This window comes from Miscanthus floridulus, chromosome 17, assembly GCF_019320115.1.
Source record: "Miscanthus floridulus cultivar M001 chromosome 17, ASM1932011v1, whole genome shotgun sequence".
Classification (NCBI taxonomy): domain Eukaryota; kingdom Viridiplantae; phylum Streptophyta; class Magnoliopsida; order Poales; family Poaceae; genus Miscanthus; species Miscanthus floridulus.
In genome coordinates, this window is record NC_089596.1 from 87,435,866 (window position 1) to 87,507,518 (window position 71,653).

General features: G+C 45.5%; 3 protein-coding genes and 1 long non-coding RNA gene across 8 annotated transcripts; 1 reads left to right on the forward strand and 3 right to left on the reverse strand.

Annotated features, from left to right (window-relative positions):
- Positions 1–6,085: 6,085 nt before the first annotated feature.
- LOC136518100 (histone H3-like centromeric protein CENH3) lies at positions 6,086–9,234 on the reverse strand. 2 transcript variants are annotated; one of them, XM_066511758.1, is made up of 7 exons: positions 8,516–9,234; positions 8,386–8,411; positions 8,245–8,284; positions 7,672–7,796; positions 7,498–7,575; positions 6,689–6,764; positions 6,086–6,282 (listed from the first exon to the last, which is right to left on the reverse strand). In XM_066511758.1, the coding sequence occupies exons 1-7, from the start codon at positions 8,589–8,591 to the stop codon at positions 6,230–6,232; spliced, it is 474 nt and encodes a 157-aa protein (XP_066367855.1). In that variant the 5' UTR covers positions 8,592–9,234; the 3' UTR covers positions 6,086–6,229. The 2 variants fall into 2 exon arrangements, with proteins under 2 accessions (XP_066367855.1, XP_066367856.1); XM_066511759.1 differs by having other exon boundaries at positions 7,672–7,793; positions 8,516–9,222.
- Positions 9,235–10,076: 842 nt separating this feature from the next.
- LOC136518902 (uncharacterized) lies at positions 10,077–11,570 on the reverse strand. Its single transcript, XR_010774650.1, has 3 exons — positions 11,290–11,570; positions 10,943–10,996; positions 10,077–10,338 (listed from the first exon to the last, which is right to left on the reverse strand). It is a non-coding gene; the product is annotated as an uncharacterized lncRNA (long non-coding RNA).
- A 3,769-nt stretch (positions 11,571–15,339) lies between these two features.
- LOC136519125 (leucine-rich repeat protein 1-like) lies at positions 15,340–16,763 on the forward strand. Its single transcript, XM_066512778.1, has 5 exons — positions 15,340–15,628; positions 15,932–16,075; positions 16,206–16,277; positions 16,426–16,497; positions 16,587–16,763. The coding sequence occupies exons 1-5, from the start codon at positions 15,393–15,395 to the stop codon at positions 16,639–16,641; spliced, it is 579 nt and encodes a 192-aa protein (XP_066368875.1). The 5' UTR covers positions 15,340–15,392; the 3' UTR covers positions 16,642–16,763.
- A 7,322-nt stretch (positions 16,764–24,085) lies between these two features.
- On the reverse strand, positions 24,086–40,883 carry LOC136516250 (pentatricopeptide repeat-containing protein At1g63070, mitochondrial-like). Of its 4 annotated transcripts, none has more exons than XM_066509609.1 (5): positions 40,295–40,883; positions 36,795–39,284; positions 35,153–35,627; positions 25,170–25,306; positions 24,086–24,772 (listed from the first exon to the last, which is right to left on the reverse strand). In XM_066509609.1, exon 2 carries the CDS (start codon positions 39,173–39,175, stop codon positions 36,992–36,994), a length of 2,184 nt encoding a protein of 727 aa, XP_066365706.1. In that variant the 5' UTR covers positions 39,176–39,284; positions 40,295–40,883; the 3' UTR covers positions 24,086–24,772; positions 25,170–25,306; positions 35,153–35,627; positions 36,795–36,991. The 4 variants fall into 4 exon arrangements, with proteins under 4 accessions (XP_066365706.1, XP_066365705.1, XP_066365704.1 ...); XM_066509608.1 differs by having other exon boundaries at positions 24,087–24,868; positions 35,187–35,627; XM_066509607.1 differs by having other exon boundaries at positions 24,088–24,868.
- Positions 40,884–71,653: the final 30,770 nt, after the last annotated feature.

Below are 71,653 nucleotides of genomic sequence, written 5' to 3' on the forward strand. Positions count from 1 at the left end.
AGGATTCTAGAAAAACCCTCAACGTTCAGGCAGTAACTACTAACCTAGGCTCCTGGCATTTCTGGCGGTGGCTACAAAGAAGGGCTGAGCAAAAAGCTTGTTCAAAGGAAAAAGCTAAGCGAGCTACCAATGGCTAAGCCAGGCTCTGCTTATAAAGGCGGAGCAGTCTGTGGTCCTAGCGCGGTTCACCAGGGTTCCTACGTAGGATCACTACGAACGAATCGACCAAATTCCACACGTTCGAGACGAGTGACGTGCAGTGCCACTACTGAGTAGTACGACTGCAGGGCAAGGGTCCGACAAGAGCGTAGAAAAGGGGTATGAGAAGACGTGGGTCACTACTGACGTGACTCACGGGCGAACGCGGAGCACAAAGCCACAGTGCAGACCTAACTCTGTAACAAGCATGAGTAGGCCATGCACACTACGACACGCGTGACACCTATGGTTAGCGTATCTAGCAACAATACGGCACAATAATGCACAAACAGGCTATGCATTAATGCACGTCCTATGCGTTCGAGGTGAGCGATGTCCGAGGCCATTAATGACTAATACGGCTGCAAGCCAAGGTTCCGACAAGAGCCCAAAAAAGAGTGTGGGGAGACTTGGGTCATGGTAGGCGTAACCGCAGGCGACGCAAAGCACAAAGCCACAAGGAACAAGTGCCTCTTTAAGTATGGATGCAGATGCAATTATGGTAGCTGTAGTAATGGCAACCAACCCAAACCACCGACCATCTTGGGAGCAACGTGCACACAACCCAAGCCATGTCTTAGATGCATGGATGCATGTGTAAGTACAAATGGCCCTGCATGGTCGGTGAATCGTTTTTATCTGATGGTAAGGAGATGCATCAAATGTGTCCACCTGCCTGATTTGTTTTTATCTGATGGTAACATAAAAAAGAGGCATCAAATGTGTTCACCTGCTGTCGACCCACCTTGCGTAGGTGAAGATGTCCAGTACTTTCAAACTTACTTAGTGAATTTCTGGATACCTTAGGGAATGGCTTCGAACACTGCTCGTTTCGTGCGCGTAAATATCCTGTCGCTTTCCTTTTATTGGTCTCCGCACCAGACTAAATAGTGGACTGCACGAGGACCAATAACCGCTCCACCATTACAAAAGGCCAGTGGTGCTCAAAGAAAAAGCTAAGCGAGCTAAAGTACGCCGAGTGATGGTACCAATGGCTAAGCCAGGCTCTGCCAATTCCGCTGGTGCTATGATAAACTATATTCGGCAGATCTAAGTGGCTCCAGTATCACCAAAAAACAAATGGTGCTTATTCGGTACGTAGCCAAAGGTTTCAGGGGCACGTAGCCTAGCCGTACAAACCAAATGGTGCTTATTCAGCAAGCTAAGTGGCACCAGTATCACCACAAATCACACTCATTGCCCACGTAACCAAATCAACACCCTCTCCTTGCAAACCCTAGCTTATCCCCTGGCTAGAGCCCCCCACCGAGTAGGCGAGCACATCTATGATCTATCTAAGACGACTGTTGCACGTTAAGAAGCGGATCGTTCATCATAACATTAATTACAGAATAGCCGAGGGTTACCTTGTTTTCTCTTCAAATTTCTATTCCTACTATTCACCACCGTACAAGATTTGTGACAAGTGCTATGAAACCCTGATTGCAGCACCTTCGACCACCTGCAGGTCCCTCCAATGGCCCTGCCCCATCCAAGTATACCAACACAAGTGACCCTTTGTAAGGTTTCTTTGTACACTTTGTTTCTCTTCGAATGATTGCACGTGGCATGACTTGATAAGTACACCAGTTAGCCGCCTTCATGTGGGCCACTGGTCAGATAATAATAACCAGATTAGTGTCTGATGTATAACGAAAAGTTGTTTATCGAAATGCTCAGCAAATTCAAATTTCTGAGAACTGATGGAGACCATAAAGAGTGCTGCCTTACTGTCCATTTAATGGGTGCAGTTGCTTCATCTATCTCATCTGAGCCGTGGAATTTCTATCTAACGCATCAAATAAAAAGAACATACGTGGACAGCCTGGGAGGCCGCCGATTCGGCGTGCCTTCATATCTTTAATTTGCATCACCGCCAAGCAGTAGATCTCAAGGCCCAAGCACCTAGTGGGGCCGTGCTCCACCATTGGGGGTGGAGATCACCACGGAGAGGGGCGCCACGGCCACCACCACAAAGAGGAGCGTCAGAAGGTCGTCGCCACCTACCGGCAGATGGGATGGACGCCATATTTTCATACCTCCAGTCGCCATCCAAAATAGTCGCCGCCAACCACTCAAACTCGAGAGATGGGATGGACGCTGCCAGCCTGCCACCGGATGCCACAATTTGTATTCAAATCACATAGACACACGGTCATAAAAAAGCATAAGAAATTTAACACACAAGGGCTTGCATGGTGCCGGGGAATCAATTTAACAGATTGTGTGTGGTGGACATATGACAATTGTGCATAGAAAAATAACGTGAGAGATCACCTTCGTCGGCGGGATGGACGCCATATTTTCATACCTCCAGTCGCCAGCCAAAATAGTCGCCAACCACTCGAACTCGAGAGATGGGATGGACGCTGCCAGCCTGCCACCGGATGCCACAATTTGTATTCAAATCACATAGACACACGGTCATAAAAAAAGCATAAAAATTTTAACACACAAGGTCTTGCATGCTGCCGGGGAATCGATTTAACAGATTGTGTGGTGGACATATGACAATTGTGCATAGAAAAATAACGTGAGAGATCACCTTCGTCGACAGATCCATATATATGTGCACGTGACTATGTATGGAAATGTGTTCCAACATTAAATATAAATGTGCTCCAACAATGTATAAAATTGTGATCCAACAATATATAAAATGTGCTCCAACAATGTATACAAGTCTTCTAAATGAGTTCTTGCTTACACGGTTGGCTCAAGAAAGCATAGAAATAAAAAAAATCAATTGCACAGAAAGCATGCTTGCCTGCGTTGGTAGCTCTTCATTTCTGCAAACCACCTATTCATACAAGGCTGCAACAAAAAATCAGATAAAAACATCATGGAAAAACAATTGTCGTAAAAATACATCAGTTTGCTTGTTGATTAATATGCATAAAAAATTGTTCCTGGCTTTTATGCATTTGATAGCCATGATTTGAATACACACTATATCAAGGATAAGCGTAGAAAAGTCTCAGCTTGGATGAAAAGAAGTCTATTTCTATGCATCAAAAGTCTCAGCTTTGATGTCCTCCGAAAAATAGCGGTCACAGAACAAAACCGCCAAAAAAATAGCCAGCTACATACTCTGTTCCATCAGACGCTGAACAAATCGATCATGGTGGAGCGAACTCATGGTGGATCCAGCTGCTGGTCTCTCGGGGTGGCAGGGAACTGCTCGGGGCGGACCGAAAATTAAGACTTCAATTTCATTGCGCATCATATCAAGGAAAAGAATAAAAACAGTAAAGACAAATCACAGAAAGTTTTGAATAACAAAGCATAGAAACCGTAATAGGAAGAAACAAGCCAGCAAGGTCCACGGACATTGAATCATGCGTGCACATCAGACATATACCACCACTAGAAACTACTAGTAGGAAGGGGAAAAGTGTTTTTCTACTCGCCTTCGTCGACAGATACATATTCCATGGCCACCAGGAGATCCTCAGCCATCAGCGCACACCAAGACCATGATGCCGCATCTCCTGCTGCCAAAAATAAGAAGAAGAAATTTATTTTACAAATTCATTGCACATCGTATGAGAGAAAAAGCATAAAAAGTTTAAATCAAAATTGCATAGAAAATTTGCTTGCTTATCATTCAAAACTGTTCTCCAATATGAGTGCAGAAAAAGAAAGCCAATATGAGGAGATCAGTTCAGAGCACCAGCAGGGAGTATCATCGAGCACCTACTAGGCAGCAGTTACAGAATATGTATAGACTAATATGATACTACGGAAAGGAAGCAAGCATCGACTGTGAGCTGCAATTAAAAATTCTGATGCATCTTTAGGAGCTGATTGACGGATTTGTGTGCATCAAACAAGAGAAAAGAAAAGACATCAATTGCGAGCTGCAATTCAAAATTATTCACGGCAATATCAGAGATGAATAAAAGAATTAAAAAAACCTATCTGCAGGTCTTCTCACCAAAGAAGCTCTCGCCATGGGGTCGCGCAGGTCACACAACACAGGTGACGCGGTTGTCCAGTTGCTCACCATCCAAGCTCTCGCCATGGGCTCTTGCTTGACGGAGAGATGAAGGGGCACAAATATTAAATCTGGTGAACATAGGAAGGGGTCGAGCTAGGGAGGAGGAAATGATGCACCCTGTCGCTTTGCTTGCTCGTCATCCCACTCGAAGCTCGCAAGGACACGGTGGTGGCTGGCTTTCTCGGACGCGGGTGACACGGAGGGGCGACGGACTGACGGCGCGATACGCTCGGGAGGCCCATCCCCTTCCCCACCGGAGGACCCGTGCATCTGGTCGCACCGACGCCAGGGGCCACGCGGCTGGTCGCGCCGACGCCGGGGGGGCACGCATCTGGCCGCAATCCGCCCTTTTGCCTGCCCCGTCGGACCCACCATGGCCAGTCAGGGAGGGGCGCCGTCGCGGGCCCTGGTAGGGAGGATACGCTGCCCGCTGCGGTGTGGAGGAGGACCGTCGCGGCAGCTGTTGGAGGACGACCGCCGCGCCACCCTCGGGGCCGGTCGCGCCGCTATGGTGTGGGGGGCCGCGACGCCGCCAGGGGCCGCCGAGCTCGCTGGCCTGGCCGCGCCGCCGCCGGGGACCGGGAGCACGATGGCTTGGCCGGTCGGTCCTCTACTTGGCCACCGCTGGCGCTGGGAGGTGAAGCGAAGGGAGGGGGAGTGGACCGGATCTAGGCGTGAGGATGGAGAGGGTTACGGGGGAGGGATGCGGCAGGGAAAGGGAATGGACTCGGTGCGCCTGGCCTGTACTGCTGGTTCGGTGGAAACAGGTAGCTGCACTCTGGGCTGGGGCTTCAATGGACAACAGATAGCTCACGCATGCATCAATGTAAGCGAGGCCCCACAGCAGCATGCACTCAAGTACTCGCATTCGTGGGTCAGCAGCTTTTGCATGCATGCCGGCAAGGCCTCAGCGGCATGTGAGGATGCGTACCGACCACCATGTTAGGCACCGACTATGCATGTCGAGAATCCGCCGTCCTCTGACAGGCGTCATCGTCCATCTACGTGTCGCGTACCATCAGCAGGAAGCCGTACTTCATTTAATGGGTGCAGTTGTTTCATCTATCTCATCTGAGTCGTGAAATCTCTATCTAACGCACTAAATAAAAAAAGCGTTCGTGGACACCCTAGAAGACCGCTGATTCAGCGTGCCTTCATATCTTTAATCGTGGGATTCCATTTCTCCTCTTGCTTTTCATCAGGCTATGGCATTGAGCACCCGCTACTTGTCATCATGCGCCTATCTCATGAGTCATGAATGTTCATGAACTCCATGTCGGCAAGGGCATGTGAGAAATAAATGTCGGCTATCGCAAGATCGGCGACACTGCAACAGTCAGCGCGCAATAACATTTTCACCTGTGACCTGGGGAACGAGACGTGTGAAAACGTCGTAAGAAAAATGAAAACAGGCATATGAGTAGCATCTCTCCCGAGAGGGGAAACAGGACCCCAGTTCAAAAGGAGAAAGAACCATGGTTCTCTGTTCTCTCTGCTATGTCCTACTCACTTCCACTGTGCATAAAGGCCCTCCTGCACCTGCATCTGCCGTTTCAGCAGTGGTTCGGGTCTGCTGGACCTGCTTCGAATCCAGCCTTGCGTTTCAGCATGCAGTTTACTCCATAGTCCATACAGCAGACTGAATCGATCTCTAAAGGCGTAAATCATGAACATCACGGGAAAGAAAACATCACAGTTCGCAGAGTATGGTTAGCTGAAGCAAACAAATGGTTGAAGAGCGACCAAAACACACAATCTTCAGCTGCTTTGGGCGCAGGGTTCTTCAGTTCAGCTAAAAGTTGCTACATAACATACTCCACAGATGTTAACAGATCATCCCATCCATCCCAGCAAAATGAAGAATACAAAGATATCAGAGGCGCAGACTAAAAACGACGATACATGAGCCTGGATTTAGAACCCACTAACTGTGAAACATATTAGGAACCATGCAGCATTCACAACACTAATGTATGTCTAACTCCTCTAAACAAGTTCACCCGAATAAGGCAATCAGAATCAGAATGGATATCACGCCCAACGCTTTCCTCCGATACGCCTTGCAAGTTGGATGTCCTTTTGCACTGCAGCAGGAAGGAAAACATTTTAGGATAATTCATTTCCTTGAGTTATCAGATTTCTTAGCCAATTTTAGTGTTTTATGCAAAGCTGAATTAAATTCTTCACCATTACCGAATTTTTGTCCACTCTCTAAGTCATAGTCATAGCTGTTATAATATTTACTATTTCTTGATGCCTTTGGTGATAATCAAACCATATAATGGCCTATTAAAAGTTAATAATTGCACTTTGCACTATTTGAACATTACTATTTCCACTCGTAAGCAATTTGCCACTCTAAATAACATCTAGATTTATCATATCCAACTGAAGCAGAATCACTAAAGAATCGTGTAACCAAAATGCATCACATTTCCATTAGGTGTAATAGTACAGAGCGAAAAAGGAGTTCATTCAGTGATAACTTACTGACGGTGACACGCCTGGCATGGATGGCACACAGATTCGCCACTTCAAACAGTTCTATCAAGTGGAATTCTGCTGCCTGTAGACAGGGAGGAAAAACAATACAAGAATTTAAATGATGCACATACAAAAATATGGAAACCTAAAACTCTTAATTAACCAGAACAATTAGGATTTATCTATATGAAATGCAGTCTCAAGGTATCGAATAAATGTAAACTCAAGTTATCTAATCATGCTATGCAGGCGACAAAGTTTTCTGCATTTCGATCACAACAGTCCAATCGAGGCACCAATAGCAAGGAAGCTAGCTCAGGTAATACAAATGGAATCTACACTAAGGTGCTGTTTGGTTCCCATAGGGAGTGGTAACGCAAATGGAAAGAGTTGCAACCGCTACCAGTTACACTAGTAACGAAAACCGCTATTCGTTTGGTTGCCGCACACGACGAGCGAGCGGAGGGAAAATGCGACCTGCGAGCAGCGTAAATGGATAAGACAGATGGACGGTAACAATGTTTCACGCGCCCGTATCCCATCCCACCGTGAACGCTTCCGCTGTCGCAGAAACAAACACGGAATAACGGCAACCAATCGCGGCACAAACAGTTACAGTGTTGAAAACACCGAAACAAATAGTACCTAAAACAGCACGTAAATTCCCTTTTGACTACACCACTAGGAAAGGCCGCAATCTGAAATCCTGATTAGTAAGTAGTACCAGACCGATTAACAGAAAAAGACTTCATGATAACAGTTATGTCTATAGAAGATGATCTTAACTGATACACAAGACATGTTTCACAACTGACCTCTTGCAGCGCAAGGAGGGCTTCAGGGGTATAGCGTCCTATCCTCCAGTCTGTTATGAATCCAGTTAACTCCTTAACCTGCATTTTTCCTCAGAAGAATAACTTTCCATCAGACAGACTGCAGAACAAACCCATTCTATGGAGTGGACAACAATTGGTACACGTTGCACCCACCACGCGTACGAAGGGCGCAAAGGGGATGAGCGGCTCAGTGGACTTCTGGTACTTCCTGATCTCCCGCAGTGCTACAGTCCCTGCCCGCCAGCGATGCTTCTTCTCCACACGCGCCCGTGTAACTGCTTCTCCAAGAAAACATACTATAGTGAATGACACCTATAATACGAAGAGCAAGCAAGGTAGTAACTACAAAATCGCGACGCCCATATGGAACTGGCACATTCGCCCTCATCTTGCAACAAAAGAAGATGCATATTGCGCCAAGAAATTGAATAGTTCTACCAACCGAACCCGTAACGCGAATAGCAACACTGAGAAATGCATTCAATTTTTACAAGGCAATGTTGGCAGTAAAAGGATGGGAAAGCACCAAACCAAACGGTGCGGCGAAATAATGCACCATGTCCGCCCAGCTTCTCGGCTTCTCTAGGGAATACCCCCCAACTACACTCACTTCTCACCCCCAGAGCCAAAAGAGAAGACAAGAAGAAATATCACAGATAAACCTAGAAATCCACTTAATTTCGCGCCGGAAATTCCCAAACCCAGCAACGACAAAGAGATCCTCACCGCGAGCCGCCGCTCCTCCCCCGGTCCCAGCATTCCTCTCCTGCATTCCATCAAACATATTGCAAGCAAGTAAGACCAGCCCAACGAAAGGCAAAACCGCAAAAGGAGGGCTAAAACCAATTCCCGCACGCACACACTCACCGGGGTCGCCGAGGTACTCGCCGCACCTGCAAAAGAAGGAACACGGAACGCGCTTAGCACCAGGGGCGGCGGAGAGCAGCGGCAGCGTCTGCTCGCGAGGCGGAGAGGGAGCGCGGGGCGCGGGGCTTACCTGCGCGCTCGAACTGGAGCTTCTTCTTGGGCTTCTGCGTCGGCTTCCTCACGGCCTGGTGCTTGGTTCGAGCCATCGCGGTGGGCGCCCCGCACTGCTCTCGCGGGCCGCGGCCGACGGTTTCGATTCAGAACTCTCGGGCGGGTCGACGGTGGGTTTCTCTCTACGGGAAGGGGGGACGAACGAAATGGCGAAACGAAAAGATGTGCGGCGTTTTTATAGTTAGCACCCCGTAGTCACAAGTATTCACGATTCGCGGTGACCGCTAACCGGTGTGCGCGTGCGAGTGGGCCATCGGGGCAACGGCTACCTGGGCGTGCCGAACGTTGGGAGTAGTGGACCCGGATGGCAGTGAGAGATGCTTGGTTTTTGCCTCTTGGCTGATTCATGGGCAGTTTAAGTAGGTTGAGGATCAGTCCGAAGGCCCGATTCTTTGTATGGACCCTGTTGCACAATAAGATTTTAACAATGGATAATCCTCGGAGGAATAAGGGTGTCTAAAAAAATGATTTGGTTAGGCGATGAACGGTGACCGTAGATTTCGAACCCAATGGTGCAGCTGTCTTCTTCTTTCTCCAGCTTCTCCTCTCGCCCTAGCCGTCGGCCACCACCCCCACCGTGGCCGAGCCCTAGCGCGCCCACGGCAGTCGCCTTCCTACCCCGCGCCCACTCCACGACGGAGCTCACCCGCCCCCGACCTAGCCTGGCCGCTTCCACCGCCACTAGGGCTCCTAACCGCCCTCCACCATCCCCACCGCTTGGCTTGCCTGCCTCCCCCATCCGGCCTCTTCTAAGGCCGCCAGAGTTGGGGAAGAAGGGTGTGGCTGGAACCCTAGCCGCCGCGCCAGAGCTAGGGAGAAAGAGGAGGACCTACCTCGCACGGATTTGCCATGACCGCAGCCGGATCCGCACATCGGAGTTGGGGAGGTCGTCGGGTCCGCTCGTCGGAGTGGGGGGGGGGAGGAGCTCGGCACGGGTGGGGGTGCGAGTGTGAAAGGAGGAGCTCGCCAGGCGCCAGGGAGGATCTCGCCGGGGGGGGGGGGGGGGGGGGGGGGGGGGGGGGGACGGAGGGAGAGCGAGCGCATGCGCTAGAAGAGGGCGTCGCCTGAACGCGTCGTTCGTCTTAGGCGTTTGAGATGTAGGAAACGTGGAGGAATAAACGTCAGAATAACTTTTTTTTTGCCAGGGGACAGAGGGGTTCGAAATTTCGATTGCAAGCTTTTTGTTTTCTTTTAATGAAAAAAGGAGAACGGGTGCCAAACTGTGAACTCATATTATTTTTGTCCACGGATAATTTTATTTTCAGATAAGCGAGTACCATGAGACAGTCTTGGATCAAAGAAATTTTATGACACATACCATTTCAAACCTGATAAACACTAGCACGGGTGGGTGGGCGCGCTGGCACCGCTCCAGTAGAGGCTGGAGCAGCAAAAAAATCACTAGAGTAACAAAAATAGTGTTTGAACAGTGTCCAACACAATCGGTAGGTGAAGAGCGAACGAACAGTGTTGGCGAAGCACGATGAACAGCGTTTGCTACAGTTCTGCATACAAACATGGAACAATAATATGACAGTAGTATATCACATTGATCCTTAATTATGAGGAATTCAGACCTGCCAAGCTACAGAAATTGTAGGGGGCTCAAATCATCCTGAATCATGACTATTTTTTTTCTAGGACTAATTATGACCATTCTAGTGAGATGGAACTAAAGTCCGAAACAAAAGAAAATATAATGAATTGACGAATCTGAGTAGGCATCTCCAGTAACTGCAACAAACTGAACAACTCCGGCAAGCGGTAGCGCGACCATGCGAACTGCATCAGGCACGAAACAGAGCATAGTTACAGGTGGACAATGGCATAGTTCCATGCCCTATAATGATTGCAGGCAATCCAAATACAATGATTAAAGAAATAATTTCCTGATCAAGGTGCACAGAAGGCCATTTCTGACAGTAGCGAAAGCATTGTTTGAGGAAACCATTTCAGCTGAATTGCACCACATCAGTAAATTGCATGGAAACAGAACAACACGTAATTAGCATAAGCATGCAAGAATAGATAATTAGTATAAGCACGGAACAATATCTAATTGGCAAATGTTGCAACAAATTTGGGAACAAAAATCTAAGAGCAATAATCTAGATATATCTACCAAGCCATAGTTGACAATCACCATATCTCACAAACATATGTACTCATACAGAGGCTTGAAGATACATGTTTGATTGGAAAAAGGGAAAAGGCTTAACTCGTAGCATGAAGATACAGGTTTGATGTAGTGAAGTATGTATCCCACAGACAGGCATGCATTGTGTTATATCAACCAAAGTATGTACGGAGGCAAGCACACATGGCATGAATTCTAAATAAAGGAATACATGCTTCAAAATAAAAAGGTAGGATGACAGGAACTTACCAAGGCGCTGTCACCTAAACATTTTTCTCGTCGCAACAGGAATTTAGCCTGGACCTGAAACAAAACACCACAACATTTTCCGCTTCAATGCACAGGTAAGCAGTATTGTGCATAATAAAGCAACACATAGGAACAATGGGCAACCACCACGACAGACCAAATATAGCACAGGCTAGCTTGGGTGGCCGCAACCACGGAAACAAACAACCAGATCGAACAACGTAACCTGAGTTGAAGGTAGGTCCAGATCAAACAACTCGAGTTGAAGGCAAGTCCAGATCGAACAACTTGAGTTAAAGGCAGGTCCGGATCGGAGACCAGATAAAGATGGAGGAGGGGACACGAACCTCAGGCGGTGAGGTAGTCGAGGGGGCGGTGAGGTAGTCGAGGACGGCGGCGAGGTAGACCACCCCATGGTTACCGGCAGAGATGGGGATAAGGGAGGCCTGTAGCCGATGCTTCTACCCCAGGCCTGCCCGCACCCCAAGCGTCGTCGCCGCCCCTGCTTCTCCGTCCAGATGCGGCCGCACAGGCGCCGGCGGGGCTGGTTGCGACATCCGCACACGCTGCGGTTGGTGGAGAGGAAGAAGGCGAGGACGTGATCTGATGGACGCGCGTAGCTGCCGGCCAGGGCAATGCGGCCAGGGAAGAGGCAAAGGCGAGGAAGTAGAAGCGGACGCGGTTATAGGTCACCAAAACGCGTTTACGGTAACAGTAGCTGAAGGGCTGGTAAGCCTCCAATCAGGTTAGAAAGAACTCAGAGCAAGACCAACATCGTTAGCCCACATTTTACCTATAAGATTAGGAGGTCCTAAAAGTGCTAACAAAATCTCACAGAGCACGAGACAAATCACGTCAAGGTCTCTCTAATTTCAATGACATCTGCCAAGTCATTTGAGTCATCGATCAAATACAAATAACCATCAAATGATATAGTAGGAAGGGTCAACCCGTCTTTTATCCACGTTTGTCCATCTTTAGTAATAAAATATGACTTGTGATGGTTCCATGGTATTATTTGTCTAAATGGTCATTTAGCCCATTTAAATATTGATTAAACGTTATACAATGGTATATCGTGTAAATGCTACACGATGATATATTCGGGCATTTATCATGTTTAAACGGTCATTTTGCCTATTTTTAGTGGCCGTTTAGCTTGAACAATGGCAAGTGATCGATTGTTTACCATTTAGTATTTAGGATAACAATGTTCTGAATTTGATACATCATTTTGTTTCAAAGATTTTGTAGTGGGACATGATTAAGGGGGGCCAAAAGTGTAGCCATTCCTATTGTGGGTTTTGGCAAATTAATGACAATATAAACCAAACCACACACAGGATGAACCCCATGAGACGATATTTAGATAAAAATTCATATTTTGTGATTCTTTTCCTTTAAATCTGAAGAACTGAAATGGCAACCAAAGCACGAGTGAATGGAAGCCGATTAAAATTCTTTGCTGAGAAGAACGTACTTAGCCTATATCACGATTATAACCCAACATGCCTCTCTTCTAATTGCCAAGATCATACACGTCAACTAGTGATATATCAACCCTAGGAATAACTAGGAATTTCTCAAAACAGCACATATGCAAAGGATGGCAAATCAAGCAACTCACTAAGCTCGCTAACGGGAGCTTCTAATTACACATGAGAAATAGTTGAAAACAATTTTCATGGATGCCAACCAACAACACCGAGAGCACACGCAAGAAACAATAGTACTGTTGCAACAAAACACACGAATACTATTGCTAGCTTATGTCACTAATCAAGTCTCTACTCAAAACATATATGATACAATACTAATTGTTTTTTTGACAACATTGTTATCCTAAATGCTCCAACTGCTCGCTTTGCTAGCACAGCTAGTCGAATTGGCTTGCCCAAAAAAGCGAGAAAATCCTTGTTCTCATGAGCAACGAGGCAACCGACGGGAGAGAACCAAACACTATTCACTATTTCAACTTTTTGCCCGGTTAGACGAGGCAAGGTGAATTAGGATTTAAATTATTTGGGTTTATTAACAATTGTCCCTCTATTCTAAATTATAAGATGTTTTGATCTTTTTAGATACATAATATTTATTTTATATTTAGATATACACTATATATAGATACATAGTAAAATCAATCTATTTAAAGCAGCTCCATTAGATCTCTTTCCCCCTTTCCCGTAAAATATAGTACAAAAGATTGACAAAACTAAATCATAAAGTTTAGTGAGGGTTTCTGAGGAGTAGAAGGGGACGGACAGGAGGAAGAAGAAGATGACATGTGGGGCCCGCATGTTAGTGACATAGGAGATGAAGTATATGTCTTCGTATACGTCTGTAGCTGGGCTCAGGCTGTGTCCATACGTATTCAGTGACATTTTTGTAGGAAACGAAGAATTGTAATGACATACTTCAAAATAAACGAATAATAATGGCGTTTCTTCGAACATCAAAAATTATAATGGCATGAAATAACCCTAATATGTATGACCCACGTGTCAATGAAGGAAAACTCTCTTTCTCCCTTCCAGCTTCTCTCGTCGTTCTTCCTCTATTCTCAACGCCGGACGCTCGGAGTGGCATGGGGCTCGCACGCGAGGCGCACGGGGAGGCAGCCTGCACAGCACGGCGGCAGGCAGCTTGCCCATGCGACGATGGCTGCGCGGCGGCATGCGTGCCTGCTCGACCGGCAAGGGGTGGCGCGACGCGTGGATTCCTCCCTTCTCGCTCCTCTTGATGATAGCATGGGGAGGAATGGAGCATAGCGTGACGACGGCGGTGCCATGCGTGCCCGCCCGCCTAGACGCTAAGCCACCTGTGTGGAGCCCACTGAATCTCCTGGACGCCGAGCCCGTCGGCGCGGGTGGCATGGACACGGAGCTCGAAGTCGTCGACACGGACGCAGAGCCAAGCTCGCCAGCGCGGATGTGGGAGCTCACTGGCGCGGAGGCCGCGAACGCGGAGCCCGAGCTCACCGGTGTAGTGGGAGCATGGGGCCTTTGGTAGTGAAAGGGGAGGTGGAGAAAGGGGATTAAGAAAAATAGCTGCTTCTTCGCTCTTTGTTTGAGGGAGAGAGGGAGATTTTTGAGAGCTTGAGAAAAAAAAGTTAGGGAAAGAGGATTGAAAGGAAATCTGTCGGAGCCCTTTTTTGTTTGGCCTCGGTCCCCTTTATTGCTTGTTACAGGGAAAGGGGATTAATTGTAGTCAATTTGGTACGGTAATTTGGAACATATGGAAGTAATAGCTAGTTTTTTATTAGCTCCCAACTAAAATTAGTTGGCTAACTAGTAGTTAGCGAACTATTACCTATGAGATGTTTGGATCAAACTAGCTAATAGGTGGGTGAAGTGTTGTTTTACCAAAATACCACTATTTTCTACTATTTTTTTTTACCAAAATATGTTTTGATTTTTCTAGATACATCGTTTTTGTTCTGTATCTAGACATAGTGTATATCTAAGTGCACGATAAATGCTATGCATCTAGAAAAGCTAAAACATCTTATAATTTTGAATAGAGGGATGCTAATACTTATCGGTTGGTGGGAGGACATTTCAGTCAATTTACCACTAATTAGCTAGGTTAATAAGATAGTTGTTAGCTGGGTACACAACCGACGGTTTGTTTTGGATCTAAGAACATCTCCAAGAGTTTTCATAAATCTGTTCCTAACCTTTGATTTTTAGCAAGATGAGAAAAAATTCCTCTCCAACAACTCCTAATCCATCCTTCTGATCTTTTAGAATTTGAGAAAAGTCACCCTGCTGCTCGTAAAGTTACGCGCTTCCAAGTTGCACGTCTCTTCTCTCCCCGCCCGTGTTTGTCGAGCAATCTAAAGGTGGAAGGGCGTGGAAAAAATAAAGAGTAGAAAATGGTTCATGATGCAAATGTACAAGAGAGAAAGAATATATAAAAGTGGTTAGGATAATTTAGAAATAGTATAGGATTCCTGATGTAAAATTGTCTTCTATATTTTAGGGGTGGATTATTAGAAACTCTTGAAGATGACCTTCTTTATTGTTTCCGATATTTTTTAGGTGTCATAAAACTTTATGTTTTTGAAAGAAAATACAGGGTACTTTTGGAGCTGCTCTGACCAATTAATTTTTTAGCAGCTAATTATTAGTTGGTTGGATCCAAACATACCCATAATGTTGCTAGTGAGTCATTGCCAACATATTGGGTGCAATATAGAAGTAATTAACTTCAATTGAAAGCACGCTAATAATAGTGATACAATATGGAATTATAGGCTTCCTTATGCATATCTTGTCGGTAAAGATAGCATTTACGCTAGTGTGTCAACTGCCACCTGGCTTCAAGCCTCCCTGTCAATTTAAAAACCACCTAACGAAGGCCACCAAGCACACTGCATCACCACAACAGGCCTTGGCTACACTTGTTGCTCGTCTCCCTCCTGATCAGATCACATTGTCAACCGCCCGCCATGGAAGTCACAGGCACGAGGAGAACCTTGTCGATCGCTGCATTCGCCCTCATGGCGATGGCTGTGGCGTCGTCCCTGGAGCCGGTGGCGGCAAACCAGGACGGCGACGCGCTGGCGGCGCTGCACAAAGGCCTTGAGGACCCCGATGGCAACCTCAAGAGCTGGGACCCAAGCTTGGTGAACCCGTGCACGTGGTTTTATGTCAGTTGCGACGGCGACAACCGCGTCACCCGTCTGTGAGTGGTCTATGCTATGCTAGGCAGGCACTAGCCGCTTCTTTCTTGCCTACACTGCATATTATCTTTTGATTGCCCTCTTCGTTTTGGATCTTGCCTGCATATACAGACAGACACTTGTGCTCCAATCGTCCATTGATCGATGATGTGAGACGTACTCGAAGTCTCAGATAGAGGAAAATCTTTCGAAATACATCATGATTAGAACTGTATTCTTTTTGTGCTACTATGTAAAAACATTTTGCAAAATCTATCATTCCTATACTTGTTTGCTCTAAACTGCATCTTCATTATATTCGACAGGGATCTTGGGAACCTGAACTTGTCGGGTACTCTGGCGCCCGAGCTGGGACAACTGGAGAAGCTGTTCAGCTTGGACCTGTCCAGCAACAGCATTTCAGGAGCTATACCCGCAGCGCTCGGGAACGCCAAGTCCTTGACATTCCTGTAAGTTGTCCGGGAATAGTAGTTAGCGTATTTCTCGGTTACGCTATTGTTCTGTTCTGTTCTGTTCTGCGAGTAACACACACAACACACTGCGTGCGTGAATGTTCTTCTTCAACACTGTCGTCGGCAGGCATTTGGATCACAATCGCCTAACGGGGCCGATCCCAAGGGAGCTTGCTGGGCTGCCCAATCTTGGAATTGCGTGAGTACTATCTACTACATCAGTTGAACCTGAGCTGTTGTTCTCAGTGTATCCATTGTTTCAGTCTTGCGCACTACTGTATGTTATACTCAATTGAACCATGCCTCAACATTCTTCTTCTTTTCTGCTTCTGCTGCTGCTGCTGCAGAGATTTCTCCAACAATGACCTTTGCGGCACGATCCCGACAGACGGAGCATTCCAGAAAATTCCCGCTAGCAGGTATGCCGAGCTTCCTCCATGAGTTCATGATGTTCAGAAACTGCAAGAATGCTCCAACGCTCAGCTCTGTCTCTTTGTGTGTTGCGCAGCTTCGCCAACAACCCGCGGCTGCATCAGGGGGGCGAGTATGAACCCAACTGCTAGATGGCTGGCTGTCACTGTCTGAATAATGATCCAACATTAGGTAGAGCAAGAGGTCTGATGCAGATCGTGTCACTGTGTCAGGGCAAAAGGCCTTGCTCCATGCCCAACGGCCCTTTATATGGGCCTAGATTGTACTCGGTATACATGACATTGATCGCTACTGCTACTCCAAGTATGCTATTTCGATAAGCTAATGTCAGCAATGGTGATTGGAAGACAGACCATACTAAACGGTTAGCATGGGAGCTTCGGAGCTTTTAAGCGAAAACACCGAAAGAACAGACATATATATATATCTGCTCCATTACTGATAGAGAAACCACCAGCCAACAGCCATGCACACCCTCAGCTTGCTTCAGAGTTTTAACGCAGGGCAGATTACAGGACAGGTCGTTAAAGCATCCAGATTCGTGCCAAAACATTACACATGCTAAGCACATCCCTTAACTAGTTCTACAACCAAGTAAGCTTGGTATTGGTGGATACATGGAGAGGTAGTACTTGCCTCACCCTGCCTACTTAAACATTCAGGAATAATAGATTTACATATACTAGAAGTCTACTAGAACCAGAGAACGGTTCCACCTCCCTAAAACCAGAGACGCCACGAAACAACTAGCGATAGACAACGACCTTAACACTAGTAGGATAGGACATATCAGAAACCAACAGGAGAGGCTACTCCTATTGCACGGCTCCCCTCTCAGACACGCTTCACCAGGCTTTCCTTCAGCTTCCTCAGGAGATCCTCTAGCATGTTCTTCTCCTCATTCCTCTTCCTCGCCAGCAGCTGCCAGTGATTAAGAAATCCGAAAGCTTTGTAAGCAGCTTCAGCTTGTTTAGGTGACTTTAGCACTCTGTTAGAAAACGAGACCATTTCCTATTTTCCACAAAGCCCCCCAGCCCACTCCAGCTAACGTATACAACTTGTGCCAGTTGTTGCTTCCCCTGCAGCTCCCAAAAATTGGTCCTGGAACTGGAAGGACCATAGTGAAGTTGGTATTCCTACCATCCTAGGCTATTTCTTAGTTTCTCACCCAACACAATAACACTACAACCAAAAATAAAAATAAAAAATCAACTGATTCTTCTTTCCACCGTATCGTGCTGTTGGGTAAAATAATCGCCCCAGCAAGTCAGAACACAAGTCAAAGTTGTATTCATTTCATGATTGTACTGTACATATCATAGGGAGTATTTATAGAGATCCTAGTCTTTGTATTTTATATACAAATGACCATTTTACCCCCAACTCAAATCATTACAACCCTTTTCAACTACAAGGGCGAAGTGGTCTTTTTCTCTATCTAGGTCTCCATTCTTCAACATTGGTCCTCAATCTTCTTGATGACTTCGTCTTTGGACTTAGTCGATTTTTTGCTCCGTCTTCTTCTGTCTTCAATTACTAAGCGAAGTCGAATTCTTGTCTTCGCTCAGTCTTGTTTCAATCTTCTCTTCTCCTCCAGCGAAGATGAACTTTTCTCAGCGAAGTCGAATTTTCATCTTCGCATTGTTTCTTTCCCTGTAGGCAAACTTTGTTATGGAAATTACATCTTCAACTCTGAAGTTTTAGGGGCTGAGTTTTCTAAGCGAAGTCAAAACCCCAACACGTGCCAAGCCAGGGAAATATTTGCACTACACTTTATCTGAACTGTCCCTAAAAAAAATCATTTTCCGCAAATCATTTTGAGGAACAGAAAACAGATAGTTAGGATCAAATTCATGTCTCCTCTTGTTCAGGTTAACCCAGCAAAGCAAGTTATCTTATCAAAAAAAGAAGAAGAGGAAAGAGCAAAGCGAGTTACCATTAGCTAAATGCTACAGAAATACTCCTCTTGGTGCATGAATTTTTTAGTGACCTGCTTGTGACAAAATTGTTTGGCGTTGGACATTGACGAATACACACCCAAAAGTGTGTATCTTATCTGATTCATGGGCAGTTTCAGTAGGATGAGGATCATTCCGATCTGGCAAGCCAAGGCAGAACCAAAGGCCAGATTCTTTGCATGGACCTTGTTGCACAATAAGATTTTAACAGTGGATAATCCTAGGAGGAAAGGGTCGCGACATTTTCCATAAAAAAAAGGGTGGCGACATAACAGTTCGTGCCCACTTTGTAGCTTGGGGACTGAAACAATATGGCCACACAGTAAAAATAGAGGTTACTACTTGGTTGGTTGAACTTGGATGCCCTCTGGAACAGAATCAGAGCGGCATAATTTACAAATGTTGCCAAAAATGGATATCAGATTGAAAAATCACAATGTTGCGAGTTTAACGGTCTTTTAGTCAATTTTTGGTAGAATTTTTGGAACGAGAGGAATAAAAGGATTTTTTTTTTTTCAACAAGAAGCTAAACAGCTTGTGACTGGTGCAAGCGGTAGAGTCTTACCGCATGTGACCGGAAGGTTCTAGGTTCGAGTCGCGGTCTCCTCGCATTGCACAGGCGATGATAAGGCTTGCCACTAATACCATTTCTCAGACCCCGCACAGAGCAGGAGCTCTCTGCACTGGGTACGCCCTTTAAGCTAAACAGCCACTGTAGGTAGCTTTTTCGAATCTCAGTGTTAGAGCAACTCCAAGAGAAAAGCTAAAATATTTTGTAAAGCTAAATATGGCTGGCCAAGTGCATCTCTAAATTTACTAGCATGGTCGATGTCTTTCCAGGATGATTAGTCTTGTTGCTTCCTTTTGTTTTCTAGGGTTGTGTGTTCTTTCGGCTTCCAGGGATCAGGGATTTGCCCTCTTTGATTTGTTAACCCCACAGTCTATTCTGGAGACGGTGTGGTATTGTGGTGGAAGTTGTACTTTATTCTCTGTTTTTTTAATTTTAATTTTTCTATCTACTAATAATGTATTGGCAAATCTCTAGTGGCCTTTTGAAAAAAAAACAAATAAAAAGGGGAAAACAGAACTGGTTCCTCTAGCTTAAGCCACTTGTGACACCGTTGCTAACAGGAGGGCCCACACCCAGCGGACCCAGTCCTAGTCCAGATAGGCCCCGACTACCCTTGATTTTAGCCAAAATCATTAGTACTAGTATAATTTAGAAAGTCCAAACTAAAAAAGTCTAACTGTCTTAAGTACTTTAGTCTCCAGATCGTCTGCGCTTGGTGTCCGCTCGGTCTAGAGGATGTCTTGGATTATATTATACCATATTACATGTGAGATGTTTTTGCTAGGCATATCCTGGACTCGAATCCGGGATCCCTCACTGGGGCCTGCATGTCAGCGACAACACCAGGGGAGGGTACATCAGAGGATCTCTTTCTAGGGGAAAACAATATTCTATATTCGTCCTAGTGAAATCTTACTGCTGCTAGCAAGCATCTGACGGATGGTTAACTGAAGCTCTACATCGAAAGTTTCGGCTCTGTTCGTTTGAATTTATGAGCCGACTTATCAGCTAGAATCTACAGAGCTTATCAATCGAACAGAGCCTTCATTCAAGTAAAAATCTGCTGCGTGCAGAAGGGCACAGAAAAAACTAAGAACCCATAGAAAATGCACAAGACAATTGTTAGATAGTAAGGAGATCATATAATTATTTCTTGAGTCGTGTGAAATGAAGTCAATTCTATGTTCTCTTTGCCGGTCAGTACAGTAGACAAGTTCTCGCCAGAGGCACAAAATTTATTCTACAATAACAATCAAGTATGACCACACAGCAAGCTAGATTTTTTTATTAGAAAACTGGAGGGGCTTGCGCCCCTAGGAGAATTTTTTTATTTTTAATCCATTTTTATTTAATATTTTAATAATAATCGCTCCTAAAATTTTTTACGGATTTGACCTAGCGCGACGCTGGCGCAACCCAATAACGTTGTCATGCCAAATGCATTAGCGTGGCAACATATGCCACGTTAGACGGCATTTCCGACGTGGAAAACGCTGTATTGTTCTGTCACGCCACCGGGAGTGGCGTGACAAGACAAAACCTTTGAAAAATCATAACTCTTTGATACGACATGTAATTTATATGAAAATTGTAGTTCTCGATGAGATCTACAACTTTATAATTTTAATTTTTTTTTCATTTGAGGACTCTAAGATGCTAAAAAATAATATAAAATTTCAGGAGCATAATAACCACGTAAAGTGCTTATCGCATTAGAAAAATAATATCTTTTTTTGTATGTTGTCAAATGAAGATACTTTTGATATGAAAATTGTAACTCTCAATGAGATCTACAACTTTATAGTTTTGAGTTTTTACATTTGAGATAGTTAAGATGTACGAAAAAATAATATAAAATTTCAGCAGTATAATAATCGCGTACTAACGCTTGTCGCATTAAAAAAATAATATTATTTTTTTATGATGTAAAATGAAAAAAAAACTCTATTTATTGTACCATTGCTATCTAAGTACTTCTATTTGTATGTATATCTTTGTTTACTATAGCTTGTTATATATCTGTGCTAGGAAGCTTATCTCTTTAATATATTACTGCTGTATAGTGCTGTGCTGTGGCAGTGCCGCACTTAGAGCCCGTACCGCTGAGCGGCAGTGGTGCGGCTAAGGAAACTACGAAAGAGTATCTAAAACGACGGCGGAAGTAGCATCAGGGACGATGGATTGTTCATGGTGATTTGGGGTGGAAAAGCGTTTGCTCGCGAGGCGAGGACAGGACCTGGCTTCGACGGCGGCGTTGCCCGATCAGGGCAGCTCTCGCCCTGGAGCTCTTGCTCCACCTTGATCCGGTTTTCTTGGGAGCCATAGCGGCGGTCGGTGGTTCGACTGCTATCTCCTTCAGCGGCGAGGTGAAGCACAAGGCCACGCACAGCAATGGCTTCCGCAGGAAGATAGCAGTGTAGGTGTAGCACAGAGCAAGCTCACCCTTCGAAACGACGGGTCATGCCAGGGTCGGCGACGGCTCGATGAATGAATAGTCAAATGCTTGATATTTCTCGCATCAAGAGGGAATCCCTGCCTTGTTCGCACGAACTTATCACCGTTACTTTTTAGCTATGAAATAATTTTTTTTATAACAAATCAGTATCAGTACCAGCCGAAAATTAGCCAGCTGAATAGATTGGCAAGTATTAGGGGCATTCACAAAAATTAGTTGGCAAGTTTTGATAGCAAGCTAAATACTAGTTAAATCATGATTTGTCAAATCTTTATCTTAGTAAACCTTGTTTTCTGTTTTTATAAAACTAGGTTCATAATCGTACGTGGTTACGAGACAACTAAATTTTTGTAGCGTGCTGTGCTCAACTGCTCCAGAGACGAGATCTTGAAAAATCTCTCCACCCAATCTGCATCTCAGCAGTTGTTCCATAAATTGACGGTCCGTGTCACTGCCAGTGCACCACGCTGACCTGATGACCCACGCCGCTGGCTGGCCGGTGGATCCGCGGCCGGAGACCGGAGGAAAATCGGCGCCCGATCTCGCTGGCCTCCGCTCCGCTGCAGCGGTGGTTAAGGTCAGGTCAGGTCAGTCGGTCAGTCACTATCGGCTGCCCGTGCCCGTTGGTTCGTGTTCCATGTCCGTGGAGTGGAGTCGTGCTGGTGCTTGAGGGCTGTTTGGTTGCCGGATGATTTGCCTCATAAAAAGTGTTCTGTGAGTTGTCTGGAAATTTAAAATTTTTTATTTGACCAGGCAAGTTGGAAGTTGACTGTTTGGTTGGAAGCCTGGCGAAAAAGCTAACAAATAAATCATGAATGTTTTCTTGTCTAATGAAGAAGCAATCAATTTATTTTCTTAATCGGTAATACCTTAACTAGACACACGAATAAACATATGGTAATAAAATAAAATAGATGAGTGCATTTTTCTTACTTTACATATGATTAAAATTAACAATTTAGAAAAACTATTTTATAAAGGTTAGTATTATGCTTTACCAATTTAAATTCAGTGAGCTATAAGAAAGGTCAGCTCTACCGTTACTGTTACTGTTAATGAAATTAACTATGGTAATGTCAAAATGTAAATTAATACGGAGAAGGAACAGCCTGTTCGGCAGCTCGTATCTAGCTTATAAGCATTGACTATTTTTCTCTCACACCAAACTAGTCAGCAGTGTTTTCAGCCATGGCTTATAAGCCATTCCAGCCGAAACAAACAGGCTGCAAATGCATCAACGTTGTGCTTTTGAGGACCATATAGGAAATAATTAATCACGGTTAAATGCTTCCGGCAGCGTCGCCCCCAGCCAGGCGACCTCTTTTGCTCGCCTAGGCCTGAACAGCGTTGCCTGGGTCCTTCGACCAAACGAAACACAGGCAGGTTCCGGAAACCTCTTCGCCCAAGCAGTTTGGTTCCGGGGTAGGAACCAAACAGGCCCTGCTTCAGGACTGCCACATGAAGCCGCGCGCTGCTCGGCAACGACAACTGTGGCGTGCACTGGGCGCCGATCAGTGAACAGTGTGACATTAGTGCTGTACGGGTAGTAGTGTCGGGTACGAGTCCCCTACGCTGGCGAGCGTGCGACTAGCGGGTGAAACACGTGCGAATGAACAGAGCGTACGGAATGGCTGTTGTGCAGTCTGTCAGGTACTATTATTTCTGACAGGAGCCGTCACCGTGTTGAAACCAGGCAAGTCCGAGGAGGTAGGGCTTTTTTTAATTCAGGGGTTAAAGTTTATGACGTCACATCAAATATTATGTCGAATATCAATGGAAGTGTTCGGATAATAATAATAAAATAAATTATAGAAGTCCTCGATATTCCGCGAGACGAATTTATTAAGCATAATTAATCCGACGGCAGCACATGTACCGTAGATTTTTACTATAGCACCACATCATCAATTCATAGACACGTTAGCCTTAAAAAAATCGTCTCGCAAATTAATCGTAATCTAAATAATTAATTATTTTTTAGTCTATATTTAATACTTCATGCATGTGTCTAAATATTCGATAGGACATGGACTAAACTTTAGACGAGGAACTAAACAAAGCCTTACTCGCATATTGTGTAGAAAATCAGGAGATGCTACTCAACTCCAGTAGATAATCAGCCTGTTCGGCAGACCGTAAACAATCGTGGATTATTTACTGTTGGCCGGTTTGGTGTGAGAGAAAAATACTGTTCCAGCTTATAATCCACGATCGTATACGAGCAAACGAACAGGCTGAATAGTTGGTGCAGTAGGAGACAGTTTTCAAAAGGCAATCAGCCTGTTCGCTGGTTGGTTTATAGGCTGATAAGCTCGACTGGTGCTGATTTGTTGTGAGAGAAAAACACTTAGCCTGTTCGTTTGGTTGTGGCTCGTCGTAAACGATCGTAAATTTCCAGCCAAAACAGTATTTTTCTCTCACACAAACCAGCCAGCAGTACTTCTTCATGAACCAGCAACAATACGAACCAAACAGGCTGACTATTGGCTGGATGATAAGCCCTCAAACGAACCAGCTGAATGTCCGAAGTAAACAGCCAGCATGCGAAACAGCCAGACAAGCTGCTCGAATCGCTACTAAAGTGCTAATCTTGTTCTTTAGTACTCCTACACAAGAAGAAAAAGAAAGGAACTTTTTTATTTTACAAGAAAAAGAAAGGAACTTGCGAGTAGGTCGGCAGGAAACGTGTTGCACCTGGCCTCGCTCCATCCAAATCTGAATTATTAGCATATCGCCGTGTCCAAGATGGACATCTCGACTGGTGATGAGTTTGTTTGAAAAGAAAGATCACGCATGGATGATGAAGGGCGAATTAACGCATGAGCAGACAATCGTAATCCTGGAGCCGTATGGATGCTTCGCGGTCAATACCCGGGATGATTGATCAAGTCCAAAACAGACTACCGGCAAATATACTTTACAAGTATCTCAAAGATTTTGCGTGTGATTTATGCAGTCACTTGCGAGCTCATGATGGGAAGCTGGAAAGCACAAGGCCAGGGGGGGACAGGCGATATCTTGCCGATGGAGACGGCCACATGGAGCCTGGATACGTCGTCCCCAGTCCCGGAGCCGCAAGCTCCGATCGACGAGCGACAGCCAAACCCCTCAAGTCAATTGTGGCGTCCAGGCCAAGCGTTGGTTGCGCGGCGAGACCCTGCTGCTCCCAGCCAGCCCTCGTCGACGCTGACCTCCGGCCTGCCGTGTCTTTCACAAACTGGGAACGCGTGTTCATCCCCACCGTGGACACTCTTCCAAGATCCTAAGGCTGCCGAGCTCTGCGTACAAAAGAAAGGCCTGAGGTTCTGCCGTCGTGTGGACTGTGGACGGTGGTGATAGCATCTAACAGTGACATCTTGTGCTGATAGAGATCCCTGGCGCGAAAAAAAATTATTTTATGGAACGAAATGAATCAAAACATAATGATACAATGCAATACCAGCATGGAAACAAGTTATGCCTAATTCCTGATAACTCTGCCATCAAGGAAGGGGTGACACACAGGAATATAAAGCACGAAAGCAAGAGGGAAACACAGATACATGCAAGGATTACTTAATGCTATGGATAACCTAATGCTATGGATAACCAGGCACATCAATCTTGGGACTAAAATTATGGTCACAGCGTTAGCACAAAGATGCGATGCATTTGCAGTCCAAGTGTCATGCTCACCTGGCAACAGTCTGAAGATGGTGGCATGGTAGACGTGCGGCTGGCCAATCCAACGCCATATTGATTGTGACCACTTCTTACAACAGTTGCTTCATCGCCAACTGTTTTCTGTCAGCAGATACTTGCATGATCATACACTGAAAATAACCAAAACAAAAAATATATGCATATGAGGTTCACTGGTAATCACCCTACACCAAGTGATTTCTCAAAAAAAAAAAAATGTTCCACCCTACTTTCCAAAGAAATAGATTAAACGTTCTGCAAATCTACATGCCGTAAGTGTCAGCTTGATTTGAACTTTTGCTTTTGCTAGGACATACCTGTAATCCTAGAAACTTATATTCCTAAGCTGCAATCTGAATGTGAGTCTCCAAACTTGCTAATGAAATGCATTTTTCATAGCTAAAGCAACGAAATGTGTTTTGACATAGGGTGAGAGACAGACTAAAGCAAGCATCCTAATTTCAGTGTGCACCACAGAATCAATATACAGATTCTAGATGCAAGAACAATCAAAAGCACTAGAAAACAAAGCGCGGCGTTGTCGTGCTCCTGTGTGGAGTGCCTCCCATTGTGAAGCCATGTTTTTGTGAATCTCAAATGCAGTGGGGCAGAGGTTAGGAAGAGCGGATTGTGTCCAAATATAGTGTTAATGTCCTGATTTGTAATCTGAACTGTACATAAATATTTATGACTTGTTCTAGAAAAATGAAGTTCTAGAGTTATTTCTACTCCGGAATTGTAGAGCACTGAGTTTATCTGCATTGCATTGCTGAAAAAGAGTGTGGAGGTTAGATGAAACCAAGCATTTCATATTACAGGTGCCAATGTGACTGATAGCTCTTGGAAGTTGGAACCCTGATATACATACAGAGATAAATGAGAGCGTGAATAAAACATTTCATATTACAGGCGCTAAATTTATGTACTGTGAAACCTGTTGTTACCATACATGTAAGGGATTATCTAAGTACAATTGTTAGCAGAGCAGAACAGAATCAAGAGATCATGGATCACTCTTGCAAAGCGTATTATCAGCGAATCCTCAAATAAAGAAAGAGTCAAATGATGCATGAAGAAACATGAAGTAATTCATTGCCACAAGCTTTTACAAGGAATAGATAGCAGTAGTACAATATAACTAATATAGAAAAAACAAATGTGCAGAATGCTAATGTTTTTGGCTTGAATTTGCCTTTCAGCTTTCAGAAGATTTTTTTTCAGTGGTGCAGCTTGATTTCACTGGGTGATAACGGATAAGGTTATATATATATAAGTAAGAGCATAAAAAGCTCAGAACATTTGTTTCAGAAAATGTGGTCGATATAAGAGCATAAAACAAAATTGAAGTACTGATTACTGAAGGGTGGGATCGACTGAAACTAAAAACGTGCATCACTGACAAAGTACAGTTTGCTAACGGTCAGATATAACAGCTGCCTCTTTACCTTGAATTCAGGTTTCTCTTGAACCATTAGCAATTTTTAGCATGCAGGATGCAGCTCACATGAAAGAAACCTTGTGAGTGATAATCTTCTTAATATTCAAATGGATATCTTTCGTACATCTGGTAGTGATAACTGTGTTAACATAAGTCGCGTTTCTGCAATGATGTTTTTGGATAGAAAATGGAACTACTTATAGTATAACGCATATATAATTTGTTTCCTCCTTGCAGGGTACAATAAAAAAAAGTCTAAGATAAGTTAATTTGCCCCCAGAACTCCAAAAGTCATAAGTGGGAAACTTTAGTGGCTCATAGCCAAATACTACATCTATTCACTTCCCTAACGATTTGTTTGTCCATAGGATGGTCACATATACATGAGTTTAATCACTTGAAAAAATTCTGGGGCACTAAATCAGCAGAAACATTATTGCTTGCAAGATGTGCCTGGATATTATTCTTTTTTTAATTACCAATGGAACATCAGTATACAAGGTTTGTCTAACTGAATATATTGGACAATATTTTTTTTAGTCCTTTAATCCCAAAGTGCCAATTGATTCATCTGTGATTTAGCAAAGGAATATTAGTAATAAGAGAGACATACATGGAAAACCACATCTTCCAAGGTGGTCATACACGAGGTGAAAGCTAATCATATACAAACAACTAATTAGCATAATGATAGTGTGATTTATGTCCAAATCCTATGAACCAATATTCCTAAGGAAACCTGGAATAATTGATAAATGGAAACGAACTGCACGGTAATCTCCAATGTGTTAGTAGAGATTAGAAAGACTTCACCACTACCACAGGGCGCCACTGCAGCCGAGTAGGGAGCAGAGTAGGGTACCTTGATTTTATATCTCAAAAAATGTTAGTTTATAAGGTCAAATTCACAAGTCATAATACCATGAGCAGCACTTTATTGATCTGTGACTGGCAGTTATAAACCAAGATTTTTGCCTAATGCCTCTGGGTAGAAGTGCAGCATTTGAGTATTGTACAGTGCCTACTTACTGGTGTTTGATTGTGGTAGAAAATATAACATGATGCCCAAAAAAATAAGAGTCCTATGATGCAACCATTGCTAAGTTCCATTACTCAAAAATATGATTACTCAAAGACAGGGAAATTTCAATATTGATAATTCAAAGCTCGAGGTTATAAGCTGGGGAACACTTCATTTTCCAATTTTCGATAGGGTATTGTTGCCATTTATTGCAGATGGATGTAGCAAGGAAGAGCTAGTATGCATGCTATGCACATGATTTCCACCATATCACTTGATAACTTTTGTGGCTCAAGTATTTGTCAGTAGTTAGCCTAGTGTTCTTGTTTTTCTAAGTTACCTACTATAGATATTTACTATTCACTGTAATGTGTTTCCTTGGCAACCAAGTTGATCATGGTGCCTTGGCAACCAAGTAGGAATCATAGCATCTGCTTTATGCAGTTAGAATATGCTAAGGAGTAGGTACACCACTTGCCTATATATGCAGTGGTTAGCATCTTTGTATCACTAAGTCATTTTTGCAATACAATCCAAGCGGCCTGTTGGCCAAGCTGCCCTCCGGCAGCCAACAATTGGTATCTAGAGCCGGTTGAGAGATAGGGAAAAGCATGGCCACCTCCGCAGAGAGAGCAGCAGCAGCCGCCCCGTCGCCGAGCAGCGGGCGCAGCGTCTGGCCGCGGCAGAGGCCGCAGCCGTGCAGGCGCAGCAGGCCGCGGAGGCCGCAGCAGCAGCAGCTCGGAACGCGGCCGCCACGGCCGCGGCTCTGCGTCGAGAGTTGGTGGAGGAGGATCCGCCGCGCGATCGCCGCCCGTTTCCGCGGAGGAGTCCGGAGCGCGAGCGCAGGTAGACGCGGTCGCCCGATCGGGATCAGGATCGCCGCCGCGGACGGGCCAGGGGCCGCTCGCCGGTGATCCAGACCGTGTACAAGGACTCTGGCGCAAGTTCCACCTGGCCGATGCTCACCAAGACAAATTACCATGAGTGGGCCTCGATCATGAAGCTGAAGCTCCAGGCGCGGCAACTCTGGGATGCGATCGAGTACCAGGATCTGCCATACCATGAGGACAGGCGCACGGTGGAAGCGATCATCGCCGCCGTGCCGCAGGAGATGCAGATGCCGCTGTCCGAGAAGGGATCGGCCAAGGAGGCCTGGGACTCCATCGCCGCCGCACGGGTCGGAGTCGATCGGGTGCGCCGCGCCACGCTCCAGCGACTCCGCAGCGACTGGGAGAAGCTCACCTTCCGTCCACCTTCCGTCCGGGTGAGCAGATCGAGGACTTCACCCTTCGCCTGATGGCCCTGAAGCAGCAGCTTCTTCTCCACGGCGACAACGACATCGATGAAGAGCGCGCGGTGGAGAGGCTCCTGCGCGCCGTGCCGCCGAAGTACGCCCAGCTCCAGATCGCCATCGAGACGCTTCTCGACTTCCAGGACCTCACCATCGAGGAGGTGTCTGGGCGCTTGAGGACGGTGGACGACATGGAGGCGCTGGACGCGGAACCGGCCGCCATCGGTGGACTGCTGCTGACAAGGGGGCAGTGGCGTGCCAAGGAGAAGGATGAGGCTGCCGCTTCCGCGTCGGGCAAGGAACCACGACGTCGTCCACGCGGCGGCAAGAAACAACGCGGAAAGGGAAATCGCGGCGGAGGAGACAGAGGCGGTGGCGACAATCGCTGGGTGGACGACGACACCTGCCTCAACTGTGGTGATCGCGGCCACTGGGCGCGCGATTGCCGCCAGTCGCGCCGTGGTGGCGGTGATCGCGGCGGCGGTGGTGGCAACCAACGCGGAGGAGGCAACCGCGTTGGAGGTGATCGAGGTGGGCGGCGCGGTGGAGGACGTGGCGGTGCTGCGCACGTCGCAGAAGCAGAGGACGATGATGGTGCTTTGTTTTTCGCCCACGGCTTCCTCGAGCTTGACGAGAAGGACGAAGCCGTCTGCTCCAAGGCCACAGCCTCCCTTGACATCAACAAGCCGCGCGCGCGTGTCTTCCTCAACACCAGCGCCAACGAGGAGGCGCTCGACGGATGGTACCTCGATAGCGGGGCCACGCATCACATGACCGGCCGCCGGGAGCTCTTCGCCGAGCTCGACACCACGGCGCGCGGCACGGTGCGTTTCGGCGACTCGTCTCGAGTGGAAATCAAGGGGACCGGCTCCATCGTCTTCCAGGCCAAGAACGGAGAGCAGCGCGTCCTCCATGGCGTCTTCTACATCCCAGCGCTCCGGAACTCGATTATGAGTTTGGGGCAGCTCGACGAAGGAGGCTCCAGGGTGGAGATTGATCATGGAGTGCTCCGCATCTGGGACCGGCGTAGTCGTCTTCTCGCCAAGGTACATCGCGGGCCCAGTCGGCTGTACATCCTGCATTTGGAGGCCGCGCAGCCGGTATGTCTTGCCACCAGGAAGGAGGACGAGTCATGGAGGTGGCATGAGCGCTACGGGCATCTCAGCTTCGAGGCGCTGCACCAGCTCGGCAAGAAGGAGATGGTGAGGGGGATGCCGGTGATCAAGCATGCGGAGCAAGTCTGCGACACCTGCGTCACCACCAAGCTCCGCCGCAAGCCGTTTCCGCAGCAGGCGCAGTACCGCGCGCAGGCGCCCCTGGACCTCGTCCACGGCGACTTGTGCGGGCCGGTGACGCCGGCGACGCCAGGAGGGCGCCGCTACTTCTTGCTGATGGTGGACGACGCCACCCGCTTCATGTGGGCGGTGCTTCTGCCGACCAAGGATGCTGCTGCGGATGCCGTGAAGCGGGTGAAGGCCGCAGCAGAGAAGGAGACCGACCGTGAGCTCAAGGTACTGCGGACCGACAATGGAGGAGAGTTCACCGTCGGCGAGCTGGCGCAGTACTTCGCCGCCAAAGGAGTCAAGCGGCACTACTCTGCACCGCACTCACCGCAGCAAAACGGTGTTGTGGAGCGGCGCAATCAGACGGTCGTGGCGACCGCGCGCGCGCTCCTGAAGCAGAGGACCATGCCGGCCAAATTCTGGGGGGAGGCGGTGATGACGGCGGTGCATCTGCTCAACCGCGCGCCGACAAGAAGCTTGCAAGGCAAGACCCCCTATGAAGCCTGGCACGGACGAGCACCGGCGGTGAGCTACCTGCGTACATTCGGCTGCGTCGCCTACACAAGGGAGCTCGGGCAGCTGCGCAAGCTCGACGACCGCGGCAAGGCTGGGGTCTTCATCGGCTACGCCGAGAGCGCCAAGGCCTACCGGGTCCTCGATCCGGCGACGGGACGCGTTAAGGTGAGCCGCGACGTGGTGTTTGATGAAGGGCGCGGCTGGGATTGGTCCAATTCGGCCGCCGGGACGTCTGCTTCCGCCTCCAGCGACTTCGACATCGAGTTCTGGGGAGTCGACACAGACGGAGCTCCGCCGCGCGCGCCGTCACCAGCTCTAGGGGAGCACAATCCACAAGCCTCCTCTGCTTCACCAGCCTCCTCTGCTTCACCAGCAGCAGAGACCGAGCAGGCGGATCCAGTTGAGTTCGCGTCACCGCTCGAGGACGACGACGATCGCCTTGATGCTTCCTACGACGGCGAGCAGCTGCGGTACCGTACCATGCCCAACATCATCGGGGAAACACCCACACCGCTGTCGGCTTCACGTCTCTTCGCCGAGCTTCACCTCACGCACGCCGGCGAGCCGGCCAACTTCGCGGAGGCTGAAGGCGATCCTGCCTGGCAGGCCGCCATGGAGCAAGAGATCAAGGCAGTTGAGCAGAACCGCACTTGGGAGCTTGTGGAGCTTCCTCCCGGTCACCGGCCCATCACTCTGAAGTGGGTCTACAAGCTCAAGAAGGACGAGCAGGGCGCGGTCACCAAGTACAAGGCGCGCTTGGTGGCGCGGGGCTTCGTCCAGCAGGAAGGGATCGACTTCGACGACGCATTTGCTCCCGTGGCGCGCATGGAATCCGTCCGAGTCCTCCTCGCGCTGGCGGCCCAAGAAGGATGGCGCGTCCACCACATGGACGTCAAATCAGCCTTCCTCAACGGCGACCTCAAGGAGGAGGTGTATGTGAAGCAGCCGTCTGGCTTCACCGTCGCCGGGAAGGAGAAGATGGTGTACCGTCTGCGCAAGGCTTTGTATGGCCTACGGCAGGCTCCGCGAGCTTGGAACGCCAAGCTGGATGCCACCCTCAAGGAGATGGGTTTCCAGCAAAGCGACCATGAAGCTGCGATGTACAGGCGAGGAACAGGGGATGAGCTGCTGCTGATCGGTGTCTATGTTGACGATTTGATCATCACCGGTGCCAGCACTCAAGCCATAGAAGGTTTCAAGGCTCAGATGAAGAAGGTCTTCGACATGAGCGACCTCGGCCTCCTGTCCTTCTACCTGGGGGTTGAAGTACACCAAGATTCAGCTGGGATCACTTTGAGGCAAACCCATTATGCCAAGAGGATCCTTGAGCTAGGAGGCATGGATGCCTGCAACCCTGCCCATACACCAATGGAGGAGCGGCTGAGGTTGAGCAGGCAGAGCACGGCTGCAGAAGTTGATCCTACCCAATACAGAAGATTGGTGGGCAGCCTGCGCTACTTGGTCCACACAAGACCTGACTTAGCCTTCTCAGTAGGCTTTGTCAGTCGATTCATGGAGAGGCCGATTGCAGAGACCAAGTTGCCATCAAGCGCATCCTGAGATATGTGGCTGGTACTCTGGAATTCGGACTTCACTACACTAAGGCTCCAGGGAGAGCAAGGTTTGTTGGATACTGCGACAGTGACTTGGCTGGGGACATTGACACCAGCAAAAGCACTAGCGGCACTCTGTTCTTCCTGGGAAGCAATCTTGTGTGCTGGCAGTCAGTGAAGCAGAAGGTGGTGGCTCTATCTAGTTGTGAAGCTGAGTACATTGCCACTACCACAGCTGCAAAACAAGCTATTTGGCTATCCAGGCTGCTAGCAGACCTCCTTGGAAGGAATGTGGAAGTGGTCGAACTGAAGGTTGACAGTAAGTCTGCACTTGCTCTAGCCAAGAATCCAGTCTTTCATGAGCGCAGTAAACACATCAGAATCAAGTACCATTTCATCAGAAACTGCTTGGAAGATGGAAGTATCAGGGCTGATCACATATCCACCACTGATCAGCTAGCTGACATTCTAACCAAGTCTCTTGGAAGATCAAAATTTGAAGAGATGAGGGGAAGAATTGGGCTCAAGCACATCACTTCCAAGGACCACAAGGCTAAAGGGGAGAATTGTCAGTAGTTAGCCTAGTGTTCTTGTTTTTCTAAGTTACCTACTATAGATATTTACTATTCACTGTAATGTGTTTCCTTGGTAACCAAGTTGATCATGGTGCCTTGGCAACCAAGTAGGAATCATACATCTGCTTTATGCAGTTAGAATATGCTAAGGAGTAGGTACACCACTTGCCTATATATGCAGTGGTTAGCATCTTTGTATCACTAAGTCATTTTTGCAATACAATCCAAGCGGCCTGTTGGCCAAGCTGCCCTCCGGCAGCCAACAGTATTCATCAGCATATCAGAGGTTGATCTTTTGATCTTTTGTTTTTGTTATCCTTGTAAAGATGTTGTAGATCCAACTATCCAAGTCCAGAACTGGTAAACAGAACTGATTTGCCTTTGAATCTTCTTACTTTTTTTTCTTGAGATTTGTCTTACTGATATTGAATATGTAATGGCTGTACTGTTATTTTTATGTTTCATATATAAGCCATCAAGTCAATATTGTTCTTCTGTTTAATATTGTTTTCATGAACCGAGATTCGAGCGATTATTATATCAAACATTATGTAAGACTGAATGATAACATTCCAGTCTTTTTTTTTTTTGCTGAAAAACAAATATTCCAGCCTATAATTTGATTAAGCAAAAGTAATATTGCAACCAGAATTTTTTAATCAAGAAAAAGGCATGGCCTAGAGCAAGAATTCAAGCAAGAGAGGTCTTTCAACATAGCAATGAAATGAAATTTAGTACATGCTAATGAATCAAAGACCTATGTGTTGTATCAGAAGGCCTGGATATGCAAAGAATAACTGTCCGATAGACAGAGCTGAACCTTGTAAGCATTTGGTCGAGCATGTGGTGGGCGTCGTCCATGGCATTGTCCACCGCAGCTGCTGGGGCATTATCTGGAGCGTTATATGGCACGAGAGGGAGCACAGACGTACGGGGAAGCTGCGCAGTGTTGGCGCTGTTTGCCTTCTGTCTTGTGGCAGCGACGCTCACCTTCCCCCACGGCAGCGAAGACGTGGCGTGAGGAGGCGGCTGCTGCTCCCTTTTGCGCAGCCAAGTAGGGAGCACAGCAGGGGGGCAGGGGCGCCGCGCCCTGCAGCTGAGTCGTCGACCAAGGCGGCAGGGCGCCGCGCAGCAGAGCAGGGACGCCCGCCGAGCGGCTTACAGCCGGGGTCGGAGGCAGGAGGCCGGGGGCGGTACAGCGGGGCTGGGGAGCAGTGCCAAGAGTTTGGGACCGCGTGAGGTGTAGGCGTGGAGCCGCCGCGCCGAGTCGCCGAGCAGGGGGAGCTGGGAGCGCCGCCGCCCGCCTGTGCGCCTACGGGCTTCGAGAGGAAAGTGAAAGAGCTTGCGGGCGTGTAGGAAGAACCGAGCGGATTCGCGAGTACTCGCGACCGTTCGGATCGTGGATTGATGGACGAGGGAGCCGACTGATCCGCAATCGAACGGACAACGTCGCTTGCTTGTACGATCTAACGGCCAATATGTTTCCGGGTGACGTGGCGCTATCACGGGTCGGGGAAAGCCCGGGAGGAGGTGCAGGATACGTGGCCGTTTGAAATCCTAGATACGTGGCAAGATGATATGCCCGATTTCATGGTGCGGATTTCGTCTTTTAGAAGATTCCTTTAATTTTTCTTTTTCTTTTCTTAGAAACAGGCTCAACTCAGCTTTTATTTCATAATAATGAACAGATTAACAGGGGAATACAAAGATGGTTAATGTCAGAGAGCTGTTGAGCAGAGGCATGTGCCATGGAGTTTGCAGGCCACCACCACCAAGGCTGCATGGTTAAACCAACAGTCTGTTCGCTTGGTCGTATTTGGCTTATAAGCCATGGCTTATCAGCCAACGAACAGTATTTTTCTCTCACCAAACCAGCCAACAGTACTTTCAGTCATGGCTTATAAGCCAAACCAGCCCAAACGAACAGGGAGCAAGTGGGTGACAAATGGGAGAATTTGTTTTACCAGGGTGCTTCTGCTTGGGAGCTGACAGAAGTTCCGGCTGAAGTCAAAATTCGCCTGGTGAAGTTCTTGCCTTTGGGGGAGGTGTTTCAAGAGGGGAAATGGGTTAGTTTTCTGAAGTTGGGTTCCGAGTGGGGCATGTAATTGGTTTTTGAGCCCAGTGTGATGTTTTCTGGGGAGATTTCTTAGTTGTGTGCTTTGTAGACTTGTTGGGAAGGTGTTATCCACCTGGATGCTGTAAACGGTTGGTCATTGTTACTGCAAAGACCGGGGCTCTGCCCTAGAACTCTAAAAAAATGCAAAGTAAATATTCAAACCATCAAAATACTGGTTGATCACCTCAATTTCTTCCAGAATGGTGTCGATGCCTGACCTATTTCTTTCTTGTTCAGTTGTTCCTCACACCCGCCTCAACAATGTTCAGTTTTAACTAAATTCCCCTGCAGCTTGTGATCCTACGCAGTTTTCACAGCATTCCTGCAAGTGAGCGCCTCCACCTTTGGAGCATCAGGAATTATCAAGCCACCATGAGTTAGCCTGCAAGAGGCCTTGCTTAAGTAGAAAATGACACCTGCTAATTGCTGCCCCTCTGGACAAGCTGGCAGAAAATTTGCTGTGTGTTAACTTTCCACCATATATCTGTGGTGGTTCTTGCTGCACCTCCACTTCTTGCTTCTTACTGTTGCTCAGCTTAGCTGCCATGCTCAGCAAGTCTGCAGCTGCACCTCCTGAACTCATGTGACAGCAAGCTCTGGCTTCCACTCCTTATCGCCATGCTTCTTTATTATTTCAGTTAGTCCAGATTGCTCACATTCTGCATAGAAACAAGCTGTCATCTCCACCGCACAATATTTTCATGCAAGATATATTTCAAGAGAGTTCTTGGGTGTGGGTATAAATGCTAAATTATGTATTATATTCCACAGGGCCTAGGATCTGTATATGCCACTTGTGTAAAGTGTGCTTAATTGGCTGGAAACCATGCAGCCATCTCAAGTAAAGACACGTCTTTGGTGGTAAAGGTCTAACTCCATCGGGAGCTTCTACTTCTTTCACATTGGTTGATGGTCAGTCAAGGAAGGGGTAGCTTATCCCTAGGCTATTGTTGTCATTGCTCTGCAGCCAGAGCCAATAGGCCGACCAAACAGAGTAACAACCATGCTTCTCAAAAGCCCAAGCTGTGAAGTTATGAAAAATATTAAAATATATTTGGAAAATATCATAAGTAAACTTTCCACAGAAAGAACATTTTGATTCCTAGACTTCAGACATAGCGCACTTTCTACAAATGCAGAATAATATCATTGCCTTTTCATACAATTGATTTATGGGCACCATGGCAAACCCAATCGCTTTCTACCAAACAATAATTTGTTCAAGGGATTTCAAAACAGAGCGGCGGCATGATGGCCTGGAGTGTCTTGCCTCTTGAGCCATGTGGTGGCTTCAGTCAGAGTGCAGTGTCTTACAGCTAGGCGGCTCATACATCAGTCTAGAGAAGGACCCAAACTCCCTATGAGCCACACAGGAGAGGATATTTCTTAGATACAAGATGGATTAAATGAGGTTTTGTTCTCTTTGAAGAGGATGAAAAGGCAGGGAAGGTGATACATTAAGCATCAATCAACTTATTAATGGCATGGCATTGACTGCAGGTGTGGAGCAGAGCCATTTGATTGCTTTCATGAATTGCTGTGATCTTTCAGTTCTGTCAAACTCGTAGCTTTACAAGTGCTACAGATGGTAAAAAAGATTCTACAGGAAAACAATCTAGAAATAACAGCATGGTTGAATGTATTGTAGAAACAAATGGAGAACCTTTCTAAACATGAAACTTGGAAAGCAGGGAAAATTTCAGTGTGATGGTATAGCTCAAGTAACCTGAAGTTAAAACTGTTAATGTAACACTTTAAACAAAAGAAGCATTTTTAAAAGGCAGATTAATATCTTATCTGATTATTTGCATAAGGCAAGGGCTAACCTGTATTGATTACACCCTCAGCTGTTGTCCATGGATTTAACTGCCACTTTTCAGGTTACTGCTTTCCATTCCTTGTCCATAGGATGGCAGTGTGGAAGTGGAGGAAACAAATGGAGCCAACAGTGTACTGCACTAGGCGAGCTCAGAGCCATCATAGAGAAGTCCCTTCATCAGGTTAATAAATCTCTATGTGAAAATTATGTTACACCCTTCGCTTTCTGAGAATCATCACAATCACCCCTGTCATTGCCAATGCCCAAAATGCAACGCAGCTTGACATCTGGAGCAATGCCTGCATGACGCATACTCTCATACATCATACAAGCTTCCTTCTCATCCCCCGTTTTAAGGTATCCAATAATGAGAGCTGTGTAGGTTACTACAGTAGGTTTAAGCTTTCTTTTTTCCATTTCTTCCATCATCAAGCGTGCACCATCCATTGCAAGCACTTTACTATAACCATCAATCATACAAGTATATACAAAAGCATCTGGGAACACACTACTTCTTTCCATTTCTCTGAGCCATTCATTAGCAGCCTTCATATTTAAACGCCTACAATAGCAAGCAATGATAGATGTGTACAAAACATTGTCAAGTAACAGGTCTTCCCCAATCATATCCCTAATCAATCCCATAGCTTCAGGAAGTCTATCATCATTACACAGCCCATTTACGAGGCTAGAATATGTAAATGTGTTAGGTTTTACGCCTTCATCCAACATCTTACGGTACAACCTTAAGGCCTCCTGCAACTTCAGAGCTTTCACGAAGCCATCAATAATAATACTGTAAAGGACAACATCAGGAACATAGCCCCTCTTTATCATGTCTGCAAAAAATTTCCACACATCACTATATTTGTTGGTCTTGCAAAGGCCATTGATAATAACTCTGTACATGCAAAGGTTTGGGACTATTCCCAATGACTGATGTATTCTATCCAGGAATAGGAAGGCTTCACCAACTAGCCCTTCTTTGCTAAAGCTGTCAACTAGGATTGTGCATGTCACAATGTTGGGACTCAACCCATTTTCAAGCATGAGCTCAAACACTCCCAATGCATCTTGAAGGTTTCTATGTCTACATAATGCGTAGATCAGACTGGTATAATTGTAAACATCTGGAGAGATATCATGATCAATCATGTCAAACCAAAGGTCAGAGATGGCCTTGAGATCTAAATGTTGGCAACAACCATGAAGAATGATGCTGTAATTTATCTGGTCATGCTCAAAACCTTGGTCTTGGAGGTTCTTGAAAATCTTTAATGCCAATGCAACCTGTCCAGTTTTGCAAAGGCCATGCAGAAGTGAACTGTAACTCACTTGATTAGGACATATTCCATTTCTTGCCATTTCATCAAGCATGTCATAACCTTTCAATAAATCCCCATATTTGCATAACCCATCAACTAATATGCTGTAGCTGTGGACATCTGGGACAAACCCACATTTCTTCATCCCATGAAACACTTCTAGAGCTTTGTCAACCTGACCCTCGCTACAGAAACCATGAATCACAGCATTGAAACAATAATTGCTGCAAGGGCCTCCACTCTGAGAAAGAATTTGAAGAAAGTCCCATGCAGATGTTACCTGTCTAGAACGGCAAAGCCCATAGAGGTAAGTTCCATATGTTGTAGCGTTCGGTCTCACACCATTTGATTCCATTTCACAAAGAAGCTCAAAAGCTTCATCTAAGCATAACCTCTCTCCATGTGTGTACATACTCATCAAAATTGAATAAGAGCAGACATTGGGTGAAGGACCACAACTTTTCATGTCATCAAATAAACTCCTTGCATACATGATCTGATTCCCCTCGACTAAACACTTCAGCAAGAAATTGCACAAACGTCTGTCAACACCAAAGTTCTTGACCTCAACATAAGTGAGAAGAGCATCCTCAAACATTGACGACTCTACAAAAATACGGATGACTGCAGCATAAACTTGTAACAGCGTCATTGACTGACCCAAATTGCTGACCAACATAGGAGCCAACTCAAACAACTCTGACCCAGCATTTCCACAGTAATCAACAATGCTCTGAATCAAGCACCGGGCCTCTCTGATTCTCCGCGGCAAGAATGCCTGCACAAGCAAAGCAAACAGACTAACTGACTGAGATGGCCCGTATAACCTCACACACTCCCTGAAGCTTATATTTCTGGCAGCATCCCAATTCGAGGCCCGCACTGCTAGTGTGATCAAGGGAAGCAAACGACGACTTCTATAATCACCGTAAGCAGAACTCTGACTGGGCTCTTCATTATCAGAGCTGTTCAACCAACAAGCCTGAGAGGACAGGTGCAACACTGGGGGATAGCTCCTGATCACAAGGGCTCGGCGCAGAAACAATGGGACCGCTTGACGCATAGACAAGGGATGCTGATCCCCTCCTTACATTGACAGTACCAGCAGTGAGTTGTGCACGAACTACACTTCATGGACCAATATTACTTGAAAAGTCGACAAAAAGGACCACCTGAGAGAGAAGAGGTCATGGTTTCCGAGTTACATCAAATTCTCGTTCAAGAAAACCCAATAAAAGAAACATGGTCACCATAACTGTAAATTGTCAATAGCTGTAACTAAGTCATGCTTGAAGCAACAGATCCACCCTTTCTACTCCTAAAAAACATATATCTAGCATAGAAGTTTCTCAACAAGACAACAACAGCCTGTAGACTAAGACTAAGAAAAAGAGGTGGATGGACAGACGCTCAACTAATTGATGCAATCAGTGGCTGTAACACGTGGCCGGGGTAGGGGAGGTCGGCGGCAGTGGAGGAGGTGGCTAGGCAGGAGGCGCGGGGGCAGGGGAGGGGGCGACGGCAGGGAGAGGGAGGGAGGAAGGGGATAAGCCCTTAGGCTATTTCTTTCTTAATTTCAAATGAGTACAATACCCCTATATTTATAGTCCCTAATGGACTTGTGTCTCAAGCAACTACGGGAGATATCCTTATAGATTGGATTTCCCTTTCCTAAATAAACCAAACTCTAATCTCCTAATTTATTTCTATTTCTATTTTCCTAATTCCTTCCAAGGGAAGAAGGCACCGAGCCGCCGCTGCTGTTGCGTCGGCGCTGGTCACGGGCGCGCCCCCTCCTGGGCCGCGGCTGGCCCATTGGCCATGGGCTGGAGAGGTGCCATCAGGCGTGTGACAGTGGCGGACTTAGGATTTAGTGAAGACTATGACCAAATTTTAATAGCGAGAAGCCGAAAACTACAACCTTTAAGGATTTTTTTAAACCTATTGCTCTTAATACATCAATTTTCAGCAGGAGTCTTTGTATTCACTTCATTTTTTCCAAATCTCACTAATTTTAGGTTTTCCAAATCTCAGTAATTTTAGGAATAAAGTCCTCATGTTTCAGCAAAGCATTTTCAAAGTATTACTATCCAATAAATAAAACCATTGTACTTAACAAGATTAGTATAGATTCTTCATGACTGAAACAGAAAGCAAGCAGCCATAATCGAGGATACTTTACCAGATCATTTTTATTCCGGCGGAGTAGAATAGTAGATGACACCCAGGAGCAGCAATTGGCCTAAAGACAAGGCCCGGGGAGTCTCAACTCTCAACAGCAACATTGCCGAGGCCGGACACAGCTGTCTCCGGTCAGATGGGAGCTCGGCTTGTTTGCGGACTCGGTCACTCAAGGTCGGGGGCTATGCCGGCGCCGCCGCATCCGGGCTGGACTCACTGGCAATTGGCTGAAGATTGAGAGTATTGCGGACTCGGTCACTCAAGGTCGGAGCGGCAGCCGCGAAGGACTCAACAGCGCCGCGGCTTGGCTCGAAGGCTGTCGTAGTGGCCCCAATGGCCTCCGGTCCGCCGCCCCGCGCCCCGCGCAGCTTCAATGATTCGCTGCACGGCACAGGTCTCCTGCTCCCCGCCGCGGCAGGCAGCGAGAGATGGAGGCGAAGACGCAAGGGGAGAGGCGAGGCGGACGTTGCGGGGCAAACTTCCGCTCCGTATGCCCTTTCACCCACGACGTGCACGGAAGGGGACCAGGGGAAGACGGCGGCGGCGGCGCGGGTGAATAACGCCGCTAGCTGCCTGCTATGGAGCTGGGGAACTTGGGCATAGACTGTCTCCGGCGAGTAATGAGCACTCAAACCTAAATAGTCACGAAGAGACCCAAAATTAGGCTTAACACATTATTTATACGAAAGCTGTATTTTATGTTGTTTGACAAGCTCAACTTAAATATAGACATCATCTTTTTTGAAAATTTATTTACAGAAATGATTTTTTTTTATCTTGTTGTTGGAGAAGATGCCGAATATGTATAGAACTTTTGACTATAGCGCTATCTAAAGAACGAATAAGACTGGTATGTTGGGTGTTATTGTTGTTGTCGAAGATAGTCTTAAACACGAGTGAGACGAGTCTCTGCCGCGCGCACAGTCTGTTTTTTTTAAGGATCGGATTTTATTGATAATAGTAAAAACACGTGCGTTGCAACATGATCTAATATGCCTGAAATCCGACTCCCTTCCATCTCCTACTGCGGCCTGCGCAACCACATCCTAGCGGCCGCGTTGCCGCGTTGGCGTTGTTCCTCTATGTGGTGCTCCAGCCTATTTGGTTGGCTGATTCGTATCGTTGCTGGTTCGTGAAGAAGTACTGTTGATTGGTTTGTATGAGAAAAAATTACTATTCCGACTGAAAATTTACGATCGTTTACGATAAGTCATAGGCAAAAGAACAGGCTGCTCACCGACTGTGTCCTCGTGGACCCGAGCATCGAGATGGACGAGCTCTTCTGATCCATTTCCCGGCACGACGTGGCTACTCCCGTGGGACTTCTTCCTCCTGGCGATACGACAACATGCTGGAGAATAAGGTGTTCAGGGCCGATGTGCGGACGACGCAATTGCCGACGTTTGTATACCTTCACCTGGACCACGACCACGACCACGACCACGACCACGAGGACAAGGCCATGTTCGATTGACAGAATTTTGGCTGAAACTGGCTGAAAAATACTGTTCTGACTAAATTATTGTGAGAGAAAAATACTGTTTTGATTAAAAAAAAATCAAACAAACCGAATATAAGGTAAACCGAACGGGCCGAGACGCTCTTATGCACTGACTACCAACGGCTGCTGTCGAACATGCAGTGGCTGGTCATGAGGACCAACGTGTACACCGTGCCGGGGCTGTTGCTGGCCACGATGTTCCAGCAGGAGCTCGACATTCTGTTCCCGAAGCGTGACACTGTGACAGAGGATGATGAGCCCAAAGCTCATCAAATTATTCAATTTGGTTTAATTTATTTGATGCAAAGAAAAGCAAGATGAAGGATGCAGCTCCATCAATCGTTGCTCATTTGCCAGCCAAGCTAATATTTGGAGATAATTTTCTCATGAAAACTGAAAAAAGAAGCAGAGAAATTATATTGGTATTGGCTCTACTCTACTGGAATTCAAAGAAAAATTGCTGACCACCTAATTGGCATTGTTCAAAGGCTTACTTTCTTTAACTGCGCCGGTGCCATATACACGTGTGCATGTGTCAAGCGCAAGGAGGAGGAGACATGTACATGCACGAGGTCAGAGTTAGTTGTTTAATATTCAAGTTTTAGTCTAGGTGCTAGCTGTTTTTAGTTTCTTTACTATATGTCAGGCCCGTTTAGATCCAAACTTTTTTGGATTTTGGCTACTGAAGCACTTTCGTTTGTATTTGGTAATTAATGTCTAATTATGAACTAATTAGGTTCAAAAGTTTCGTTTTGTGATTTCTCACCCAACTGTGTAATTAGTTTTTTTTCGTCTATATTTAGTACTCCATACATATACCATAAGATTCGATGTGACGAGTACTGCTCAAAATTTTTTGGAATCTAAACAGGCCCTCGGTCCGATTAGGAGCTCGGAGATATCCTGTCCCAGTGTCCCTGCGTACACCGTCCGATTAGGATTAGGAATTTGGTGTCCTGTGCCTGCGTGCACTTTGGTCGAACCAGGTTCAATTGGAATTGTTTCCTACCTATTGAGAGATAGAGTTGTAGCTGCAGTCCTTTTGATTTATTGGCTGGTTTTTAATTTGTTCTTCCACGATCCAATACGTTTTGGAATCGAACTCTGTATCACGCTAAACAAGAGCTATTCTAACTCGTATGGGTACGGGTTATATATGTACAGTAAGTTTGAACGGAAGAAACTCTCCATTGTCCGGTAGTCAGAGGGAGCGGACAAAAAAAATGAGTTGAAATTTTGTCTCTTTATTATTAGGTATAGATTGAACGCTTACAACCAAGTCCCCTAACGGGGTACCCCTAAAAGAAAATAAAATTACACATAAGTCCATTACAGGAGCATCCAGTGCCCACCGCCATCGCCGACCATCACTGCCGCAGCCTGGTCCTCCTCCATCTCCCGCAATGAAGAAGATCCAGAATGAAGCTTCCTGCCGATTCCCGATTCGACAACGAGTCTTGATTTTTGAAGCCCATCAGCAGCACACCGTGTTCTTTAACCGTTGAATGCCCCGGGCAAACCCCACTTTCACCAGAAACAGACACCAGTCGCATCACCGACGAGCTCTGGCGAACAAGCAACAATCCCACAAAGGGGATCCAAGAACACCAGCCCGCATACAGGAGCAAGTGGATCCATAACCTCCAAGGGAAACCTCCTTGGAGGGACAAAATCCAGGTGAAAACACCACCGATAAAAGCACCAAGTCTCCTTCGAACAACAGCCATGTTGTAGGTCACGAATTCGGCGTTGCCATTGACAAGAAGGCCACAGACAACCCAAAGAAGCACACAGAAGATCCGATCGATGCCAAACCTCCTGCAGATGATACTGTCGCACATGTGGTGTTTGGATCCAGCGACTAAAATTTAGGAGGTGTGTCGGGAGGATGTTGCATGGGGTATTCGAATACTAATAAAAAAACAAATTACATAATCCGTCAGTACTCCATGAGACGAATTTTTAAGCCTAATTAATACGTCATTAGCACATGTTTACTGTAGCACCACATTGTCAAATCATAGACTAATTAGGCTTAAAAGATTCGTCTCGCAAATTAGTCGTAAACTATGCAATTAGTTTCGTAATTAGTCTATATTTAATACTCCATGCATGTGTTCAAACATTCGATGGGACAACGACTAAAATTTAGGAGGGGCAACCAAACACCACCTAAGAAATCTCAAGGGCATTTGTACTAAATAAGATGGGCATTCTGGAGGTACAGGACCAACTTGTTACCCTGAGGCTAGGGGCATCGTCTGATCACTAACCTAGACTAGACATTACTAACTTCAGGATTGTATCAGTCACAAAAAGATGGTTCTTTCCCTATCCACACATCATGCACCCCAAAAACATTTTACCAGCACATTGGCCGCGACAGGTGGATCAAAGTCACAAGAAAAGGATTCTTTCGCTATCAATCTTGATTGAACATTTGGGCTAAGATCCAAAGAAAAAGCAGCAATATTGATTGTTCAACAGGATGGGTCAGGCTAAGGCTGTGCAGTGCTCAACTCAAATTGGGACGTGTTCGTTAAGATCAGATGCTGGAAGGTACAATTCTAGAGTAGCGAGAGATTGGACAGCAAGAGCAGTTGAATGAATTCAGGCTCCTGCTTACACAAAAAAGGAGGTTGTTTTGTTTGGTACTAGAGTTTACCTCAAATGTGATCCAACCGAGTGACACGGCCACCGCGATGATCAAAGCGTTGTTCAACCTCCGGTACATCTCCAGCTTCGCCGTCATTCGTTTCGCCTACAAACATTGAAAAGTTCCCGTATTTATGACGTTGAACAATTCTAAAGAAAACAAGCTGAAATGGTAGGCCGGAACAGTGTTGCTCCTTACCTTGAGCTTGTTCAATGTCTTCGACAGAGAGTAGAATATCCAGTACACGAACACCGCGTTGAGGGCCGCCACAGGGAGCACGAGGAACAGCCTCCTCGTGGGCGACGGAGAGTGGTCGCTCACAGTGCCGACGTTCTCGCTGACCTCGAGGGCCTCCTGCGGCGGCGAAGAACACGACGCCGAGTCCGGCCACCCTGGCGCTCTTGAGCCCCGCCAGCGCAGGAAGCACCACGCCGTGGCCCATGGCCACGGCGAGCACCAGCACGCGCACTGCCGTGGCGCGGAGCGTGCCGAACGTGGCCGCCCAGAACATGGCGCCGCGGGGGCGGACGCCGGACTCGTTGAACTCGGCGAGGTCGAAGTACTAGGTGGAGGCCTCCAGCATCCCCAGCGTGATCACCAGCGTGGCGCAGCTCTGGAGCGGCACCACCTCCCGCCAGAACCGAGCGCACTGCGCGAACCAGTACGCCGCCAGCGCCGCGAACGCTAGCGACATGGCGCCGTAGAAGGGCAGCAGCGGCGCCATCCACCCCGGGTGGTAGCCCCGGCTGTTCTTCCAGATGGTCTTGCCCCGCGCGGTCACCTACCCGCCCGCGAGCGAGGCGTCGCAGTGGATGAACAGGAGGGTGTACATGTGGATGAACAGGAGGGTGTACATGCCGGTGCGCGCCATGCTCACGGTCTCGTCCGGTAATGCCGCCTCGAGGACGCCCGGGAGGAAGGAGGCCGTGACCACTAAAACGTCGCGTTTGGTTTTATTAATTGACTGGCAATTTAGGTAGGCTAATATGTTTAAATATGAGATATATAGGTGATTAGTCCACGGGTACACTTGTGTGAGTAACTCATGCTATGATGGTGAAGATGACTTGATTTTTTGCAAGGCTCACATATGTGATGAAGGATCTTATTGCATATGACTATATGAGACATGGCATTGAGTCATGTGACTAAGGTGGAGAAGATCAAGACAAGACTTGGTTTGGTGGATTGGTTGCAAGTGTGAAGGGCAAGTTAAAGATTTTAGAGCGATGGACCGCGTGGCGGTGAAGCTTGAGCAAAACTTGACGTCGATGGACAAAGACGTAACACCCCTGGCGTTAAGCATCACTAAAACCGGATCATGTCATCATCATGCATGTAATCATCCATGGTAGCTAACTATGCCTTGCATTAACTAAAATCAATGTTATTTTGATAGCTATGCAATGCGTTTGTGGTGATCTGTGTTTAAACCTAAAAATCCTTTTAAGGTACTTTGTGATCTTCTATTTTTGAATTTCACTAAAGTACTTGAAATTATACCCGAATAAACTTTGAGGTGTACAGTGTGTACTTTACACTAGTGTCAAGTGTTGGGTATGAATTCAAGTTCAAACTACTAAAATTTGAACTTCCAAATTGAAATCAGAATTAAAATCCAACACTTAGACATTTATGCCTAAGTCAATGGAATTCAGTGTTTGAATTCATTTTTGGAGGATTTATTAAAATAAATTTCATACATAAATTTTGTTCAAACAATAGCATTATTTATTGGTACAAAGTTTGTGCTATGCAATGGTGTTATTGGTTGAATTGCTTGATTCCTAAATAATCACCAATTAATTACCAAAGTTTCTTAACCAAAACAATTTCCTAAACCCTAACTGAAGTTCAGAGGTTAAGTTTCAAAGTGTTGATGTTCTTAGGTCTTGGATCTCTCAATCTAGTGAGAGTCTAAGTTTGATCCTTAAAGCAATGTTGAAGCCTGCATCAAGATGAACAAGTTTTGTTCTTGGAGATTCTTGAGTTGATGTTTGGATATTGGAGAAAAGGAGAGGAGAAGAGGAGCTGTCAGCATGAACAGTGACCCCGGTGACCAGCCTGCTTCACCGCCGACCGCCACCGCTCTATCGCCGCTCAGCAGCGCGAAAGGCATGCAACCTACTCCAGAGCTCCATACGCCACGCCGTTTGGTGTTCTAGTTCCCTTGTGCACTGGTGATGCTCACCGAGTTGACCGTTGATTCGTTCCTCCTTAGGTCACACCGGAATGCTACCTTGCCACCAGGGCCACGTCGCCGCATCCGTCCTCGACGTCGGTTGCCACCTCCGCCTCAACCGAGTAGCTGAGATTGGTCGTGGTGAGCTCCTATTGCTGTTCGCCGTCTTAATTTAATCGCTACCGGCTCTTCGTGGCAGGCATGATGCTCGCCGCACCGCTGTGGCCGCCATGGCCAGCGCCGAGCTCACTGGGAACCCTAACTGGTTCAACCAGCACCCTAGGTCGATGCACAATCATTGTCCTGAGCGCGTAGATGCCAACCTCGTCGCCGCCGACCTCATTGCCGGTGAGAACACGACGGTCAAAGGCCGTGTACCCACGGTTCGCGCTGGTGCACTATTCAGTTGACCTCAGGCCCGCCTGTCAGTGGCCGAGGCTAGCCAGGGGTGGGTAACAAAAGGTTTTCGGCGATTTTTGAATTTCTAAAAATATGAATATGTGATGATTTTGTTTAATTCGTAAGAAAATATAGAAGCATGATAAAATTGTGGAATTTTTTGTGTAGCTTTATTATCATGTACTCTACCTAGGAAAAATATGAGTTGGACATTTTCAGTAGTTTTGTATGTTTAAAAATTACCTCTTTTAATTATAAAATGGACCTTCCATGATTTTTATAGGCTAAAATAATTATCTTTTAATCATGAAATTTTTGTGTATGCTTTACATGCTTAGGACCTGCCTTCACAAAAAGTTTGGTACTATTTTGATAAATATAAATTACTCACTTAGTTTAGGTATGTTTAAAATGCTTTTTATCAATTAGGTAATACAAAAATGATTTATATAAATGCTTAAATACATTGGGTGCATTTTATGCTTTTATTGTAGACCTTGGAACACTAATCCCTTGATGTTCCTTGGCAACTCCATGTCATGGTTGTTATGTTCATAATTAAACTTGTTAATAATTATAACAATGATACTTTGTGAATAGTTAACCTAACTTTATTGTGAAGGAAAGTTGTACTCAAGTTAGTTAATCTTGTTTGATCATCATAAACCATGTTGAGTATCGCATCATTCTAAGGCATGTATATTTACTTACGTTTAGTGATCGAGAGTGGAATCCAGTTGTTGAGCAACTCCCAGAAGTGGATTTTTTGTCAGTGGGAGTTCGTTATCTTTTCTGTGGTTTTCTGAAGTGGCTGACAACCCCAACACCGTAGGCAAGCCCCAGAGCATAACTCCTATCCTTGTGTTTCCAAATGTTATTCACTTAAGTCTTATGATTTGTGCATTTAAAGTAATATAGGAATTGGTTGAATACCAACTGCTGCATGCCTGCCTTGATATTTCAATACCCATCCTTGTCACCCTGTTAGTAGTAGTAGGTTAATGATGTTTAGCCATGCTTAGTGAATAAGAGTTGAGCAACAAGTTTGTTTCGAATGTTCTTACCTAGGGAAGACCCTATGGTTAATGATGATCATGAATTTGATTTGAGACCGGGCGGACTCTTTGCTTGCTTTAAGAATTGAGTCTTGACGTAGTGCCCCGCCTGTGTCGATTGAGGACCGCTCGTTGTAGGCTTGATTGTGTTTGAGACTTTGTAGTACTGGCCATATACTCCGGTAAGCCTAACATCTCGGCTATTCTATTATGAGAAAGGGCAACCGCGTACTAGGAGTGGAGAGATGGCGAGAGTAGCATGTACACATCCTATGAATCTGTCAAGAAACGACGTAGGGAGGTGGAGTACTACGCTCTCGGGTAGCGTGAACCCGTTCACATTTTGGAGGATCCGAGTGAAGGTTGATATATGTAGGTTCGGGACCAGGACCTGTGTATGTCATGTGGTAAGGAAACCCCAGCTTCGATTCGAATCGTCGTTGCTTCTCGAAGAAGAAGACCCGATCCTCTGCCCTACATCATAGTTAATAAATGAAACGATGATACTTATGATCTTGAGATGCGTTGATTAAGGAAGTGGTTGCTTTAGATCAGTGCAAACTAGAGACTGATAAAGATTTAACTTGAGCTAAAACATTGAAAGTAAGGACCAATCATTAGTAAGCTTTTTTTTGTAAAAGTTAATCTTGATTCTTGCTACCGACTTACCTTGATTCCCCGTAAGCCTACATATCCTTGGAGTCTTTCCTTTTCGTCAATTAAGTCTTGTTGAGTACCTTTGTACTCAGGGGTTGTTAACCCTTGTTGCAGAAGGAGAGCCAATAGTAGAGACATTTGTTGTACACCCTTGGGCAGGGTGAACCTCTCTTGTGTGAGTATTAAAGTGGTACCTGCCATGCTACCCTACTGCCTATGTGGCTAACAAAATATGGTTTATAATAACTCAATGAATGGTTTGTAAAATTATGGTTTGTAAGACTTCCGCTGCTTATTTTGAAGTAATCTATTTGTTTAAACTGTTGTTATACTACAATGTCTTCTCTAATGTATCCTTCTCAAAAAGAAAAGTGGATGATTTGGGTTTCTCGAGGACACCCAAAAGACTACCAGGATTGTGTGGCTCACTTGTGCAACAGTCAGAAGTATGTGAGACAATGACGGGCACATGTGAGCCATATAACTTGGGCGGTTCTACCACAGCTGGTATCGGAGCATGTCATTATAGAAGTTATTGTAGTGCTACTTTATAAAACTTCAAAATGAATAATACAAAATAGTTTCAAGCCTATTTTGATAAAAAGGTTGCTTCTAGCTTATCCCTTGCTTGCTATAGTTGCCTCTCAAAAAGTTGATTGTCCCGACAAGAGCTGAAGGCACAGAGGGTTTTCCAGCCATGTTTTGGGAGTTGATGTGGCATGCCAAACTTCTACACCGCATCAGGAGTACCTCATCTATTCAATTCATATAGGTCCTAATCTTGTAGAATGTTCTGCTAGAATCATTCTGCCTTACCCCCTCTTTATTTTGAGAGTTTCTGTATGATCATAAGGGTGGTAGATACACCCAGAAGTTGTGTAAAAGCGGGATAGCATGTTAATATCGCCCTATGTTGTAAAATGGAGTGTGTTGTCACTCCCTTGCATATTATGTTTATTAAAATAATAAAGTTATGTAAGTAGGTTGTTTAGTTGAGCGTTGGATCATTCATGCATCATGTCATTAATTAATCTTTTGTTTACCTTTCCCCTTACTAGTATTTTGGGTTAAGTATGCTGCCAATCCTATTCATGTTGTCTTTCTTTTCCCCCTATGTTGTTCTATCTGTTTATGGAAATCTGGTGGCTGATGGTCATTCTTACCTTACAATATGAGGACCCATTCTGGCAATACTGATAAACATGGTACCTCACGTGGTCATGCCAACACGACTGATCCACCACTAGCACCACCCTTAGCTGATATAGTTGTTGCTCTGATGAATGTTAGCGCTGACAATGCGCGTCTTCTCCAAGCTTTGGTGCAGAATGGGATGCATGTTCCTCAAGGTCACCCAGAACCAGTAGCCAACAATACATATGCTGACTTTCTAAAAACTCACCCTCCTATGTTTCTTAAAGCAAAAGAACCTCTGGAGGCAGATGACGGGATCCACACTATAGAGCAGAAGTTTGAGCTTATCTATTGCAGTGATGACCAAAAGACTGTGTTTGCAGCACAACAACTTTAGGGCCCTGCTAGTGTCTGGTGGGCAAATTTCCTTGCCACACAGCCAACGGAACATCAGGTTCCATGGGCTGATTTTCACGCTGCTTTCCAGGCACACCATGTCCCTGATGGTATAATGGAGATGAAGTTAGAACAGTTCCTCTAGTTGTAGCAAGGAGATCAGAGTGTACTAGAGTACTTAGGCAAATTTAATCACTTATCTTAGTATGCCCCTAAGCATGTCAATACTGATGTCAAGAAAAGCGTTGGTTTGTGCGTGGTCTCAATGCCAAGCTTCAGACTATGTTGACTACTTGTACCACTTTAGTTATAATGAGATTGTTAGTATTGCTATTACCACTGAGGAGAAGTACTATCAGTACAAGGAGGTTAAGAAGAGGAAGAACATATCCATATAATCCTCTGGTAGTAATACCCAGCGTCAGAGGATTATTTATCAACCTATCCATCATTCTCCTTATCGTCCACCTCAGCAACAAGGTTCACAACAGTCATTCATCTGACTTGCTGTAGTTCTTTCCTATCCACACCAGCCGAATACCCCTAGTGTTCGTCCCAAAACTCACAGAACATCAGCAGAATGCTTAGAAGAATAGAGTTGTTACTAAGATGGGTCGAGTCCACTATACTCAGGCTAAAGTGATTCTCGAAGGTGAACCTATTATGATGGGTTTGTTTTCTATTTCTAAACAACATGCAATTATACTGTTTGATTCTAGGGCGTCGCATACATTCATCAATAGATCATTTATCATGGAGCATCAGTTGCCAATAGAGGTTGTGGACAACAATTTCTGTATACAGTCTCCTGGTGGACGTCTGGTTACTTAGGAAGTGGTATATCAGATACCAATAGATCTGGTTGGGCATACCTTTTCTACCAACCTGATTATTCTTAAGGGTTAGTGATGTAGACTAGGCCTGATCTTCCGAAAGGTATGATAGCATCGATTGGTGGAGACTCGACGTTCACGATCTAGGCTTCGAACCAAGACTGATTCGGACCCCCGCAACCGTTACACCACTGCTCCGTTGGTTATCAATCACGTGAACGTGATTGACCTCGCCGAGAAGGCTTTCCTGCAAGCGAATCGAGAACACAAGCAAGAACGAGATAAATACAATCTAAAATTGCAAATAAATATGAGGCTTATGATAATAAGAAAGAGTCTAAGTCCTTATTCAAAAGGACTAATCACCACAGGCGAACAAGATCAAGAACTGGGGCCCTGGTTCACAGCAAGCAGCCTTGGCGGCGACAGTTACAGCAAAACGACGTCTGTTTCATGAGGAAATCAAGAACTAAACAAAACCCAAGCCCTAAGGAGAGCGACGAATGCTATTTATAGAGTCTTGGGCGTCACCCCCCTAGACACGCCCCCTAATGGGCCCAAACACGATACACGGTCCAACGGACCAAAAGACGGTGTCGCAGCACCCTGGCAGATTCTAGATGCTGACTTGTTTCGACGATTTCCATTGATTTCGAAGGTCTTTTGACATGAAACCACTTGGATTGGCTTCCTTATCAAATTAGCTTTCCAACCATATGTGGATTGTCAAAAACGGAGTCCGGATGCGTCCTGTGTGACCAGTTTAAGGCAGACTGGTCCTGGAGCCCGAGCCGGACTCGAACTTGATTTGGGTCTCCACCTTGGGGACTCGAACCGGATGAGCTTTGGGCCTCCTTCTCGGTTAGGACACCCTCGCTGATCTCCTTGGTCTCCATATGGTTCTCCAAGCATGGTTATATGTATGGAGGTCATGTCCTCATCATCCTCCCTTTCTAGACAAAAAAGCCATCATCGGCGTTGATTTTGTTTGAAGTCGATCCTGCACAACATGAGGACAATTGAGATTTCCAAAATAATGAAAATGGACAATGTTGTGAGAAAGAATATGACCACATGTCTAGGTTTGTATCATGTCTTGTCCTACAGACATGTAGTCGGCTCGATTGAAATACACATGATCTTTGCTAATACTATCCTGCAAAATATTAGTACTAACAAGAAACATATGCTCCCTTTCTTTAGATTCCACTTGTGTTTGAAAAGCAAAACTAGAGGAATATGGCATAACAATAGTGTTGATTTTACTATCCTCTAGTTGATCATTACTTTGCACAACAAAAGGAGAATTCAGATTTGTACAAATGTAAACTCGTTGTATCAAATATTGCCCTTGGTTGTTATATTTACCAAAAACATTGATATGTATGTCTAGAGAACTATGGTAAATCAGCATATGCATAAAGTTTCTCCTCTAAAGAACTAAGATTACACAGAACATCAAATTCAATGTAACCCAAAGTATTTAAAGAAGACAACAATTTCGGCTCGTCAACTTCACTAGCATTATGAATAACAAGTCTAGTTTCAGCACAAGTGCTCGATTTCAGCACACATATAGCATGATCATTCTTCAATGATTGCATGGGTATAACATAAATATCATCATGCAAGTCATCTTCGTCACAAAAAACATCAAGCAAATCATCTTATGACAAAGGTAAATCAAGCGAAGGCTCCACTAAAATTTGCTCTATCATAGCATGATTGGTGGAAAAATTTAGCACATCAAGAGAACTCTCACCTTCCATGAGTTTAGCATCGTGGGCTTTACCTTTGCTCTCATGTTCATCAGGAGTAATAGTTGATGGTTCTAAATTGTCACATGAGACTGTGAGCATCTCATTTTCTGTCACATCATCCTCGCTCTTTTGTACATTGTCCTGTAAAAGGTTAGGCATAGCAGGAGGAAATAACAAGAGATTGATCTAGTTGATGCACCTCATCATTTGAATTAATTACAAGAGATGGATTAACAAAATTTTCTCTCATAAGATCTTTCATATCATTTCAAGTTTGAGGTTTATCAGAAGGATCTAAAGACTCCCACCAAGATAAAGTAGAATGTCGCAAAACACTAGATGCATTTTTTACCTTTCCTCCTTGGACACATAAAGCGAGTAGCAAATATGTTATCTATGGCAATTTCCCACTCTATGTACTCATTAGCACCTATACCATCATAAGTCGGTGGATATGAACAACCTGTCATTGTTATAATCAAACAAGAAAACACACAAGTATGTATTTTCCTATGAACTACTATAGGATGTGGTCAAGGAGTAAAGTCACACACTCTCAAGCGTCTTACCACGGTCTTACAAGTGTTCTTACCAAAGCAATAGACGGTGCAATCGGTCGGTGACTGTGATACCATTGTAGCTTGAGTGTAACAGTTGTAAGGTGAACCAAGGTGAACCTGTACTTGGTTAGAAGAAAGTGGAGCTTGGACAGGCACAATATAGTAGCAAGGAATAGCAAAATTCGCAACTGAATGGCAAAGCTGAATAAGTATCCCAAGTACTTGTCTTAGTTGCTGGCCTACTCACGTTCCAAGTACCAGATGTATCAAGTGATGTGAACAACAAGAATATGATTAGGAACAAGGTAGAAATCAGCACACGCAAACACAACTCAAATGGCGCTCTCTATGTGCTCCTCTAGATATTGTTCCTTTTTTGTCACTCTCTTTTTTCTATTTTTTAGGCTATCGTTGTTTTTTTGAGAAATTTCGACTTTTTCTTTTTATTTTTTTGATATTTTTTCTTCACTTAGGAGCACAAAAGAAGTAACCACAGAAAATATGAGCTTAAACAAGTGAAAGACGTGGCCTGTGGAATTTCCAGAAGACATGCTCGAAATCGACAAAAACCTTGTGACCACGAAAAGAGGATCTTGTGACCACTTTTTGACCAAAATAAAAATCTCCAACCCTAGCAAAGGAGGGGATGGACGGATCCAAAATTTTTTTCTGATCGATTTTGATATATGGAACGGCGAAATCCAAGTTCGTATGCGAAAACTAGACCAGTTTTACGAACGCACTCTGAATTAGAGGACAAAACGAGAACAATGCACGCAAAATTGGTCACGGCAGCAATGATTTGATGGAAACAGTGAAGACAAGTGTAGGAAATTAGATGGCGTAGACTAGGGTTTGATGGATACAAAGGAAACTCAACAAGACTTAGAGATGTTCATGGATTATGATAAAAAAACAAAGGGGAAAACACATACTGGACTAAAAAACGATCTAAAACCAGCAACCAGGATTTGACCTAGGGCACAAACTCAACAACGTGAAACAAAGACGAAATTGCACGGCACAATGAGGCTATAGGACAGGGAATATGTAACGATGTATATTTTTTTGGCTTTTTGTGGACTATAGGTAATGCAAAAACAGTAACAATCTAAAGGGGAAAACAAAGTTATACCTAACGGGCAACAAGGTCTCTGATACCACTTGATGTAGACTAGACCCGATCTTCCAAAAGGTATGATAGCGTCGATTGGTGGAGACTCGACGTTCATGATCTAGGCTTCGAACCAAGACTGATTCGGACTCCCACAACCGTTACACCACTGCCCCATTGGTTATCAACCATGCGAAACACGATTGACCTCGCTGAGAAGGCTTTCCTGCAAGCGAATCGAGAACACAAGCAAGAACGAGATAAACACAATCTAAAATTGCAAATAAATATGAGGCTTATGATAATGAGAAAGGGTTCAAGTCTTTATTCGAAAGGACTAATCGCTATAGACGAACAAGATCAAGAACTGGAGCCCTGGTTCACAGCAAGCGGCCATGGCGGCGATAGTTGTAGCAAAACGATGTCTGTTTCATGAGGAAATCAAGAACTAAATAAAACCCAAACCCTAAAGAGAGCGACAACTGCTATTTATAGAGTCTTGGGTGTCACCCCCTGGACGCGCCCCCTAATGGGCTCAAACACGATACACGGTCCAACGGACCAAAAGACGGTGTCGCAGCACCCTGGCAGATTCTGGACGCTGACTTGTTTCGATGATTTCTGTTGATTCCAAAGGTCTTTTGACGTGAAACCACTTGGATTGGCTTCCTTATCAAATTAGCTTTCCAACCATATGTGGATTGTCGAAAACGGAGTCTGGATGCGCCCTGGATGACTAGTTTAAGGCAGACTAGTCCTGGAGCCTGAGTCGGACTCAAACTTGATTTGGGTCTCCACCTTGGGGACTCGAACCGAATGAGCTTCATGCCTCCTTCTCGGTTAGGACACCATCGCTGATCTCCTTGGTCTCCATATGGTTCTCCAAGCATGGTCATATGTATGGAGGTCATGTCCTCATCAGTTAGGATATAGATGTGATCCTTGGCATGTCAACGTGGAGCCATCATTGATACTTTATACAGGACAATACAGTTGAATTCACCTGATAACAATTCTAAGCTGCTTATCCATCTACCTACTCTGAAGAGAGTAGTTGACAGAGCTTATGGAACAACTATTATGGAAGTGAAAGATATTCCTGTAGTGAGGGAGTTTCCAGATGTGTTCCTAGATGATTTGCCTGGTTTACCTCTAGATAGAGATGTAGAGTTTATAATTGAGTTAAAACATGGCACTGCTCTAGTGACCAGAAGAGCATATCGGATGCCTCCAAAAGAATTGGCAAAACTTAAGATTCAGTTGCAAGAGTTGCTCGACAAAGGTTATGTCAGTCCAAGTTCATCACCGTGGGGATGCCCTGCTATATTTGTGAAAAAGAAGGACAAAACTTTGAGGCTATGTGTTGATTATCGTCTGCTCAATGAGGTAACTATCAAGAATAAGTACCCCCTTCCTCTCATTGATCTACTCTTTGATCAACTTGCGGGAGCTAAAGTGTTCTCTAAGATATATCTCAGATCTAGCTACCACCAAATAAAGATTCGTTTGGAGGATATTCCTTAAACTGCATTCACTACTCGATATGGTCTGTATGAATATCTAGTCATGTCCTTTGGTCTAACCAATGCTTCAGCTCACTTTATGTACCTAATGAATTCTGTTTTCATGCCGGAGCTCGACAAATTCATTGTTGTCTTCATTGATGATATCTTGATATACTCCAAAACCAAAGAAGAACATGCATAACATTTACGCATTGTTCTAGGCCATCTGAGAGAACACTAGTTATATGCTAAGTTTAGCAAGTGTGAGTTCTGGCTTGATGAAGTGCCATTCCTTGGGCATGTTCTGTCTACCGAAGGTGTTGCTGTAGACCCTGGCAAAGTGAGAGATATCCTTAATTTGGAAACCACCTATTTCTGTTCACCAAGTTTGCAGTTTTCTTGGAATGGTGGGATATTATCATCATTTTATTTCTGACTTATCCAAAATATCCAAACCGATCACTGAGTTGCTAAAGAATCAAGTCAAGTTTGCCTAGTCACCTGAATGTAATGAAGCTTTCAAAACCTTGAAGAAGCTTCTAACCACCGCTCCTGCTCTAGCTTAGCCGAATATCGAAAAGCTGTTTGATGTGTACTATGATGCTTCTGGTATTGGTATTGGGTGTGTACTTGTGGTAGAACCACCTAATCTAATGCTTCCTAGGAGTACTTGTCTTTCATTAGATACTAAGTTCCCAAGAGAGGACACTAAACTACCTAGTTCCGTCGAGCACACCCCAAGAGAGAACTCGAAAATCCACATTTTCCCCATCAGGATCATAAATGAGAATAAAGCTTACAACATTCTTATCATTTCTTACATCACTTTATTACAGTACCAGAATATTATCTCAATTTATTATAACAGTGGAATATAATAATGTTCTCAGAGTTACAGAGGAAGCAGGATTAATTTAAGGACATGGTGGAGTATTAACATAGTGAACATTTTTATACAAGAGATGCTAGCAGATTTTACATCTTTTCTTATAAAAACCTTTTGTGAGGGTTATAAATAAACACTATGGCCGTAGCATGAAAGGAATCCTCTTTGAGCCCACTAGAAGGTTTCCACACACAAGAGTTAGCTTTAAGTATCCTCCGATCACCTGCAATAGGGGAATAAAACCCTGAGTACTCGATTGTACTCAACATGACTTACCCGATAGGAGGAAAATAAAAGACTCCAAAGATATGCAAGGCTATCTGGCTTGTGGGTTATTGCATCTATGGAAATAATACTAAACATGTGTCGGGGACCTAATATCGGGGTATCCAATGAGGTAGGACTAATAACCATCGAATGATTGATGCTTCTAGTCAGACAAGAGCATTGCTACTCTTCTTGCCCGGGCGACGGAAGGTTGGCTCTGCCTCGCCCGATGCCCAAGGGAGGGCTCCACCTCGCCCGACCCCCGAGGGCTGGCCTCTGCCTTGCCCGATGGCTAGGGGCTGGCTCCGCCTAGCCCGACGTCCGAGGGCGAGCTCCGCCATGCCCGACCCCCGAGGGCTGGTCTGCCTCGTCCGATGGATAGGGGTTGGCTCCACCTCGCCCAATGTCCGAGGGCGAGCTCTGCCGTGCTCAACGTCCTAGGACAGGCTCCGCCTCGCCCGACAATCGCACCCTGCTCCTTCCTAATAATAGGCATAGGGTATGACAGGATGTTCAAGTCAAACGCAGTACCGGAGACCATGCCCTGCATGCCTGCAGGGAGGTACCGTCAGTTTACGATGGGATGGGCGCTTTAGGCCTTTTCTGACGTAACTATGCCTAAATAGTATTGTAGGCGCCGACTTTTGTCCCACAGTGTAGTAGGCACAGCCTTCAGTCCTCGGGCGTGGATACTAACATAGGCACACGATAGCCACTACAGTCTAATATATAGTTAATTACAAACAACAGTTTCATATTTACCTCAACTTGCGCTTTGGAAGCATGTAACTTCTTTGGAGGGCATTCTGCTTCAGTTTGTATAGAACTTGAATTTCTAGAACTAGAATCAGCTTCTGCACCATCAACAACCCTGGAGCGCTTATTTTTTCTTACATGAGTATTGAAGAAGAGGTGATGATCGAGTCACTTTAAGCCCGTTTAGAGGATCAGTTGCAGACTTCAATTGCTGATCTTCGGTAGTCATCACTGAACAGTGAAGAGCTAACTACTATATGGGTGGGTTGAGAGAAGGCTGCAAAGATCCTTACAACCGGTCTCTAAGCGAACCCCCTTAATCGCAAAACTTTGACTAGCACCTAGATCGAGCAACCCCCGCTACACCTTGATGCCGGTAGTACCCAATCTTGAAGGCCTTCTCCCAACGCAACAGCTGTCGCAGGAGGAGTTGGAGAAGGAGTGCCACGATGATGAAGAAAATATAGATGGTTGGCTCAAGAGTTTTGTCTGTATCTAAGGAGGAAGGAGTGTGTGGATTACCAAGAAGCGCATCTAGCCCCGGCTTAAATAGGCCAACCTTGAAATGGAGAAGCAAAGAGGAGCAGTTAATATAAGCATCAGGGAAGATGAGGCATACTCCACAGGAAAGTAGTAATGGTGATGCAACTATGTTGTGGGTAGTTAGGAAATGGGGAAATAACTCACGCTAAATTTACTACTGCCGGTACACCAAGCAGTCATGTAGGGCCGATGGCCATAACGCCTATCCCAGTCGGCTCGGTGTTCCAAACGATGGTGGAATTCAACCCCACTACCATTGTCGCATTGATGGTTTTCAACTGATAGTTTCATTCCTTAGGAGGCCTCCCTATCGGTCCAATCGATGGTGGAAGTATCACACCGACGCTTTTATCGCTAGAGGCAGTGAAAGTGGCAATAGTGATAAGTCAATCTATAGTAGTGGTTCCTAAGTTATGTCAATAGATCCTCGATGAAGCTCACTTGTCCAGATTTTCTATTCATCCAAGAAGTAACAAGATGTATCAAGACCTAAAATAGAGATTCTAGGTGGACCGAAATGAAGATAGAAATTGCTCGGTATGTTGCTAAGTGTGACACTTGTCAGCGAGTGAAAGTTGTCCATCTGAAATCCGCTGGGCCATTGTAGTCATTGCTTGTTCCATCATGGAAGTGGGATGACATCAGTATGGATTTTATTGTTGGTCTGCCTAAGACATCCAAAGGTTGTGATTCTATTTGGGTCATTGTAGATCGCCTCACTAAGATAGCTCACTTTCTTCCGGTAAAAACAAGGGATCCAGTGGTCATCTATGCCAAGCTATATGTTGCACGTACCCTGAGTTTTCATGGGGTACCAAATACTTTTATTTTGATAGGGGTACACAAGTTTGTCTCCAAATTCTAGAAAGAGTTGCATAAAGCAATAGGGTATTAAGCTTATCCACAGTTTAGCTTATTATCCGAAGACTGGAGGACAGACTGAAAGGGTCAACGAGGTTCTAGAGGACATGATAAGAGCCTATGTTCTCACTTGTTTAGATAAGTGGGATGAGTGTTTACCTCTGGTAGAATTTTCCTACAACAATAGTTATCAGGAAAGTATTAAGATGGCACCTTTGGAAGCTCCATATGGTCGAAGGTGTAGAACTCCGTTGAATTAGCCAGAGCCTAGAGAAAGATGGTTCTTTGGGTTAGACCTGGTGAAGGAAGCTGAAGAGACGGTTCAACTTATATAGGCTAATATGAAAGCGGCATAGTCTCGTCAGAAGAGTTGTGTGGATAAGAGATGTCGACCTTTAGTATTCAAGGTGGGGGATCATGTCTATTTGAAAGAATCACCTATGAAGGGGTTAATCGTTTTGGAATCAGAGTAAAATTAACACCTTGCTACATTGGACCATTCCCAATAGTGCAACAGTGTGGACCAGTAGCATATCGTCTTAAGTTGCCAGAACAACTGTCAGTTGTGCACAATGTGTTTCATGTGTCTCAGTTGGAGAAATGTTTGCGAGTACCCAATCAAGCCATTGAGATTGAAGGAGTGGAACTTGAACCAGATTTGACCTATGTAGGATATCCAATTAATATCTTGGATCAGAAGGATTGAGTCACTCACAAAAGAATGATCAAGTTTTATAAGGTCCAGTGGAACAACCATTTAGAAGAGGAGGCTACTTGGGAATTAGAGGATTATCTAATGGAGAATCATCTAGATTTCCTTGAATCTACCTAGGTTGCTAACTCCTCTACAGTTGTAACCTTTCTTTTAAAAGTTAATGTAATATTGTAACCTCCCTTGTTGTTTATGGAAACCTTGCTTGTATTATGTGTTTGACACATATCCTTTTTCCATTACTTAACCCTAGGCTTTAGGCGTTTTGTAATCTCGAGGCGAGATTTCTATAAGGGGTGAGGAGCTGTAACACCCCTGGTGTTAAGCATTAATAAAACTAGATCATGTCATCACTATGCATATAATTATCTATGGTAGCTAACTATGCCTTGCATAAACTAAAATCAATGTTATTTTGATAGCAATGCAATGCATTTATGGTGATCTAAGTTTAAACCCAAAAATCCTTTTAAGGTACTTTGTGACCTTCTATTTTTGAATTTCACTAAAATACTTAAAACTATACCCTAATAAACTTTGAGGTGTAAAGTATGTACTTTACACTAGTGTCAAGTATTGGGTTTGAATTTGTGGCAGAACCGCCTAATTTAATGCCTTTTAGGAGTGCTTGTCTTCCATTAGACACTAAGTACTCAAGGGAGGACACTAAATTACGTAGTTCCGTCAAGCACACCCTAAGGAAGAACCCGAAAATCTATATTTTCCATTTGGATCACAAATGAGAGAATAAAGCTTACAACATTCTTAAGTCATTTCTTACATCACTTTCTATGCAACATCAGAGTATAATATTTATTATTTGTAACAGCGGAATAAAACCATGTTATCAGAGTTTCAGTGAAAACAAAATCATTTAATGGCAAGTTAAACATTACATGATGATCCGTTATATACATCATAACAGGTTATAAGTTTTTCCATTGTAAAACATTTTGGGTCAAATTTTCAAATAAACTCTATGTCCGCAATGTTAAGGAAATCCTCGCTGAGCCCACTAGGAGGTTTCCACACACAAGTGTTAGCTCTAGCATCCACCTGTCACCTACAATGGGGTAGAACAAACCCTTGAGTACTCAATTGTACTCCGCAAGACTTATCCATCAAAAGGAAAGAAAAGACTTCAAGGATATGCAAGGCTATCTGGCTTGTGGATTTATTGCATCTGCAGGAGCATTACTAAACATGCGTCCTTATATTCAATTTTATTAGCAGTCATCATTAGTTCATTAACTAACCATTCTATGTAAGCACCTATGCTACTGTCAAGCAGGTGGTAAGCAATCAGAACCATTTTACCATCTTTTATATTCCAGTTCTTACTACGGTGCTAGATCATAGACAAGTCATACCGTATTACACGGCGATTCGCGAATCAATTTATCCTAGCTAGGTATCCCGAAACACATGCCCCGCTTATACCCCAGGCACAAGCAAGACCAACCCACCACTCTCCTATCAAGGGGTCTAGGTCTCCATCCAAACTTGGACTCCAAGCCCCCACTCCTGAGTCCCGGACTCAGTGTGACGCTTAGACCTCCACCATCCCTGCCTTCAATTAGTCGGTTCGGAAAGAGCCAGAACCCATGACAAGAGAGCAATGAGTCTTCCCGCTCCCATAAGCAAGTATGTGCTTAGGATAATAAGTCTGTGACCTGACTAGAATCCAATATAACGGACGGTCCTTAATCGATACAGGCGGAACAAATACAATACGAGCCTCGCTCGAATGCCTAACCAAGTCTAGATCCAAAGTACCATTCCACCCGGTCTCTAATTATCATTCATATATACTCCATGTGATAGTAATATAATAACAACAATAATATATTTCCTATCTCTTGTGAGTGATAGGTAATCACTCGACTTCTACCGGAGTCCTATAGCATAGCAATCTACATGATCCTATCTTACTAGTAGGACTCATAGGATAATGATATATATATGCAAGTGGTTTTCATTCAACTCCTTAAGACTTAATGCACAAGCATAAGATAAAGTACAGAATAATAGGGGTTATGCACCGGGGCTTGCCTGGGTAAAATATAACCAAGTTAGCTATTCGTCATGGTGGTATGATCATCACGTCACCATCTGCTTCTGCTACTCTAGATGTCTTCATGATCCATCATTGTTCCTATTATGATACACGTGGATGCAACGCAGAAACATAAATGATCAATGGCAACCATAACTCTAAAATACAATTATGTCTCGCCAGCTAACGAGCTAGCTCTAATGACTAACATACTAAGCCATGTATCCACATGGTCAAGTGAGGCTCATTTTCAGAAAATGTTTTCGTTCTACAAACCCCCAATTATTTTTGACATTTGATTGATTAAATATATATTTTTGTACTAGGGCCCATTTAGTTACCTTAACCAACTAATTCCTATGGAGCTACAAAAATTACAGTGAGCACTTAATATTGTTAGGAATCTACTGTAAAAATTTTAGGGCTAGTACTACTACCAATTCATCACAATAATTTCTAAAAGTTCATGATTTACCCATGTTAAGTGCTTCAAATTAAATAGTCTACTCTTGAAAATTCTATGAAACTAAGTGAACAATTACATTAGCAGATAGGTCATGATTTTAGGAACCTAACAAAATTAGTTTGTCAATTTTTGGTAATGTTGAGGTCCAATACTAGGGTACCCGAAGAGGAGGGGCTAATGGTCGTCAACATTAATTCATCCAAACAGTCAAGAGCGCGACTATGGCTCCAACCGACCCCAGGCGTGTGGGCTCCACCTCGACCGACCTCTGGGGAGCCTCTTGGGAAGGACTCCACCTTGCCCGACCCCAAGGCCACGGGCTCCACCTCGCCCAACCCTTTGGTTTGCGCTCCACCTCGCTCGACCCTTGGGTTTACGCTCTGCCTCGCCCGACCCCAAGACCACAGGCTCCGCCTCGCCCGACCCTTGGGTTTGCGCTCCGCCTCTCTCGACCCTTGGGCTTGCACTCCGCCTCTCTCAACCTCTGGTGGAGGACTCCACATCGCCCGACCCCAAGGCCACGGACTCCGTCTTGCCCGATGGAGACCCATGCCGCCACCAACCACTCCTGGTCCAAGCGTATGGGCCTAGGTCAAAGCACTGACACCAGGGAGGAGACCGACACACCCTAATGTAACCCGTGGCCACGGGGGGCCATACCAGAGGGTTCACATCAAGAACAGCATCGGGCGTACCGGTGCTGTTGTACCTAACCCCCATATGAACACTAGCGAGCGCGTCAACTCACCATGACGTCCGTTGCGACAGAATGGAACGTCATGACCGATAGACGACGCCTGCGTGTGGTGCCAGTGGCAGACGGGGCCATGACATGGAGCTGTCCCTGTTGACATCTATAGGGTTGGTGGGACTCGCATGAAGGATAAGAAGGACCCGGCGATCCTGAAGGCCGTCCTCTCCCTCTCGTTTCTTATTTTTTCCTCTGCTGTAACCCATGCTTTCCCTGGTCTATAAAAGGGAAAGCTGGGCGTCCCATGGATGGGAACTGGCATGGAATCGATTGATTGAGGCCAGACCTAATCAAACCATCACGAACCCATCGAACCTCGAACCGACCAGAACACAACACAAGCACACGGTTGAGCGGCAACCGAGCTCTTGGCACCCATTCACTCTTTCCACCAGAGACTTGGGACCTATCTCTCTCTTGCCCGTTTGTAACCACTACTACAAACTTTCGATGCTAGTAACATGAGCAACAGTGACGAACTGGACGTTGGGACATTCTACCTGAACTAGTATAAACCTCGTGTCCTCTAAGCACACCATCTGAGCTAGACGCACAATATTAGAAATTTACTTGTCGGTGGTGACTCAAAACACCGAAAGTTGGCATGCTAGGTAGGGGTCTTTTGTGCATCTCGACATCCACACAAGGCCTCGGATGGCTAGTCACATCCTTAGCTGGGTCCTAGGGGCGCACTGCACTTTGGGGACCTAGACTTTATTGTCACGATGGAGGGAGAGTTGGCGATGGCTCCCACCGCTGTCCGACCTCTCCACTCCGCCGGCCTCGACACGATCGCTGAGGCGCTTGAGGAGCTATAGCTGCACACACCGGAGGCTCACGCCCCTAGAAGCGACCAGCTCCTGACTTTGACTATGGGAGGTTAGAGCGCCAGCTCAGCGCCTTCCTAGGACCCCAACCATCCCGGGAGGACCTGCGCCACCTCACCTTCTCATTTGCCAACGTCATGGCATAGCTTGCCGGAGGGGAGCCACTCTCTCTAGAATACCTCATCCAGAGCGCCCCGACAGCACTCCCACTCGGTCTCCGCAACGCCGTAGAGACCAATGGCCACATTGTGGCAGAATGCACACCTCCATCCCCACGAACGACAGGTTCATGGGGATGACTGAATATGTTGTGGAATCTTTTCACGACCTCCTCACGAGAGAAACATAGTCGTCCTCCACCTCTGACTCCAGTAGGGCGAGCCATCACCCCTCTCATGGGTGTTTCATGGTAGGTACCCCTGAGGGACATGTCGGAAGCATCCACAAGGAAGAGGCTACCCCAACGAATGACCTCGACGATGAGGTCGAGAGGGATGCAGGGGCCCGACACCTACGGGTGGAGCAGCTTAAGGCCCGACACCAAGAGCTCAAGGAAGCGCAACTCTAGCTTAAGCAGGAACACATGGAGCTCTTGCGAGAGATCGAGCGCCATGGAGATGGTGGGTGTGCGCACGCCATGGCCCGCGATGTGAATCGGAGAATCATCGAGAACATCATTGCTACGGCTGCATTGCTCTGGAGGCTTCTGGGGCCCATAATGCCCAAAGACCATTGGGCCTATCACGAGATTCGCACGCTACCTGAGCGTGTAGCAGCACAACAGGCCGAGAGCATGCTGTCTCGACGACATGAGCTTGATGCTAGTCAGGGCATGCCCTCAAAGTGCAGCATCTTGTGTACTTTGTTGGTGAGGTCTTGTCCGATTCAAAGACCCGCTACCCCCAAATCCAGAAGCTCCTGTACGCCATCCTTATCTCCAAGAGGAAGCTGCATCACTACTTTGAGTCACATACGGTGATAGTCGTGACGTCCTTCCCCCTCGATGAGGTTGTCCAAAACCAGGATGCCACGGGAAGAGTCACAAAGTGGGCACTCGAGCTGATGGGTCAAGGCATTTTGTATGACCCTTGGACGGCTATCAAGTCACAAGTGCTGGCTGATTTCATTACATAGTGGACTGAGGTCCAAATGCCACCAGCAGTCATCGACTAGGAGTACTAGATGATGTACTTTGATAGATCGCTAATGAAGAAAGGCGCCGGCATGGGGCTGGTCTTCATTTTGCCCCTCGAGGTACGCAAGGGGTACATGGTTCACATCCATTTCCCCTCCTCCAACAATGTGTCCAAGTATGAGGTGCTCATCAATGGTCTACGCATCACCATCGAGTTTGGTATCTGACACCTCGATGTTTGGGGCGACTCCCAGCTGGTCATCGACTAAGCCATGAAGGAGTCAAGCTACCACAATGCCAAGATGGCTACATATTGTCAAGAAGTCCACCAGCTGTGATGTAGACTCGGCCTGATCTTCCGAAAGATATGATAGCATCAATTGGTGGAGACTTGATGTCCACAATCTAGGCTTCGAACTAAGACTGATTTGGACCCCCACCACTGTTACACCACTGCTCCGTTGGTTATCAACCACGCGAACGCGATTGACCTCGCCGAGAAGGCTTTCCTGCAAGCGAATCGAGAACACAAGCAAGAACGAGATGAACGCAATCTAAAATTGCAAATAAATATGAGGCTTATGATAACAATAAGGAGTTCAAGTCTTTATTCGAAAGGACTAATCGTCACAGGCGAACAAGATCAAGAACTAGGGCCCTGGTTCACAGCAAGCAGCCTTGGCAGCACGGTTGCAGCAAAACAATGTTTGTTTCACGAAGAAATCAAGAACTAAACAAAACCCAAACCCTAAGGAGAGCGATGACTATTATTTATAGAGTCTTAGGTGTCACCCCCCTAGACGTGCTCCCTAATGGGCCCAAACACGATACACGGTCCAACGGACCAAAAGACGGTGTCGCAGCACCCTCGCAGATTCTGGATGCTAACTTGTTTCGACGATTCCCGTTGATTCGGAAAAGATTTTGATGTGAGACCACTTGCATTGGCTTCCTTATCAAATTATATTTCCAACCATGTGGATCATCGAAAATGGAGTCTGGATGCGTCTTGGGTGACTGGTTTAAGGCAGACTGGTCCTGAAACCCGAGATGGGATCCAACTTCAGTTGGACTGGGCCTTCACCATGAGAAAGATGAATTGGACGCCCATGCTGGACCTCCTCCTCTCCTTGGCTTGTATGTGATGAAGACATGATGTCCTCATCATCCTCCCTTTCTTGAATTGAAGTCGTCCTCGACTGAAGTAGATCGTCTCCTCTATTGGATGACAACAACGATGGCTCCAGAAGAAGACGTTCATATTGGCGCCCAATCCTTCACAAAGGCGGTTGCCATGGTGGCTTCCCTGCTGGGAATTCATCCTCCTCCTGCAAAAGGTTAGTACCAACAAGAGACATAGCACTAGAAGCAGGACCAAGTGGACATATAGGCGATGTATAAGTTAAAGCATAACATGGTTCATCATGATCAGCAAGAATAGATTTAAGAGCAAATAAAACTTCTTTCATGTTACTTGATGGTTCATTTGTTGGTTTGCTAAAGTCTTTATCATGGCCTTTCTTTTTCTTTTCAGCAAGTTCCTTTTCATATTGCACAATTTCAGCAGGAGTTAAAGGAAGTAAAGCAATGGTCTTTCCCTTAAATATAAAAGTATATCTATTTTGCCTACCATGATGTAGAACATTATTATCATATTGCCAAGGGCGGCCTAACAAAAGTGAACAAGCTTGCATAGACACGACATCAAAATTAGCATAATCATGGTATGATCCGATAGAAAAATGCACACGAGCAGATTGTGTTATATTTGCCTTACCATTATTGTTGAACCACTGAACATGGTATGAATGTGGAAGAGCACGTGTAGATAAACCAAGGGTCTTGACAAGCTCAGAACTTACCAAGTTATTGCTGCTCCCTCCATCAATTATAGCACGAACATGGAAATTATTAACAATGAGGAACATTTAAAACAAATTGTGGCGTTGTAGCTTGTCTACTGGCTCAACTTGTGTACTCAAAACACACTGAACAAGGATTGATTTGTAGTTTTCAGTGCATATTACCTCATCAGGATCTTCAGCACTATCCGCAAATTTATCTGCATAAAGATCAGTTGCAAGTGCAAATTCATTCTCTTCATCACTAGCACTAGCATACCCACCATCATTAGTAGCAATATATGCGTGTTTTCTAGGGCATTCTTTAGCAATATGTCTCATGCCCTTACAGTGGTGGCAAACAATTTTAGAAGAGCTGCTAGAGGAAGGTGTAGCAGATCCACTAGAAGAAGGTGTGATAGAAGAGCTCTTCTTTACATGCACTGGTGGTGTCTGCACATTAGAAAATTTACTCACCTTGGTTGGACGTGAAGGAGTGGACGGAGTCGTGGAACGCCTAGGTTGTCGTCCCTGTACTTCCCTTTTAGCTTTAAGAGCATAATGATATAATTGAGAAAATCTAGTCCTTTCTTTATAGTCAAGAACATCCTGTATTTCACGACGCAAACCTCCAAAAAATCTAGAACACTTATCCATTTCATCCTCTTGTATGTTACTACGTGCTAGACCAATTAAAAGCTCCTAATAATATTCCTCAACAGTCTTACTACCTTGATTTAAATGTTACAGTTTTAATCGCAAATCACGCTGATAGTATGGAGGAACAAATCTCGATTTCATTCGTCGTTTAAGTACAGTCTAGGTTTGAGGTATTTGAGCATTAGCATTAACATTATTGCAAATATCGTTCCACTAGAAAAGAGCAAAACTAGTAAACTCACTAGTAGCAAGTCTAACTCTATATTCTTCAGGGACTTGATGGGAGCTAAATTTTTGATCTACAACCATCTCCCAATCTAAATATGCTTCATGATCAGCAGAACTAGAAAAATGAGGTATCTTAAACTTGGTTTTAGAGAAAGGATCATTATTACCTTGGTTATTACCTCCCATACCGCGTCGGTTAAAGTCCAACCAATTACGGTTACGTGCATCCTCAACACGTCGTTGAGCTTCAGCTTCAGCCTCTGCGTCGCCATCCTCCTCCTCAGAGAGATCATCATCATCTTCTTCAGGACATGGTTTAGGATGTCGTTCAACATCTTCAATCCTCTTGGCCAAGTTGGTGATTTGTTGAAGGATCTCATTGAACTTGTCATCAAGAATGGCACGAAGCTCATTCTTAGAAACACAGTCATTGAAATCTGTAGGTGTGTCCCCGTTTCCTTTGCCGCTGCTTTCCGCTTTTCCTAACATGGTTAGTAGAAAGAAGAAGACAACACAAATAGTATTATCCCTACCAACTACTTAGGTTGTGGACAAGGAAAAACAAGGCACTCAACTCTCAAGCGTCTTACCACGGTCTTACAAGTGTTCTTACCAAAGCAACAGGCGGTGCAATCGGTCAGTGACTGTGATACCATTGTAGCTTGAGTGTAACAGTTGCAAGGTGAACCTGTACTTGGTTAAAAGAATGTGGAGCTTGGACATGCACAATATAGTAGCAAGGAATAGCAAAATTCGCAACTAAATAGCAAAGCTGAATAAGTATCCCAAGTACTTGTCTTAGTTGCTGGCCTACTCACGTTCCAAATACCAGAGGTATCAAGTGATGTGAACAAGTAATGTGAACAACAAGAATATGATTAGGAACAAGGCAGAAATCAGCACACGCAAACACTGCTCAAATGGCGCTCTCTATGTGCTCCTCTAGATATTGTTCCACTTTTGCCCCTCTTTTTTTTCTCTATTTTTGGGTTGTCGTTGTTTTTTTGGGATTCTTTGACTTTTTCTTTTTATTTTTTTTGATATTTTTTCTTCACTTAGGAGCACAAAAAGAAGCAACCACAGAAAATATGAGCTTAAACAAGTGAAAGACGTGGCCTGTGAAAATTTTAGAAGACGTGCTCAAAATCGACAAAAAGCTTGTGACCACGAAAAGAGGATCTTGTGACCAATTTTTGACCAAAATAAAAATTTATGACCCCAACAAGGCGGGGAATGGACGGATCCGAAATTTTTCTGATCAATTTTGATATATGAAACGTCGAAATCCGAGTTCGTATGCGAAAACTAGATCAGTTTTACAAACTGACTCTGAATTAGAGGATAAAATGGGAACAATGCGCGTAAAATTGGTCAGGGCAATAAGGATTTGATGGAAACAGTGAAGATAAGTATAACAAATTAGATGACGAGGACTATGGTTTGATGGATATAAAGGAAACACAGCAAGACTTGAAGGTGTTCACGGATTATGATGAAAAACAAAGGGAAAAATACAAACTGGACTAAAAACGATCTAAAACCAGCAACCAGAGCTTGACCTAGGGCACAAACTCAACCACGTGAGATAGAGACGAAATTGCACAGCACAACAAGGCTATAGGACAGGGAATATGTGGCGGTGTATATTTTTTTGGCTTTTTGTGGACTATAGGTAATGCAAAAATAGTAACAATCTAAAGAGAAAAACAAAGTTATACCTAACGGGCAACAAGTTCTCTGATATCACTTGATGTAGACTAGTCCCGATCTTCCGAAAGGTATGATAGCGTCGATTGGTGGAGACTCGACGTCTACGATCTAGGCTTCGAACCAAGACTGATTCGGACCCCCACCACCGTTACACCACTGCTCCATTGGTTATCAACCACGCGAACGCGATTGACCTCGCCGAGAAGGCTTTCCTGTAAGCGAATCGAGAACACAAGCAAGAACAGGATGAACGCAATCTAAAATTGCAAATAAATATGAGTCTTATGATAACAATAAGGAGTTCAAGTATTTATTCAAAAGGACTAATCGCCACAGGTGAACAAGATCAAGAACTGGGGCCCTGGTTCACAGCAAGCAGCCTTGGCGGCATAGTTGCAGCAAAACAATGTCTATTTCACGAAGAAATCAAGAACTAAATAAAACCCAAACCCTAAGGAGAGTGACGGCTGCTATTTATAGAGTCTTGGGTGTCACCCCCTAGACGTGCTCCCTAATGGGCCCAAACATGATACATGGTCCAACGGACCAAAAGACAGTGTCGTAGCACCCTAGCAGATTCTGGATGCTGACTTGTTTTGACGATTCCTATTGATTCGGTAGGGATTTTGATGTGAGACCACTTGCATTGGCTTCCTTATCAAATTATCTTTCCAACCATATGTGGATCCTCGAAAATGGAGTCTAGATGCGTCCTGGGTGACCAGTTTAAGGTAGACTAGTACTGGAACCTGAGATGGGCTCCAACTTTAGTTGGACTGGGCCTCCGCCATGAGAAAGATGAATTGGATGCCCATGCTGGACCTCCTCCTCTCCTTGGCTTGTATGTGATGAAGAAGTGATGTCCTCACCAAGCTGGAGGACAAGTTCGATAGTCTTGAGCTCAACCACGTCCTGAGGTGTCTCAACGAGGCGGCCGACACGCTGGCGAAAGCGGAATCCAGCCAAGAGCCTGTGCCAATGGGCGTCTTCATCAGCGATTAGCACAAGCCCTCGGTCTGCTACGAGGAGCAGGAACAAGCCGATCATGGGCTGCCTACCCTAGGCTCAGGGGCTAACCAGCCGTCGGCTCCATCTAACCTTGAGGTCATGGAGCTTGATGAGGATCCAGCAACATAGCCTGACCCTCTGGCCAACTAGAGGACGCCTTACCTCAATAGCCTCCTCCATGAGGCGCTGCTGACGAACAAGATAGAGGCTCGACGGCTCGCGCGTCGCGCCAAGTCCTTTGCCATTGTTGATGGTGAACTCTACAGGCAAAGCCACACCGGGATCCTGTAGCGCTGCATCTCCATTGAGCAAGGGAAGCAGTTGCTGAGTGATATCCACGGTGGGGGTCTATGGTCACCATGCCGCATCTAGAACCCTAGCCAGAAATGTATTCTGACAAGGCTTCTACTGGCTGACCACGGTAGCCGACGCTGAACATATTATGCACACCTGCGAAGGGTGTTAGTACTACGCTCAGTAGACCCACCTGCCGGCCCAAGCACTCTAGACGATCCCCATCACATGGTCGTTGGCGGTCTAGGGGCTTGATCTGGTCGGACCTCTCAAGAGGGCGCCCGAGGGCTATACGCACTTGCTTGTCATTGTAGACAAGTTTACAAAGTGGGTAGAGGCTCGACCGATCTCCATGATCAAGTCCAAGCAAGCCGTGTTGTTCTTCCTTGACATCGTCCATCGCTTTAGGGTCCCGAACTCCATTATCATGGACAACAACACGTAGTTCATCGGAAAGAAGTTCCTCCGATTCTACGATGAATATCACATCCGCGTCTATTGGGTCGCCATGGCGCACCCCGCATGAACAAGTAGGTCAAGCATGTGAACGGCAAGGTCCTACAAGGCCTCAAGCCTAGGATCTTCAACTGGTTGAAGAAGTTTGGTA

Excerpts from the sequence above, each read along its gene's own strand:
- LOC136519125 (XM_066512778.1), top strand. The coding sequence starts at position 15,393 with ATGGAAGTCACAGGCACGAGGAGAACCTTGTCGATCGCTGCATTCGCC. Across the intron at positions 15,629-15,931 it reads GACAACCGCGTCACCCGTCT|GGATCTTGGGAACCTGAACT; the intron begins GTGAGTGGTCTA and ends TATATTCGACAG. Across the intron at positions 16,278-16,425 it reads CTGCCCAATCTTGGAATTGC|AGATTTCTCCAACAATGACC; the intron begins GTGAGTACTATC and ends CTGCTGCTGCAG.
- LOC136516250 (XM_066509609.1), bottom strand. The coding sequence starts at position 39,175 with ATGCGTCAAGCGGTCCCATTGTTTCTGCGCCGAGCCCTTGTGATCAGG.
- LOC136518100 (XM_066511758.1), bottom strand. The coding sequence starts at position 8,591 with ATGGCTCGAACCAAGCACCAGGCCGTGAGGAAGCCGACGCAGAAGCCC. Across the intron at positions 6,765-7,497 it reads CCCTCCTTGCGCTGCAAGAG|GCAGCAGAATTCCACTTGAT; the intron begins GTCAGTTGTGAA and ends CCCTGTCTACAG. Across the intron at positions 6,283-6,688 it reads TGCCAGGCGTGTCACCGTCA|TGCAAAAGGACATCCAACTT; the intron begins GTAAGTTATCAC and ends TTCCTGCTGCAG.